The sequence below is a fragment of the Triplophysa dalaica genome, chromosome 5, assembly GCF_015846415.1.
Source record: "Triplophysa dalaica isolate WHDGS20190420 chromosome 5, ASM1584641v1, whole genome shotgun sequence".
Lineage (NCBI taxonomy): Eukaryota > Metazoa > Chordata > Actinopteri > Cypriniformes > Nemacheilidae > Triplophysa > Triplophysa dalaica.
In genome coordinates this window covers 16,359,944-16,413,790 of record NC_079546.1, presented here as the reverse complement: position 1 = coordinate 16,413,790, position 53,847 = coordinate 16,359,944, and the positions used below count along the sequence as shown (strand labels likewise).

The 53,847-nt window shown below is 42.1% G+C and overlaps 1 protein-coding gene and 13 non-coding genes across 15 annotated transcripts; 8 read left to right on the top strand and 6 right to left on the bottom strand.

Annotated features, from left to right (window-relative positions):
• Window positions 1–5,769: 5,769 nt before the first annotated feature.
• trnaf-gaa (transfer RNA phenylalanine (anticodon GAA)) lies at window positions 5,770–5,842 on the bottom strand. The gene has a single exon. It is a non-coding gene; the product is annotated as a tRNA-Phe (tRNA).
• Window positions 5,843–6,067: 225 nt separating this feature from the next.
• Window positions 6,068–6,139, bottom strand: trnaq-cug (transfer RNA glutamine (anticodon CUG)). Its single transcript has one exon. It is a non-coding gene; the product is annotated as a tRNA-Gln (tRNA).
• A 107-nt stretch (window positions 6,140–6,246) lies between these two features.
• On the bottom strand, window positions 6,247–6,319 carry trnaf-gaa (transfer RNA phenylalanine (anticodon GAA)). The gene has a single exon. It is a non-coding gene; the product is annotated as a tRNA-Phe (tRNA).
• Window positions 6,320–6,725: 406 nt separating this feature from the next.
• Window positions 6,726–6,798, bottom strand: trnaf-gaa (transfer RNA phenylalanine (anticodon GAA)). The gene has a single exon. It is a non-coding gene; the product is annotated as a tRNA-Phe (tRNA).
• A 227-nt stretch (window positions 6,799–7,025) lies between these two features.
• Window positions 7,026–7,097, bottom strand: trnaq-cug (transfer RNA glutamine (anticodon CUG)). Its single transcript has one exon. It is a non-coding gene; the product is annotated as a tRNA-Gln (tRNA).
• Window positions 7,098–33,293: 26,196 nt separating this feature from the next.
• Window positions 33,294–33,375, top strand: trnal-uag (transfer RNA leucine (anticodon UAG)). Its single transcript has one exon. It is a non-coding gene; the product is annotated as a tRNA-Leu (tRNA).
• A 300-nt stretch (window positions 33,376–33,675) lies between these two features.
• Window positions 33,676–33,757, top strand: trnal-uag (transfer RNA leucine (anticodon UAG)). Its single transcript has one exon. It is a non-coding gene; the product is annotated as a tRNA-Leu (tRNA).
• A 226-nt stretch (window positions 33,758–33,983) lies between these two features.
• Window positions 33,984–34,069, top strand: trnal-uag (transfer RNA leucine (anticodon UAG)). The gene has a single exon. It is a non-coding gene; the product is annotated as a tRNA-Leu (tRNA).
• A 168-nt stretch (window positions 34,070–34,237) lies between these two features.
• Window positions 34,238–34,310, top strand: trnak-uuu (transfer RNA lysine (anticodon UUU)). Its single transcript has one exon. It is a non-coding gene; the product is annotated as a tRNA-Lys (tRNA).
• Window positions 34,311–34,716: 406 nt separating this feature from the next.
• trnas-uga (transfer RNA serine (anticodon UGA)) lies at window positions 34,717–34,798 on the top strand. The gene has a single exon. It is a non-coding gene; the product is annotated as a tRNA-Ser (tRNA).
• Window positions 34,799–35,679: 881 nt separating this feature from the next.
• On the top strand, window positions 35,680–35,761 carry trnal-aag (transfer RNA leucine (anticodon AAG)). Its single transcript has one exon. It is a non-coding gene; the product is annotated as a tRNA-Leu (tRNA).
• A 168-nt stretch (window positions 35,762–35,929) lies between these two features.
• Window positions 35,930–36,002, top strand: trnak-uuu (transfer RNA lysine (anticodon UUU)). Its single transcript has one exon. It is a non-coding gene; the product is annotated as a tRNA-Lys (tRNA).
• A 405-nt stretch (window positions 36,003–36,407) lies between these two features.
• Window positions 36,408–36,489, top strand: trnas-uga (transfer RNA serine (anticodon UGA)). The gene has a single exon. It is a non-coding gene; the product is annotated as a tRNA-Ser (tRNA).
• An 8,118-nt stretch (window positions 36,490–44,607) lies between these two features.
• On the bottom strand, window positions 44,608–51,576 carry LOC130421264 (BEN domain-containing protein 5-like). Of its 2 annotated transcripts, XR_008906778.1 has the most exons (6): window positions 51,372–51,576; window positions 51,126–51,250; window positions 46,833–46,957; window positions 45,559–45,769; window positions 44,777–44,968; window positions 44,608–44,627 (listed from the first exon to the last, which is right to left on the bottom strand). XR_008906778.1 is itself a non-coding variant. In XM_056749061.1 (5 exons), exons 1-5 carry the CDS (start codon window positions 51,560–51,562, stop codon window positions 44,832–44,834), a joined length of 789 nt encoding a protein of 262 aa, XP_056605039.1. In that variant the 5' UTR covers window positions 51,563–51,576; the 3' UTR covers window positions 44,691–44,831. The 2 variants fall into 2 exon arrangements, 1 of the variants encoding a protein (XP_056605039.1); XM_056749061.1 differs by lacking the exon at window positions 44,608–44,627 and having other exon boundaries at window positions 44,691–44,968.
• Between the last annotated feature and the right edge of the window lie 2,271 nt (window positions 51,577–53,847).

Sequence of the window (53,847 nt, the reverse complement as noted above, 5' to 3'; positions counted from 1 at the left end):
TCTGGGGAGTAAATGGTATAATTGTTTTTATTTGCTTCATTAGGAATTTATGCTGCTAAATTAAGTTTAAATTTCAGCTCAGTGAAGCACTTTAAATACCAACACTTTTTCAGTAAGTTAGGTTTCTTGTGGAATTGTGCTTCAAATAAAGAAATTTATGTTGACCAGATGTTAATCATTAACAAGTCCATATTGGTTATATGAACATGTAAAACTGCAGTGTTAAATGCGATGAGGTTGAAAATTTGGCTGGACATAACTTTTATACTGGTGCACCAAAGAAAAAAAGTTAGGGGCACCAGTGCAACCAGTCCAAAAAGTTAGTCTAGATTCCTAGAATTTTTTTCAAATCTTCTTCAATCAATACAGCAATGTATAAAGTAATTAAGGTAATAACCCCTAGTTTACATTTAAATATGCAACTTCTCAATAGACACATCTTTTTAAGTGTTGGGACAATTTCTTCCTGCAGCACGAGGTGGAGTTTGAGGGGTGTTGTGTAAACGTTAACAAGGAGATGAATATCTCTTTAAAATGCAGGTTTCAGATAACTGGAATGTCTGGAAACATTCATTTCTCAAATCGCTAGCAAAACACAATTTAACAACATGTCTCCGATCATTAATTAAATCTGACATCAAGTATAGCATACATAAAGAGCCTATTTACACTTGGTCACTTCATGCGTTTTCACTAATCGGATAGCTACCCAGTCATGAAAAGACCAGGTGTAAATGCCCTACGAAACATATTCGAGACAGATTTAATTCTGATCGCTCAAACGACTTCACAAGGTGGTGTGGGCCGCATTTCAGTCAAAACTGATCATGTTTTAATCCATCTGGATGTTAAAATCATATGCTGAGGCAAATTAAACAATAAGGCCTGATTCACATTTCGTATTTAAAATCTTGTGGAAAACGCAAGCGGCACCACTTTTTGTCTTCAAATGACATGCGGTGAGTGCGTGGCAACATTTAAAATGCCAAATATGTGTGCGGAAAAAATGCAAAATGTGAATCGGGCCTAAAATAGCCGGGGATTGAGACACTCATTGCAGCAACACGCTGGGGCTGATTACATGTGTGGTCGTGAGAGCGCTGAGATCTTGTCATCCTGTAGAATATGACTTGTGGCTATTCTGCAAAGTCATGATGCCACAAAAAGTACTAGCGCTTTGGAAGAGAAAACATTATGACACAATATTTTCATGCCTTTTTATACACGCACGCATTTGCATCAGTAAATAAAGTAAAAAAGTCCCTGTCATTTAATTTCGGCGGAAATAAAGAGTTAACATTTGCATTTTACACACAAATAAAAGATAGGATTCATATCCGTTCGGCTGAGACGAATTTAAGTGTAAATGCATCGGTTGTAATAAATCAGAAAGCCATCCGATCAGAGAAAACGCTTAAACTGACCAGGTGTAAAAATAGATTCTTAGTTTCCTAAACTGTAAAAATCATACTTCAACTTCTGCTCATGCGAACTGCGAGAGTACCATCTCACATTGGGCCATGCAATTCATACAAAAACTGAATTATTTCGGCACTAAACAGTTTTATAATGTGTTCCAAATAAGATGTTTAACCTCTCAGAAGTCGAGCTACAAAACAAATAAACCGTTTATGATATTTTGGCAGATTTTGCAAAAAAGATTGACTCAGAAAGAATAACCATGCTAAAGTCGCACGTTTCTTGCCTCTTACCGCACTGACCTCATTTTGCTTGGTCGAGTATTATGATCAGTTTGAATGAGCTGCTATACCTTTTTACCATTATAAATTTAAGTTAGTTTACGAAAGAGATCCTTCATGTCGTCTACATGTTCTCACTAGATGCCCTCCTTATAGATCTGGTCTTATTAATATTGGCTTCAATGCAGGCAAAAACTACTGCTTTTAAAGTTTGAGGTTCTGATGACGTGAAAATACTGGTTAGGAGTCTCCCTTAACTTAATTTTTTTGGTTTGTAGGCTTCTTTTGCCTCTGCAATGCTCTTCTTCAGGTTGGACCTGGCTGTGCTGTACAATTCAACATGGCCAGATCTAAAGGCTGAATCACAGTCTCTAATTTGGACCTTGATGTCATCTATGGTTTGATATTTAGAAAACACTTGATTTAACTAAGAGTGCTTTTTCACCTGACTCATTTAGTACGGTTGAATCGCACTAGAGTTTGTTTTTCTTCTTGGTGCGGTTTGTTTGGGCAAGTGTGAATGCAGCAATGGCACTCAAATGTGCACCAAAAGCGGACCAAATAAGCTTACCAAGACCTCCTTGAAAAATTTATCAGCCGGTTAACAAGCTGACAGTGGAGAAAACCCATCTGACAAGAATATCTGGTTTTATTGTTTATAATGTTGATAATAAATAAAATAAAAGGCTTGATACCTCCATAAGACGTCGCAGGAGATCTCGGAGGCCTCTGGGCGGCTGAATTGCGGCGAGGTAGAATGTGGCCAATAGCCTCTGTCTGCTTCTTCACCGTCGAGAACTGCTGAGCGAAGTCCTTGACGGTGTCACCAAGCAGCCCCCCCTGTGAGATGGGTGCGTCGAGAAAGCAGACTTTCTCGGTGTCACTCATCTGCGCAAGGTTTAGCCAGATGTGTCTCTCTTGGACCAGTAGCGTGGACATCGTCCGACCCAGGGTCTGTGCCGTCACCTTGGTCGCCCGTGGGGCAAGGTCGTTGGCGGCACGGTCATCCTGCATAATACCCGGGTCGGCCTCACCCTCGTGGAGCTCCCTTAATGCCTTGGCCTGGTGGACCTTCAGGATGGCCATGGCGTGAAGAGAGGAGGCAGCCTGGCCTGCAGCAGCGTAAGCCTTCGACTCCAGTGATGCCGAAGTCTTACACGCTTTAGACGGTAGGCATTGCCGATTCTTCAGGTGGCAGCTGTCTGCGGGCAAAGGTGCACCGCAACCGCACGTTCCACCAGGGGGATATCGATGTAACCTTTGGCTGACCCACCATCGAGTGAAGTAAGGGAGCTAGAACTGGTTTGACTAGAGCGAGCTGTGAGTGGCGCTCCAAGTCTTGCACAGCTCTTCATGCACCTCCGGGAAAAATGGCACCGGGGTGGGCGCGGATTGACACCGCGCTCCGACCCCAGGAACCATGATCCAGCTGCGAGCGTTGGGGAGGAGGCAGTGGTGTGCACTGCAACCCAATGCTCGCGGCTGCCTGGGTTAGCATGGTTGACATCTCAACATCTGCTTCCTCCTGAGCTCGGAGTCTTCACTCGCAGTCTTCAGCGCCGGATTCCAACAAGTCTTCCTCCGATGCTTCTCCACGTCGTAGATCCGGCAATTTGTCTTGAAGTTTTTAGTTTAAGTTCTTTAGTCATGAGCGATGGCTCTGAAGAACAAAAGGTAAATTAATGCTGCACGGCATCTTCGTTTTATACTGGATATCCGGGGGCGGGGGACCGGCATGCAAATTTCAGTAGCCAAATTTCATTGGCCTCTTCTATAGTAGTCAGAGTTGATAGGTTCTCAAGGGCGAACCCCATCTGTCGGCTCGACACAACGCTGAGAGACCGACAGAAAGGGAACTCTGTGTCTCACCAGTTTTTAATCATTTTTATTGTGAGCGATACGGGCATCCGGTGTGTAAACTTAAAATATTTAAACTAGCTTGCGATCTGAGTGATCAAAGATTTAGGAACACAAAATTATTTTTTATATTTTATTTGTTTTAAAATCATTACAGATGACATGAAGAAGCATTAATTAAGACGTGACAACTCTAAGGTTTTCTATAGTGGTAACTTATCCTTGTGGTGACGCAGTTTTTATTGTTTAATGTTACAATGTATCATTTTTTTATTGGTCCAGACCAAATGAACCAAACTAATGGTGAGAAAGCGCCTTAAGTGTGTCTTGTTAGGCAGCCATCGTTTCACTTTTACATAGTGGGTGCTAAATATACACTGTTGTGTTCCCCTCAAGAGGAGATGTTTCAGTTATGTTTGTAAACCGCTTCCATGATAAGAGAATAGGACGCCGATTCTCGATTTTATACGTCAACAATGACTGCAAGTCTTCCCTCAGTCAACTGCCATCTGGAGACAGTTAATGTAGCTTGAACATTATGGTTTCAGTGGTGTGCCTCCCTACATCACCTGACCTTTTTTGATACCTATACATAGAAACACTCCCATATATCAACAGCATGTCTCTATCACTTCTCTTTAAACGGGGTTACACTTGCAACTGATACATCTCAGTGTATTTTAAAGACTTCTAATATTTTAAATGTTTTGGATTGCTACTGCACACATAGAGGTAAAAGTTGTAAAATGTGGTACAATTTGAATCAAGTTGTTTTGAATGTTTAGTTTAATTTTACATTTGAATCATAAGTATTTTTAGAACCAGGTACCAGGTTTTTTTTAAATGCAAGTACTTTTACCAAAATCAAATTACTGAAACTGCACTCCTTATCAAATATTTAGGGTCACTAAATTTTTTTCCATTATCCCCAAAATGTATTAATCTGTACGCTTTATTTTTTTTCTGTAAATTTTTGTTTGATTAAGTTTATAAGGCATATCAACAATACAGTAGGGTCTACCTCTCTACAGTAGGTAGTCAACCAGAATGCTCTCTACCACCACCTCCACAGATCCACTGGCAGCAGTGGGATTTGAACCAATGTCCTCCTAAGAGACTAAATCAAGGGCCTTAGACCCCTTGGCCCTGCTAGTTCGAAAAAGTGCATTCTGCCGTCTGTTTACACCATTATTTTTTTACAGTAGGCACGACGACTTTTTGCAGACAGTCAAGAGCTTACAGGGTTCTGTCTTCTTAGGGCTCAGTGCACCTCTCCGATGCAGGGGCGTTAAGTCCTATCTCTGGAGGCGATGCCACCTGTAGATCGTAGTTCATGAAGTACACCTGAACTGGGTAACGTGGCTCTGGGAGTTGGCAGGTAAGTGAAAGTCAGAAGTGTTTTAAAAACAGCCTTGACAGCTCATCTTTGGACTATCATCTGGCCGTGATTTCCTGAAAGGTCCATGCAAAGAAAACATTTGTAAAATCACATAAAAGTTATAAAGTATGTACATGTTGGTTTAAAATGAATTTGTACTACATTATATACCTAGTTGCATCTACAACTCAACGAGCACACCTATACCGGTCAATTTGGCTCAGATGGTCTGCAGGTACATGAAAGTGAGATGCGATTTAAAAGCTGCCCTCATATCTCAGCCCGAGGGCAAACTGGCCATTTGAAATCTCAGCGGTGGGATTTGAACCCACGCCTCCGAAGAGACTGTAGTGTGAAATGTCCTGCATCACGTTGCTCTGGGTTAAAGCAATGCACACCGTATGGGAGACTCTTGTCAGGTGTGTCCAGGTGCCATTGTGAGGAGAGACACCAGGCCTGAAGGCTCTTTGTGACTGAACAGATGAGCGGGGATCAACACGAAGAACCAGTGTGGACATGTGAGGTGGTTTGTCTCCTTGCCCTTTTCTTGTTGTTTCTTGAAAACGGTTATCCTCCATTATTGTTGGGTCAAAGAGTGGGGCGGTAACAATCCCTGGCATGCCCCCCTCGAAAAAGTGAAGACTTCCAATGAGAGGTATCACCGAGATTTAAACTCGGATCGCTGGATTCAGAGTCCATACTGCTAACCATTACACCATGAAACCCAACGTGAAGCTGTATTCGACATGCGATATCCCGAAGAAAAGAGCGCAAGGTCTTGTGAATGCAAGAGCTCCACTATAACTAGAGTTATACATTTGACAGAGGCACGCTTTCCGAAACCCGGGATCGAACCAGGGACCTTTTGATCTTCAGTCTAACGCTCTCCCAACTGAGCTATTTCGGCCATGTTTGCAGATTTCTTGACTTGCGAATGGTAGTCCGCGGACGACCCCTCCATCTTCTATGTGGTTCCTCGTTCCACAAGTACAACACTTTTCCTGCACGTAAACATAGATGAAATTCACTTGTGTTTGCCTGACAGCTTAAACGTTTTAGGACAAAGGTCAAAGAGTGGGGCGGTAACAATCCCTGGCATGCCCCCCTCGAAAAAGTGTAGACTTCCAATGAGAGGTCTCACCGAGGTTTAAACTCGGATCGCTGGATTCAGAGTCCAGACTGCTAACCATTACACCATGAAACCCAACGTGGAGCTGTATTCGACATGCCAGATCCCGAAGAAAAGAGCACGGTCTTGTGAATGCAAGAGCTCCACTATAACTAGAGTTATGCATTGGACAGAGGTATGCTTGCCGAAACCCGGGATCGAATCGGGGACCTTTAGATCTTCAGTCTAACGCTCTCCCAACTGAGCTATTTCGGCCATGTTTGCAGATTTCTTGACTTGCGAATGGTAGTCCGCGGACGACCCCTCCATCTTCTATGTGGTTCCTCGTTCCACAAGTACAACACTTTTCCTGCACGTAAACATAGATGAAATTCAATTTTGTTTGCCTGACAGCTTAAACGTTTTAGGACAAAGGTCAAAGAGTGGGGCGGTAACAATCCCTGGCATGCCCCCCTCGAAAAAGTGTAGACTTCCAATGAGAGGTATCACCGAGATTTAAACTCGGATCGCTGGATTCAGAGTCCATACTGCTAACCATTACACCATGAAACCCAACGTGAAGCTGTATTCGACATGCCATATCCCGAAGAAAAGAGCGCAAGGTCTTGTGAATGCAAGAGCTCCACTATAACTAGAGTTATACATTTGACAGAGGCAAGCTTGCCGAGACCCGGGATCGAACCAGGGACCTTTAGATCTTCAGTCTAACGCTCTCCCAACTGAGCTATTTCGGCCATGTTTGCAGAGTTCATGACTTGCGAATGGTAGTCCGCGGACGACCCCTCCATCTTCTATGTGGTTCCTCGTTCCACAAGTACAACACTTTTCCTGCACGTAAACATAGATGAAATTTACTTGTGTTTGCCTGACAGCTTAAACGTTTAAGGACAAAGGTCAAAGAGTGGGGCGGTAACAAACCCTGGCATGCCCCCCCTTTGAAAAAGTGTAGACTTCCAATGAGAGGTCTCACCGAGATTTGAACTCGGATCGCTGGATTCAGAGTCCAGAGTGCTGACCATTACACCATGAAACCCAACGTGGAGCTGTATTCGACATGCCAGATCCCGAAGAAAAGAGAGCATGGTCTTGTGAATGCAAGAGCTCCACTATAACTAGAGCAAAGCTTTGGATAGAGTCACGCTTGCCGAAAACCGGCATCGAACCAGGGACCTTTAGATCTTCAGTCTAACGCTCTCCCAAACTGAACTAAATTTGGATTTGATACAAGCCACAAATATAATTTGAGAGAAACTAATACAATTGCTTGTAACAAGTTGACATAATTCCTTTAAGTTTTCCAAGGAAAAACTATTTTTTTTAAGTTGATCCAATGTCTCACTTTTTTCAGTGTACAGTAAACAGTGAGGGAAATCATTTTGAACATCATTATAACTGGATTACGGGGATGCTTTTGTGTGCTTTTTAGTTTATTAGCAGTTATGTGCACATAACAGCTATTATCACACTGTACTGCAAGGTTTTGTCTTAGTTTTCCTTAAATGTGTTTCAGGAATAACTGGTTAGGAGAGTATATTCCTTTTGCTAAAGCATGCTTTATTCTTCCTTATTTCAATGAATCTAATGTTTTCTTCTCTTTTTAGATTGTATCTGAAGGTAGAATGATATGGTCTGGTGCTTAACCCGGTGAACCTGGTCTATTAGAGTCAGTCTCTCTTAGTCACTCCAGAGAGGATGAGGGTGCCAGTGTGTTAAACCTAGTGGTGGTTTAGAGGGCCACGCATGTCAAATGCTAACAATCTGCGCACTCTTTCAGCATCCAAAACTACCTCTATTACATTTCACATTGGTTTATGGAAGTGCCAATCTGCTGTAAACAAGGGAGATTTCATCACAGCTATTGCCAAACATTCTGGTCTTTCGCTTTTAGCTTTTACTGAAACCTGGATCAAACCAGAGGACAATGCCACACCAGCTGCCCTCTCCAATAATTACACTTTCTCCCACAGCACACACATATCAGGGAGGGGTGGAGGAACCAGTATACTTATTCCTTTACCTCTGTGATCTGAATGGCCTCTCAGCAACTGTAGCTCTACGGCTTTCGGAATAAATGCAGCCATTTAATGGAACACAACACACACAGGCCTTTAAGAAAAAACGTGCGACCAGCAGCGCAATTCCCGGGGGGTGGGGCAGAGGGTATATGTCCCCCTCACTTTTTGACACTTCCCTCTTCGATTTAATGCTTAATTATAAACCATATAATATACTTATTTCTTGTATCTACGTTTAGCATGAATTTTATTAATGAGAGAGAGTTGCGCCACTGCTTCAGATGGAGGTGGCAAAAAAAGAGTTTTAGCGCTCAGCGATTTCTTTTCTTCTATCGTATAACATCATGGTCATAAGCAGCAATATCCGTTCTTAGAACTCCCCGCAGCCTGTTAATATTGCATTTCCCATCCAACACAAACGTTTGGCAGAAACCAAATAGATAGCTTCCCTGTTATATCAAGAAAAAGCCTAGTCTTCTCACTTTTGACAAATGCTGTGTAATGCTCTGTGATGTGGCATGCCTGGTTTGCCCAGTTAGGCAGCGCGTCAGTCTCATAATCTGAAGGTTGTGAATTCCAGCCTCACACAGGTCAGCGTGGTTGGATTCTTTTGAGCTGATTTCAGATCCCGCAGAGGCCAAATTTCTTGCCGTAACTGTTCATGTACCTTCGGAAGGACTGCCTCAATTGAAGCTAAACATCTAGTCAGGCAACCACGGCTCTTGCTGAGGACTGATCAAGAGCATGTACCTAGGGGTCTAGTGGCTAGGATTCGGTGCTTGTTGCACGTTCTCCGAGGGTTAATAAGAGGCTTCCTTCGAGCCGGATTCAAGCTAGCGACCTAAGGTTGACCAGTGAGACATCTACAGTCATCCGAAATACCAACTTAGCTATGGAAAGACAGGTATTCATCCAACGACTGTGCAAAAAAAGGTCAGCGGACGCCCCATAGCACGAAAATGAGCAGAGGTGCAACAAGCCAGCCAGGAGTTGAACCTAGAATCTTCTGATCTGTAGTCAGACACATTATCTATTGAGCCAAGGCCGGCACATGTTACTCGAGGTAAAGATGCAAGAGGATGAAAGAAGACGCACAGCGACCCGAGTTCGTGCCTTGCTCTGACCAGTGATGGAATTTGTGGAGTTTGTCCTTTTGATGCTGCTGGTGCACACGTGTGTTATCATCATTACCCTCCGCACTTTATTCAAACTCCACACACACAGAAATCGGAAGCGGGAATCGAACCCCCAACCTTGGAGGTGTGAGGCGAACGTGCTAACCACTAAGCCACCGTGCCCCCTGACACATCAGCCTAAATAATGATAATAAATAGCAAACGAAAACAAACATTTGCAGTGCAACTTTGACATATCAGCCTAAAAAAAATATAAATAGCAAAACAAAACAAACATTTAACGCAGTAGTGCAATTTAAACATATCAGCCTAAAAATAATAATAATAAAAAGTAAACCAAAACAAACATTTACCACAGTAGTGGAATTTTTAAGTATAATATATAATATAATCAACCTTATAATAAAAAAACTCACACATAAAACACATAAATAACAAGGTAAACTTACCATTATATGGGTGTATGTTTCCCCACATTTAAAACCAAGATACACACAATTATTATACATTAGTGACAGCTGTTATTTTTGGAAACTGATAAATTGCTCTATAAATCAAACATTCACAAGATATATAATACACAACAACATGTGCTGAAAGAGCAATTTTAAGGATCTGGAGGGTTGTCGTTTCCTGTGATTTTCTTCCTATAACCTCGTTCCTCCAGCACTGCCCTCCATTCATCATATGATTGAGTCTCAGACCCTTTGCAGTACCAGTTGCCAAAGTACTGAAGATGTGATGGTGGCTTACTCTCTTGGTTACATTTTCTGCAAATAATGACATCTGTCTTCCTTACATATTTTCTTGTTACAATTCCAGTGTCTTCTTCCCTCTTCTGTTTTCTCTTTCTGTATTGCTGAGTGGAGTAAGGAACAGTTTGACTGGATATCTGAGTCTAAACTGATGGTGGATGAAGATGGAGATAAAGGGAGGTTAAAGAGCATCCCCTGTGAGGTACCAGGCACTGCAGAGGACGGAGCGCTTGTATCTATCGATGTAGGACGCTGCACAGATGGTAAAATGAAGACAGGTAGTACTGGTGCAATGACAGGAAGTCCTTGATGTGATGGTAGAACCTGGGAGATGGCCTGAGATTACGACCCCCCCTTGAGTTTTGCCTCCCCAGCAATGTTTGGTGGCAGGATGAAAAGACACGGCTCAGCCAAATTGCCTGAATAGAGTGTTGGTCCTTTCTGCAGAGCCGCAGGAAGTTTCTCAGGTCCTGCCATGGATGCGTCTGGGGCTTGGATACCCTGCTTCAAAATCTCCTGTTCCTGTGACTGCTGAACCTGGGAAAAAATAAAACAACTAATATGAACAAACATTTAAGCAATAACAAAAAAGAGCATTGACACATAGCAATTGATCACAACCTCGTCTCGTGTATTACTGCTTTTGTAAAATGTCTACTAGATTGAGATTAACATTGTTTTATGGATTAAATATTCTTGTTGATTTGTTTCTAGACCAGTCCATTGTTACATTGTTACAACTCAACCGTGTCAATTACTTGAACCCTCTGTGTAGTCCTCAGCTGCTTTAAGTTTTGGTTTAGCAGTAACAATGCTAATTTACTCACCATTGTGTGACTGTTGCAGCGTTCCCTTCTGGGAGCTGGATGGTGGTCTCGCTCATCACCTTTGCATTGGTGAGGATGCACTCTCTGATGTGCTTGTAAGCATCTGCTACCATTGTGAAGCGGGACACCCTTACCCCGTCACAGCGCACTGCGTTTGAGTACAGAGCACAGAGCCTTGTGAAGATGGCCTCCACCACTCGGTTGCAGTCAGGCCACTGTGCAGGACTATGAGCCCCAATGAAACACCTATAAATTATAGCAAGATACATATTAATAATTTAAGATTATTTTCAATGTGCGATCCTTACTCTGTTGATTTAAGTGTAGTTTTATTTTCACTTTTCTATTCTGTCTGTTTTGCTTTTGTTTTTGTTATGTTTTGAACTTAACAGGCTGCAGGAAGATAAGCTTGTCATGAAGACGACAGGTTTTACTAATTTGACTTGAAACCTTACTAAATAAACAAAGCTGGAGGTGATATTTCAGCCAGTTTTAGTTTGAATCTTCCCTGTTTTAGGGTGGTTTGGTGACGTAGCGAGTAAATGGTCTTCCTCCTATAATACTCCCCTAATGCCTGCCATATGGTGATGATCTTGATGCACTCTTCTCCAGTCAAGGCCAGACGGTGTTCTATAAGGCTAACCAAAAATTATGCCAGGTCCTGCCTGGCTCCATTCCCCTCAATATTATCAGGTCCAACAGAATCCTAAAATGAAAGATAATTTAGGAACTTTTGATAGCAGCAATGAATACAAATATTCACATGAAAGCACAGCCAACATAACCCAAATTTTGTTTATACACATGTAAATGTACATTAGAAAAGAAACTGGGCCCTTACATCATGTGAAAGGTTCTCTTCAGATGTTGGAAGATCAGTTTCTGTGGATAATTGTTCCTCTGGGACTACATGCAAAGCATAAATATGCGTCAAAATGACAAATATACATTTAAAGTTAGTGTGATAACAAATACAGAAACCTATATGAATGCTTTGGTAAACCTCACAGCTATGTGCACCAAGATAGAGTGCAGGCTTTGACTGTGTGTGCAGTAATCTAGAAACAGGAGAGGTCATGTGTGATGGAGGGACCACAGCCAGTGATGATGTGACAGGAGGTGTCATTGGTGATGGAGGCACCACAGACAGTGATGATGTGGAGCTGGTGACAGAAAATGTCACTGGTGAAGGAGGGACCACAGATAGTGATGATGTGGAGCTGGTGACAGAAGATGCCACTGGTGATGGAGGGAGCACAGACAGTGATGACATGGGGATGGTTGCTGGAGGGGTTGGAGAAAACTATTATAGAAAACTATTTTAAATAAAGCTTTTCTTTTAAAATAATGAGTTTAAGATAATAAGATAATAAGATAATAGTTTTGAATGTATTTTGAAAACATTTTGTTGTTAATAAAAATTATATTTGCATAAAAATATACTAAAGAATGTTATTGCATGCTGATATATTGTGACCCAAGTAAAAAGAATAAGAGGTGTATTTATGGGACGACCAGGGCATTGCCTTGCGAGAGCTCACATAGGACAAACACCTAGAAAATAGAAGGTGATATATTAGGTACGATCACGGCTGAAAGGCTGTGTGAGAGCCAACATAGGAAATATCACCCATGGTCACAATACGATGCATGAACCACATTTTTTCTAAGCATATTGGCTTATAACGGATACGATAGCTACTTTTCTGTTAAATATGAGAAGTAGTCTTGAGTCTATTTTTGGAAATTTTTGATTTGTTAGTCTCAACCAAATACATTATTATTTGAGTTTTAAGAGTATTCTCTCTAGGAAATATTGAGTCTTATAATATTTAGCATCAAGTTTTATGAACTACCCTTCCCCAACAACAGCTGTCCTTTCAGTTTATAGGGTTTTAGCTTATTAAAAGAATTGATGTTGAGGTCTTGATAAGTGCTCTTCACTATTGATTATTACAGAATGATATGAAACCCTAATTTCCCATATTGATTATTGATCAAAGATTAATTATTAAGTTTCATGCCTTGAAAATCTCTTCATTTTGGTGATTTTTGCTTTATTTTGATTTTGTTTCAGTTCACTGCATTACAATTTGCATTGCTGAAGAGGGCCCAGGCCTTGATTATGAGAGAAGAGAAGCCATTCAGGCTAAGATACAAACCATAAGAAAAGTACTGTCTGAAACTAAGGGAATTGGAAATCACTTTTGGAAAGAAGAGACATACATTGATGCAGGAGGGGTAGAACGAATTCTGTTAGAACTAAGAAAAGACTGGTCCTCAACTGACAGAGATTCAAACTTTAGACTCTGCCCAATCGGAGTGGCCTTACATAGAGTGTGAGGAGATTGTAAAGAACTGTTGTAAAGTAGTTAAATATTGTAAAGTAGTAAAGTAAAGTAAAGTAAAGTAGTAAAATATTGAAATACTACCTGAACGAAGTCTGTGCTTACCAGCATAAAATATCTAAATGTCCCTCAGGTCTGACAGCAAGAACATTATTGATTCAAAGGATCCCCATTGGTAGGCTAACAGGAGCTTACTTCGAGATAGGAGAGCTGCAAGGGTTTACCTTAGGGCGAGGACAAACTGGGCGGCTTATTGGTTTCCCTGAGCTTGGAGTCTATGCAAAATACTTGATATGTAAATTGGACAAGTAAGATATTTTATGTATGTGGAATGAAATTGGAGAAGTGGTTCCTCAACAGTTTGTGGCAGTAACTGTGAAAAAAATGGTGATGGAAATAGCCCCAGAGAACTCCAGATCTTGGTTTCCACCTTAATGTTTAAATGAACAAATGAAATACATTTAAAATCTCTATATTAAAAAAAAACAATACATTTAAGAACAATATTGATTTGTGCATTGTTTAACTATGTCGTCCACTCCTGTAGATCTGTTGGGGTCCAGATACCCGGTATGCAAAGACTCAATAGAACGAGTATCTAAAAAATGGGCCACAAGAACCAAAAACTTAAGAACAATATGCCCAGAAAGTGGTACCTTTGATGTAACAGTGTGTGAGGAAATGGAGTGATTATTAAAGAACTATAAACCAAAAGACAGAAGCAAAAAACGAGAAGAAAAGAGAAAATTAGAACAGAAGGTGCTCAACCTGTTCAAAAATGAAGGAGTTAATTTCCTGAAAAATATGTAAAATATAAGAGAAGTGCTAAAAAGGATGATGAAAGAAATGAAGAAAACTTTGAGAAAACGATTCAGCCACCTCCCTTTGAACCCCCAGCTGAAAGTTAGAAAAGATATAAACATCAACACAAATGCCAGTAGTAGCAATATCAGGAGATGTCACCATAGACGGAATGGTAGAAATAGATACAGATACAACTGAGATTAACAGAAAAAAAGCATAAAAAGTAAGGATAACAGGGCCAGCCAACTATCACCAGTCTTTACAAGAGATTAGATTAGATTAGATTCAACTTTATTGTAATTACACATATACAAGTACAGTGTAACGAAATGTAGTTAAGGTCTAACCAGAAGTGCAATTAGAAAGTGCAGGATATACAGTGTGAATAAATACAGAATACAATATTAGGAAAATACTATACAAATGTTCTATGACAATATGGCAGTCGGTATGTACTATGGACAATATATACAGAAGGATATATACTGTGAACATTAATGTACAAGTGGATATGAACAGATAACAATTTAGACTATACAATAGTGCAAGTGACTTAAGTGTGCATTAATTACAGACATTAGCTATTAAAGTTACAGTGCAGAAGATGAGTTAATGAAGTTATTAAGGTAATAGTGCAGTAGATGAGTTAATGCAGTTATTGAAGTTACAGTGCAGTAGATGAGTAGATGCAGTTAATAGAGTTACTGAGTTACTAATACAGTAATTGAAGTTATGGTGCAATAGATGAGTAGATGCAGTAAATAGAGTAACTGAGTTACTAATACAGTTATTGAAGTTATGGTGCAATAGATGAGTAGATGCCGTTAGTAGAGTTACAGTGCAGTAGATGAGTTCGTGCAGTTATTGAAGTTACAGTGCAGTAGATGAGGTAATGCAGTTCTGAAAGTTACAGTGCAGTAGATGAGTTAGTGCAGTTATTGAAGTTACAGTGCAGTAGATGAGGTAATGCAGATATGAGAGTCGTCCATTAGTGCAAATGAGCATTCAGTAATATTCCATGTGTGCAAGTGAGCAGTATAGATTGCAATGGTGTGTAAACAGTCCGGTAGAGCAGATACATGAAGTACTGGTGTGTACAGTTCAGTCATGCATGGCAGCCCTGTAGTGCAATCTAAACAATGTAACAGCAGCATTAAAGTTAAAGTTATGAGGGTAGTGGAATCAGTGGGGGACAGAGTTAGATAATGAAACAGCTCTGGTAAAAAAGCTGTTTCCTAGTCTTCTGATTCTTGTCCGGAGGCACCTGAAGCGCCTACCGGAAGGCAGGAGAGTAAACAGTCTGTGAGCGGGGTGAGAGGAGTCCTTGAGAATGCTGCGAGCTCGACGCAGACAGCGTTTCTTCTGGATGTCCTCAATGGAAGGGAGTGTAGTTCCTGTTATGGGCTGAGCTGTTTTCACCACCCGCTGCAGTGCCTTGCGCTCAGCAACAGAACAGTTCCCGTACCAGACTGTGACACAGTTGGTCAGGATGCTCTCTATCGTGCAGCGATAGAAGTTCACCAGGATAGTTGAAGACAGTTGGTTCTTCTTCAGTGTCCTCAGAAAGAAGAGACGCTGGTGAGCCTTCTTGACCAGGCATGAGGTGTTGGTGGTCCAGGACAGGGACTCCGAAATATGGATCCCCAGGAACTTAAAACTGGAAACACGTTCGACAGCCATCCCATTGATGTGTATGGGGTTGTGTGTGCCTCCTTTCGCTTTCTGAAGTCCACGATGATCTCCTTTGTCTTGGAGGTGTTAAGGAGCAGGTTGTTGTTTGAGCACCATGTGGCCAGGTGCCTGTACCCTCCTCCCTCATCGTTGTTGCTGATGAGACCAATCACTGTTGTATCGTCTGCAAACTTGATGAAGGAGTTAGATCCATTCACAGGCCTGCAGTCGAGTGTGAAAAGGGAGTAGAGAAAGGGGCTCAGTACGCAGCCCTGTGTAACACCAGTGTTGAGGGTGATTGTGGTGGAGGAGATGTTGCCTAACCTAACAAGCTGAGGCCTGTTCGTCAAGAAATCCATAATCCAGTTGCAGGTTGAGTTGTTAATGCCTAGGCTTCCAAGTTTGATGATTAGCTTGGAAGGGATGACGGTATTGAATGCAGAGCTGAAGTCTACAAACAGCATGCGTGCATAAGTGTCCTTATTGTCCAGATGTGTGAGCACGAAGTGCAGCGCCATAGACACCGCATCATCTGTGCTCCTATTGCTACGATAGGCAAATTGGTATGGGTCCAGTGTGGATGGTAGAGAGTCTTTTAGGTGTGACAGAACCAGCCGCTCGAAGCACTTCATAACAATGGGTGTGAGTGCTACAGGGCGGTAGTCATTCAGGCATGTCGGACTGGAATTTTTTGGAATGGGCACAATTGAGGTGGATTTAAAACATGCAGGAACCACTGCTTGGGCGAGGGACAGGTTGAAGATGTCCGTGAAGACCCCAGCGAGCTGCTCCGCACGAGATCCATTAGAGCAGCGGTTCTCAATCCTGGTCCTCGTGCCCCCCCCCGCTCTGCATATTTTGTTTGCTTCTCCTACCGCCTCGGAGGTTTGTTCAATACGCCTGCGAGAGCCCTGTGAATACATCACTAGATATTCTGCCATAATTCCAGTTCGAAATGGGCATAATGTTGCGCAAATCTCAAGATTACGGTTAAATAACCCTTTAATCTTCCATAGTAGGTTTTGTCTGGGTGAAGACGCTGCAGGCAGTAGTGTTGCGCAAATTCGTGTTCTTAAGTTAACGTCAGCCGATTTCCTGTGTGCAGGGATTAGAGAGCAATGAACACAGTTCAGGGAACACGTCAATCGGAAATTCATTGAGCTCTCTTCTAATGAGCTAGAGATTTAAATCAGGTGTGTTAAACAAGAGAGATACAAAAAACATGCAGAGCGGGGCGGCGCGGCGCGAGGACCAGGGTTGAGAACCGCTGAATTAGAGGATGAGGGAGACAGAGCTGCATTTTGTCCTTGTCCCTATAAATAACCGAAAAAAGCACTGGGTGAAATAACGCAGAGACATGAGGAGGCCTACGAAAGTACAGCAGAAGATCTAAGACAAATACATACAGATTCTGCACATGCTTTAAGTCAAGTTTCAGGCAACAGCTGAGAAGGAGAATATGAAGAAGACGTTGCCACTAAAGCCAGCAGTCAAGAAAAGACACGATATCCCACAATAAACAAAAGGGGCTCATTGAGAGCAGCTTCAAGACGCCTACCAAGAGGGGAGCGAAAGCTGGTCACAGGGAGTCTCTATCTCCAGGATGCAGACCTCGAACACTGGAAAATGCCCTGGACCCGAATGCTAGAAGGAAGACTGAGAAGATCTGTAAGAACCACATTCCTTCCTGAAGGGGCATTACCGAAGTCGCATGACACCAATGAAAGAAAGCAGTTCCCCATTTTAATAAAAGGGGCTCAAGCACAATATGTACCATGGGCGTCTCAAGATCTGGATGACCTAGTTGTGCGCCTACCAAACGTAGATGAAGGGGCAGGCAAATGGATCAGACTTGTGGAGGAAGAGACAACAGGAAAGCTATTGACATTGGGGGATATCAAAGCACTCCTTGCCAAATGTGTGGGAAGCTCCAAGCTGAATGATTTTTTAAGAGCAGCAGACATCCAGGTGGACGCCCTAGATCTTGATGGACACCCATTCGACAGATATAGAAGACGGATTTGGCAGGGGTTAAGAGATGAATTTCCCAACCGCATTGATCCCAGAGCACTCAAGGGAGAACAGATGGGAGAGGAAGAGAACCCTGCCACCTACAGTTGAAAGAAAAAGTATGTGAACCCTTTGGGCTTACTTGGATTTCTTCATAAATTGGTCATAAAATGTGTTCTGATTTTCATCTAAGTCACAACAATAGAGAAACACAGTCTGCTTAAACTAATACCGCACAAACATTATACGTTTTCATGTTTTTATTGAACACAACATGTAAACATTCATAGTGCAGGGTGGAAAAAGTATGTGAACCTTTGGGTTTAATAACTGGTTGACCCTCCTTTGGCAGCAATAACCTCAACCATACGTTTCCTATAGTTGCAGATCAGACCTGCACAACGGTCAGGAGAAATTTTGGACCATTCCTCTTTACAAAAGTGTTTCAGTTCAGCAATATTCTTGGGATGTCTGGTGTGAATCGCTCTCTTGAGGTCATGCCACAGCATCTCAATAGGGTTGAGGTCAGGACTCTGACTGGGCCACTCCAGAAGGCGTATTTTCTTCTGTTAAAGCCATTTTGTTGTTGATTTACGTCTATGCTTTGGGTCGTTGTCCTGTTGCATCGTCCAATCTCTGTTAAGCTTCAGTTGGCGGACAGATGATCTTAAATTTCCTGCAAAATGTCTTGATAAACTTTGGAATTCATTTTTCCATCGATGACAGTAATCCGTCCAGGAGCAGCAAAAGTTATGCAGCAAAGCAGCCCCAAACCATGATGCCCCCTCCACCATATTTCACAGTTGGGATGAGGTTTTGATGTTGGTGTGCTGTGCCTTTTGTTCTCCACACATAGCGTTGTGTGTTCTTTCCAAACAACTCAATTTTGGTTTCATCTGTCCACAGAATGTTTTGCCAGTAGTGCTGTGGAACATCCAGGTGCTCTTTTGCAAACTTCAAACGTGCTGCAATGTTTTTTTTGGACAGCAGTGGCTTCCTCCGTGGTGTCCTCCCATGAAGTCCATTCTTGTTTACTGTTTTCCTGATTGTAGATTTGTCAACAAAATGTTAGCATGTGCCAGAGATTTCTGTAAGTGTTTAGCTGACACTCTAGGATTCTTCTTCACCTCATTGAGCATTCTGCGCTGTGCTCTTGCAGTCATCTTTACAGGACAACCACGCCTAGGGAGTGTAGCAACAGTGCTGAACTTTCTCCATTTGTAGACAATCTGTCTTACCGTGGACACATGGACATCAAGGCTTTTAGATATACTTTTGTAGCCCTTTCCAGCTTTATGTAAGTCAACAATTCTTGATCGTAGGTCTTCTGAGAGCTCTTTTGTGCGAGGCATGGTTCACATCAGACAATGCTTCTTCAGAACAGCAAACTCAAAACTGGTGTGTGTTTTTTATTGGACAGGCCAGCTTTAATCAACACATCCAATCTGATCACATTGATTGGACCCCAGGTTGGCTGACTCCTGGCTCCAATTAGCTCTTGGATAAGTCATTAGCCTAGGGTTTCACATACTTTTTCCACCCTGCACTATGAATGTTTACATGTTGTGTTCAATAAAAACATGAAAACGTATAATGTTTGTGTGGTATTAGTTTAAGCAGACTGTGTTTCTCTATTGTTGTGACCTAGATGAAAATCAGAACACATTGTATGACCAATTTATGAAGAAATCCAAGTAAGCCCAAAGGGTTCACATACTTTTTCTTTCAACTGTATATACAAAAACAACTAAGAAAGTGGAAGCAAGAACTTGAAAGAGATCCTGATGAAGATTTGTTGATCACGACACTGTTCATAAATGCTGTTGTTGATGCGATGCCTCCACAAGTGAAGACCAAACTAGAAGATGTAGTGGGTCTGAACTCCAAGTCACATAAAGAGTTCTGTGAACATGTGACCCTTGCAGTCGGCCAATATAGAGGAAATAAACTAAAGCTGAAGAACCAAGAAAAATAACTTCAAAGAAAACTGGTACAGCTACAGCTCAAAGAACTGACAAGAAAGAAAAAGACACAAGCCGTGGTCAAAGACAAAGAAAAAAGATCATGCAGCAATGATGGCTCAAGTAAATGTCCCAGCTCCTATGATACAGCAACCCGTTGCAGGAGCCACTGTGCAACAAACTGTGACTTGATCATCCGCTTGGGAGCCTCTTGTCCCGGCTCCGTGAGCATGGGTTCATCCATTGGTGAGGGGGCCGCAGGTCTGTTACCTGGTCGGGAGGTGCCCTCCGTTGGTCGCCAGGCCGGGTTTCCCCTCCAGGGCATCAGCACCGCTCTCTCTCCTGTGTCGCGGGCTGCAGACGCCGCTGCCAATTCCACTGCCTGTATCAGTTCTCTCAGCGTGGTAGGACCCCTCATGCTGACCGTAGTGCGTCACTGGCGCGGTTGTGCCCGTAAGAGGCGGTCCATCACCACCCTTTCTACCACTGATTGCGCAATGGGGTGACTCACCACAAGTGGAAAAGCACAGACAACCCCTTAATCTTTATCTCAGCAGATAAACATATTATGAAGATTGCATGAGCAACAATTATGCAGGGAACTCCTACAGAGCTGGAAGTCAATAATCAAAGAAAAATTTATCTGGAAACCATCTTAGAAAAACAGATGATACAAACAGAGCTAATTGAAGAAATGGAGCAATTAGTTCCTGAAAAATTGTGGTCAAAACATGACACAGATGTTGGGCTGATAAAATCTGCTTCCCCTATATTCAATAAGACAAAACCAGGGACTAAATTGCCACACAAGTACCAATATCCATCAAACATGAAGCAATAAATGGCATCGGGGGTACTATAGAAGGACTAACCACAGCAGGAGTGCTGTTTTAGACATACAGTCCTTATAACACTCCTATATTGCCAGTTTCCAAAGCAGATAAAGCAAAATGGGGCTTGGTACATGATTTGAGGGCAATCAATGAAATAGTAGAAGATTGGCCAGCAGACGTTCCGAATCCTCATACCCTGCTTACAAATGTGCCGCCTGACGCTAAGTATTTTACCGTGATTGATCTTTGCTCTGCCTTTTTCACCATTCCATTGGCAGAAAGCAGCAGACATTTGTTTGCTTTTACTTATGAGGGGAAGCAAATATCCTATACTAGGGTCCCTCAATGGTTCTGCCATAGCCCTCATATATTCAATCAGCTGTTAAAAGCTGATCTGGAAGATCAGGTACTGGACAGCACACTTATCCAGTATGTGGATGACTTACTGATTTGTGCCCCTACGCTTGAGCAATGCCATAGAGATTCCATTAAAGTTCTGACTAAATTAGCAGAAGGAGGACATAAAGCCTTAAAGGCAAAGTTACAGTATTGCCTTCCCCAAGTAGAGTGCTTTGGATGAATGATTGCATATAAAACCAAAGCAATATCACAAAGCCCCACAAGGTCCCACTTCCACAGACTGTTGCTCATATGATGACATTCCTGGGCATGACTGGTTTCAGCTCAGATTGGATAGAGGACTATACAATCAAAACTGCCCCACTAAGAGCCTTAATGAAAGAGGCAGGGCAGCAAAATTTAAGAGCCACACTCACATGGAACAATGATGCAACAATAGCATTTGAGTCCATTAAAAGAGAACTGCAAAGTGCTCCAGCTCTGACAAGTCCTGACTATGCAAAACTCTTTCACCTGTACCTAGCCAACAGAACAGAGGGATATGCATCTGCAGTATTGATGCAGGAACCTTGTAAGGGAAGGGGAAAACAACCCATTGCTTTTTATAGTACAAAATTGGACAGTGTAGCACAGGGGTATCCCCCTTGTTATCAAGGACTTGCAGCAGTATATTATGCTTATGAGAAGGCTTCTACTTTGACTATGGGATATCCTGTGATTATATATGCACATCACAAGGTGGTAGAAATGTTGGAACAAGGCAGATTTGTTTTAACACAGGCCAGAAGCTTGGCATATTCGACTCTTTTAACATATCCAGATGTAACATTAAAACATTGTGCTACTGTAAATCCAGCAAATTATATACCTCTGGACAATGAAGGCACACCGCAAGATTGTGTTGCTAAATCACTGGCTTTTACCCGTCTCAGGACAGACTTAGAGTCTACGCCCATACTGAATGCAGTGGCTGACTATTTTGTAGATGGCTCTTGCTTCAGAGACCATTTGGGAAATCATGCTGGATTTGGTGTGGTTAAACGAGAAGGAAGTGAGTTTACTCTGTAATCTCTCAGCACTGTGAACAGCCATGTTCAGCACAGTTGGCTGAGTTGAAAGCTCTGACCACGGCTTGCCAGCTGGCAAAGGGGCAAATTGTAAATATTTATACAGACTCTGCATATGCGCATGGAGTTTGTCATCTTTATGGAGCAGTTTGAAAACAAAGAGGGTTCAGAAAAAGTGATGGTTCCCCAATACAGCATGCCAAGCAGATTGTAGAGTTAATCTCGGCAATGATGCAACCTAAACTGCTGGGTATCATTAAGTGCCAAGCGCACAAAAAGGGAAATGACTTTGTGGTACAAGGCAATAATGCTGCAGATGCGGAAGCTAGAAAAGCCTCAGGGTGCCAAGCTGCTGTAATGGCACCCATGTTGTAAATACAACCCGGGCCCTGAATTGCAGACCTTGCTCTCATACAAGAACAGGCAAGTGCAGTCGAACAGTCAGTATTGCAGCAAAGGGGGGCCACAAGGGATGTAAATGGAGTATGGAGATCTCATGAAGGACTAATAATTGCACCGCACGCCTTATTGACTGTGTTAATTTCTGAGACACATGGATTTGATCATTGCGGTCGGAATGAGATTCTGTGTAAAATCAAGCAACAAGGATATTGGTCGCCTTATTTGCAAGCGACAGTGGATGATTTCCTAACATGGTGTGATATTTGTGCTCAGAACAATGTGAGAAAAGGGACTTCAGCACCTATAGGACACATCCTTGTACCTGAGGGACCTTTTAAACACTTGGTAATGGATTATGTCGACATGATCAAGTCAGTCAGAGGCAAAAGATACATGCTGGTGATTATAGATAGATTCAGCAGATGGGTGGAGGCTGTGCCATCATCAGACCAGGTTTCTGGGACTGTGCATAAGTTTTTGACAAGAGAACGGATTCCCAGGTTTGGATATCCATCTGAGATCAGTTCGGACAACGGCTCCTCATTAATTCAAAGAACTGTAAAAACAGTCTTGCAACAGTTGTGAATAAAACAGCGGCTAAGCTGCGTCTACCATCCCCAATCTCAAGGCATGGTGGAGAAAGCAAACGGAACCCTAAAAGCAAAGATTTACAAAATCTGTGCAGACACCAAATTGAACTGGGTAGATGCCCTACCACTGGCACTAATGAACTATCGCATGCAAACTAACAGGACTACAAATTTGACTCCACATGAAATACTCACGGGTAGGCCAATGCCAGTGCCTTTATAAAGAGGCCCTTACGATGGACCGCCTTTGGAACAATTGCAATTTGAGTTGAAAACTTATATGATACAATTAACTGCTATACATAAGGCTATATCTTCACAGTAGCAGCATTGAGGGCCCAGAGAGGACGAAGTGTGGGGCCATACACAGTCACACAAGCAACACCAATAGCAGTGCAAGTGGTGGGGAGCACAACCTGGTACCATTTGAATCACTGCACAAGAGTACCACACCTGCGACGACAAGATCCTGAGCAAACTGACGAGGAAGCTGACGACCTATCAGAGACTTCAGACAAAGGTCAGAGCCGAGATGATAGTCAGAGAACCCCTGAGGGGATTCTAGAGCCCGTGCCAGAGACGCCTAGGGCAGCTGAGGGACAACAGGAGGAGCTCCCACAGCACGAGCCAGAGCAGAGGACACAGCAGGAGAGGCCAGACCAGGAGCCGGAGCCGGCACAATCAGAGCACGAATCACAGTCAGAGCAGGAGCCCGACGAGCCAAGACAGAGCTTAGAACAGAGACAGCCGGTGGAACATGTTATCAGGACTGTATACGATCCTGACATACATGGGGAACATAGTGCAGCTCGAGATAGCTGCCATAGACCAGAACCAGACACCACCCCAGCCCCAACAGGCCCCGGTGAACCACGGCCGGGCCCAAGTCGGAAGGGAGATGCAGGACCTTATGCTCACGGTACTGCTCTTGATGAGCCTGGTGCAGACCATACCACAGACCCAGAGCTTCACAGCCCAGAATTATCCATCGAACAACTACCGTCAGAAGTGTTCCCAACAATCGACTTGTCAACACTTGAGTGCACACCCTCAGATTTCAACATGTTATGAACTGCCCCAATATGAGAGACTTTGGGACATTGCTATTCAAAATGAGTGGTACAGGTGGGCACATTTCACAGTAGATCAATCATACATGGACAGTTGTGTGTTTTGCACCCCGTCACCATTCAGCAAACTTACTGTTGTGCCAAACCCATATGATTACAGAAGTCAGGAGGGGGTTAAAAGACATTGGGATAATAAGTTTGCTTCTGCTACACTCACAGATAATTTTACAGTGATAGGATGGGAAGATTGCCCAAAAATGACAATAGGATGGCCCTTGATTGAATCTTATGAAACTCAGGTTAATGCTATAGCTGATTACTTTTGGGTATGTGGAGGAAGTAAACTAAGACCAACACTACCAAAACACTGGAGAGGTTTATATGCAAGAGTGAAGCTAATACAAGATGTCACTATGATCACATGGGATCCGAATCAGAATGTTAAAAGGAAACCAAAACATAAAATAATGAAAAGGGCTTACCAAAGTGATTTAAATGTTTATTTGGATGCCATTGGTCAACCTAGAAATATCCCACACCAGTTTAAAGCAAGAGATGAAGTTAAATCCGGATTTAAATCTATTGTTGCATGGATTATCCCAAATAAAAACACAGAATGGATAAATTATCTGTATTACAACCAGCAGAGGTTTATTAACTACACAAACGATGCACTTAAAGCTCTTGGAGAACAACTAGCCCCAACAAGTAAAATGGCCTGGCAAAACAGACAAGCTGTGAATTGGTTGTTAGCTGAAAAAGGAGGAGTCTGTGCAATGTTTGGAGAAGATTGCTGCACTTACATTCCTAATAATACTGCCCCTGATGGGTCTGTTACTCATGCTATGGAGAAATTGAAAAACCTTAGAGATTAAATAACAGCTAATGCAGGAAGAGGGGCGTTGGGGACATGGTTTAAGTCAATGTTTGGTTTCTGGGGAGAATGGCTAACTTATTTGGGAATAACAATTGTTATTGTGTTAATAATCTCTGCAATATTATTCTGTTGTGTTCTCCCTACACTAAGATCTTTATTGGTTAAGGCCACAGCTAAACAAATGTTACTGCAAACAGAGTTAAATGTGCAGCATGACTCTGAGGCATGTATGTTAACCATGATCACAGCAATGGACAAATGTGAAGAATATTAGACACCATAGCTTGCCAAACAACCAAACCAGAATAGGGGGGTGCCACTTTTATTTTACTATTATAACTATGTTTTCATAAGAAAGGGAGAAAGTCTAGAATTGTATTCCCTTTTGGGGTGTGTAGTGAAGTTTTATACTTTTAGGCATAAATAGGCAGGAAGATAACTGATATTTTATTTGTTGTTTTTGGCAAAAAAACCCTTCCTTTTCTTTCAGTTTGCCCATACAAAGGTCCCAAATGATGTCAAAGAAAGGGATATGCATTATGTGTTTTCTTTCTTTCTTTCTTGCTACTATCACCACCATATACAGGCCAAGACCAGGGGGTGTTCCAGAGCAAGTTTACAGATTCGGAGCGAGGTGGCGTCTGTGCTAAAGTTCATAGAACGACAGGAGATTAGGATACCATGGAAACGATGTCTTCCGCTGCAGGAAGAAGAGTATTCACGAAACCGACACCAACACTGGAATGAGAGAATAGTGCTACAACATTCACAACCATGGTACGCCAGATGACAACTAGGACCAGCAGCACGGCAAATACTGGAACAGGATCCAGCGGTTCTGGCCGTAGGACATTCAGTCGCTGTCCCAGCCTATAACGACATCTAGTGTGTAATAACTGCTGTCTTTTTCTTCACACAACCGGGACAACGACCAGTTTTAAACCAAGCACAGAACATCTTGACAACTACACGTCATACTCTACCAATCACGGAGTGGGTGTACCATTGTGCACATTACCCAAGGAACTAGAACAGTGAGTAGGAGTACAAGGGCAAAGTGCCAGTGGAAGAACCACCTCTTTTAGTGAAGGTGGGGGCCACCCACTGGACAAACATAGGTATCTTGTTCATGTCATCTGTCTTTAAACAGTTTACTGAGAAGTTCAGGCCTTATCATACGAACGATTCCCCACACCGACAACTAGCTGCAGACCAAATAAGAGGGACATCGCTCTATATTCCATCCAGAGGTGAATGTACTGAGAGACAGTGTTATTATGACTTGCTGATCTCCGGTTATGTATCTGCATTTTCAGGACAAAGACAACCAGAGCTACAGATAGACACTTTGAGATTGCTAACACTTGATAGTGCTATAATGGCTGTTGGATTCACTTCAACACAAGATGGCACATGGACTGAGGGAAGACCAAGTTGGACTTTAACTGTGTACACTCAATGTTTTCTTTGTATGGCGTTTATTTTGACCCAAAAGTCGCGTGCAAGGAATCCGCGCGCGCACGTGCGATGCAAACGCGCATAATGATATACACGCGTGTAAAAGCTGTTCCGTGAGGGCATATTTATACACCGCGAGCGCGCAGAAAAGCATCCGCGAGCGTAAAGAATACTCGCGAGGGATATCTTCGACTCAGCGCGCATAAATGGAGCCACGCGAGTATGGGCTGAGATGAGAACTCTCGCGAATCTTTCGGCGCTCTCGCGAATCTTTCTGCGCTCTCGCGAATCTTTCTGCGCTCTCGGAACTGCTGCTCATTAGGGGTGGGCGGATTGATCCTGAAATATCGATACTTCCGATGCTTAGGTTGTATCGAAAAGGGTCGATCCTAACATGAAAACATCGATACTAATGTGTTTTTACTACAGATTTGATTTATTTACTAATGTACCTAATAATTGTATAATAAAGAAGAACTATTTATTTCCCATACACCTATCCGCTATCACGTGACTCAGCAGCGCCAAGTGCAAGCACGCAGATGCTGCTGCAGTCATCGTGTGAAGATTTTTCACCCCTGAATAAAAACACGGCGAACTGCGATGTATGACAGTGGGCATTTGGGGGTAAAAAGCCAAAGATTAAAAGTACTTTATTATTTACACATTTTATTAATAAAGTGAAATAAAAAATAAATTTATAAAGAGTTAAAAAGTGAAATGAAAGGGAAACATGTTAATTTGTTATATTATTGTGTCTAAACATAACACTGAACAAAAAGGGAAAAGCAGTTTTAAAAGCTTTGTTCTTCAGTAATATTTTTTTTTAAGCTAGACAAGTAATACTAGGATATGGAGAAAATGTTTTGTTTTATATCGGTTTTCTGTTCTGTTAATCCGTTATTGTTACTATTTTACAGTAATAATTTGGTGAAAAGTTCATGCTTGCAAATTTTATTACAGGAATAAATAACTAAATAAATATATTAATTTGGTTTAAATTATGCCCTGTGTTTTAACATCTACATGATTAATTAGCCTATAAACACATTAAGAGCACAAATCACAAAATATTTTAGTGGTCATGAAAATGTATTGAGATTAAGCAAATTAATGATGCATTCATCTGATAAATCATGACATTTCATCCACATGAAAGTAAATGTAAATTCAAGTGAATGCATCTAAAAGTATTGGTATTGATATTGCCAATACTGGCCCTGCATTTACTTGGTATCGATACAACATTTTACAGTATCGCCCACCATAAGAAGGTGGCAGGTGATAACAGACAGGCTGTTTCATTTTGCAAGTGACCAATCACAGATGCGGAGTCATCAGTCAGCTGTCCAGCCCCCAAAGTCTCAAAAGTCTGCCTGAAGATTGCGCGAGTGATGAGCAGCAGTTGCGAGAGCGCAGAAAGATTAGCGAGAGTTCTCATCTCAGTCCATACTCGCGTGACTTCATTTATGCGCGCTGAGTCGAAAATATCCCTCGCGTGTATTCTTTTCCGCTCGTGGATACTTTTCTGCGCGCTCGCGGTTTATAAATATGCCTTCGCGGAACAGCTTTTACACGCGTGTATATCATTATGTGTGTTTGCATCGCACGTGCGCGCGCGGATTCCTTGCGCGCGACTTTTGGGTCAAAATAAACGCCATAGCTTTGGCCCTCAATTAACCTACATACAGGGGCTTTAGATTAAAACCTCATAATTGTCATACACGATTTAAGGCGGGATCCAGATGAAGACCAGGTCAGTGGATGGTTTTTAATTATCACACTGAAGAATACGAGTTGAATTGAACTTTAGCAACTATCATAATGGAAGGTAGAAGACATCCATGGCATCCAAGGAGGCTTCGGGGACTGTGTGGAGAGTGAGACAGCTTTTATGCAGATCATTTTAACATGTGTAATCATAATACCAATCCTTATGAGAAACGACATGGATATGGATTCAAATGACACGGACTTCTTGACTTCTGGACTTCTTCTTACCTTGGGACGGGTGGACTTTGGAGTAAATTTATATTTACATTTAGTCATTTGGCAGACGCTTTTATCCAAAGCGACTTACAGTGCACTTATTACAGGGATAATCCCCCTGGAGCAACATGGAGTAAAATGTCTTGCTCAAGGACACACTGGTGGTGGATGCGGGGATCGAACCAGCAACCTTTGATTTACCAGTTCAGTGGTTTAACCCACTAGACCACCATCTCCACTGTATGAACAACATACATCATCTGGACATTTGTTCCGGGGTCTACTAGTTCCAGAGTATGAATCAAAGCACCGACAGAAAAGACAGAGTGTCAACAGAAGGAAGAGTGAACTCTCTGACTCATGGATGGATCACCCCAATCCCCCTCATCCTTATGCTACTAACATGTTCAGGAGATTGACAAATCATACCGTTAGAATGTATGCTGCCAGACACTGTTATGTTTGTGCTCACTTTCCTCACAGCACTACCGGAGGAGACTGGTGGCCACATCAGAATCCCAACAGCACATTTGAAGCAGCCAAATCTGCGGTAGCAGCTGCTGGACTAAAAAATGACCTTGATGTTAAATTTCGGGAATCCATAGATGCGATATTAGCTGATAGACTAAAGATATCCCAAATGAGAAGACTATTATGCATGATACTTGGATTCCACAGAATCTTTGCTCAGAGAGCAACTGTTAAACATGTACCTAGCAATCTTGTCTATTATGAAAGAAAGTAAGGACATCATTTTTTTGGGAACAATACCAGAGTGAAAATGTACAGACATTTATAAACCCTTAAATGATTCAGCGCGATGAAGTTGTATGGCCTGTCTTTGTTATGCAGACTACCTAAATCCTCCATCTACGACTGTCAGCATTACTCATGAAGTACCACAGCCAGTTTTTACCTACCAGTACATTCTTATTTCCGAAAGAAGACAAGTAAAATGCCCATCGTGCTCAACTGTGCATGTTCCTGATCACGAGGGAACGGGAGTCGTTGAGGGATACTACTGGCTGTGTGGCTATCAATTATATTTATCATTACCAAAGAACTGGACAGGACTGATGCTTTAATCCAGCTACATGGAGGAGCTATTATCTTGCCTCATCAATCAATGGACAGTCACGGCGTGTGAGAAGAGGATTATTCAACTTCCTACAGGACAGCCCAGTGCCAAAAAATCATCATATATGGACAATTGCAGAAAAACTTGCGGTTGCTTTTGCTCCAGCACTGGGAGTAGAATCACTGACGACTGGCGTGGAGATCACTAGATATGAGTTGTCTTCATTTATCAACACAACAAAACTCATGATGGAAGAAATCAAAGAAAATGTACAAGGATTATGTCATATTGCTCTTCAGAATCATTTGGTACTGGATCAATTAACTGCAGCACAAGGAGGTGTTTGCGCTATGGTTGGAGAGACTTGTTGCACATACATACCAGACAACAACGCGGATGGACATCTCATCGAACAAGGAATACACAATATCTCAATGCTATCTACCATGATAGCGAAGGATGAAGTAGATTCAGATAATTCAATATGGAACTGGATTGAAAACATATTTCCTAATTTGCATAACATATTGATGTTGATAATCTGCATTTTGGCTCCAATTCTGATATTACTGTGTTTTTGGCCTTGCATAATGCAGGCAGTTAAGAGGATTACTAGATCTGCTCCTCACCATCAGATGGTGGTGTACTCGGTCAGTGACGATCAACTATTTGCAATCTAATGTAGAAGTCATTTTTATAAAGTAATTGGTTACAAACAGGAGTTGTCCGTGTTACGAGACAACCTAGCCGGGTCAGATGGATTTTTATATTTTATAGATTATACGCATACAAATAAAATTATGAGTATTATCATTGATATTGATTCATTTTGTTCACGCTGATATATTCACTTTGAAGTAGATATTCCTCTTATGCTAGTCTTAATCAGATGTGGGACTCTTATGTAGCCCCAAAGGGGGGAATATATTGTGCATAATTTTGATCATATTATTTATACTATGGGGCTCTTATATTCACCCCGGTTATTAAGAAGTATTCATAGGAATGTTTGTAACATAGTTGTGTAAGTAGAATACTCTGAAATCACACTAACCCAGCGGAGTATATACAAATAATGATAGAATCAACATACTTATGCAATGATTGTTTTCATAAAAGTATTATAATGATTTTCATCAAGTATAGCACAACATATTTCAGCAATACAAAATCCAGTGATGTTTTATAGAGCAAGTTATTTAAAAAAAAACTGAGTAAAGGCTAAAATTCCACCATAAGATATAAACCTTGTTGCCTAGAAATAATAGTGGCAACTAGATTAACTAGAGGTTGGAAAACGCCCAGTTTTCAGATGTTTTCAGAATGACTTGGGACGTCTCACTTTGTTTGATTGTCTGAGCAATTTTTGAACTGCAAGATCAACTTTTTCCACATCATAGGTCACACGTATGAACTTGGTGGACACATTGCTCATTCATAAACTATAACTTTAAATGCATTTGTGTGCTTTAACAACCATGTTATTTCCTTAGTACACTTTATTAGACATATATATGTTAGCATCAACTCGCAGAAGGCGGAATTATGCCCTGAAAGTGGATGTCCACCAACTTAATAGACGTGGCCCATTCCTACAAACTGCATGTTGTAACTTCCTGTATGACTTAGAGAAAAACAGGCCAAAAGTCCCCCTGCAGTTTAAAAGAATAGGCCACACGTATTCACTTGGTGGACACATTGCTCTTTCATAAACTGTAACTTTAAATGCATCTTAATATATGTGGCCCCCTAATGTAAACCACAGGTGGACCAATCTGTGCATTAAGACTAGAAAATAGACCGGTCAGTTTTCTAGTCTGAATGCACAGATTGATGCATTGGTGCACATGCGATGTGTTCATTCAGACTAGAAAATGGACTGGTCCATTTTCTAGTCTGAATGCACTAAAAGTCCACCTATAGTTTAAATGAATGAGCCACACGTATTAATGCGGAGGATATAATATTTATTAATTTATGTTTATCATAAAAATATCCGTTTCAAAAAACACTGAGTCATTTAAATTACTCAGTAAATTTTCTAGCACTTTCTTTGTATATAAATACTTAAATCTAATATTTCGATTTAGCACACACATGTACCTGTCACACAGTCGTTGCATATTACATACCCAGTACTTGATTCATCCTTGTTAAAACCACTTCTCTAAAACGCTCCCACACGGTACTTTTCTTTTCTACCTTTTTTTTCTTTTTAATACTCCTTTTTTACATTTCTCTCGGATCTGTTTTGCCTCCATTTCTGCTTTAAGAAATAGACCGTCCTCTACCGCATTTCTTTTAAATTACTGCAATTTAGCGCCTGATGAAAAATGCATTTAAAACACATTCGTACTTTTAGAGAAATGTTGTTAATATTGTATATGCTATCATCCATCCCAACCCACCCGCAATTAATCTGATTGTATTTTTTATAACCCGACCCACCCGACCCGCGGATCATCCGCAGCGCCCGCGGATCATCCGCAGCGCCCGCGGATCATCCGCAGCGCCCGCGGATCATCCGCAGCGCCCGCGGATCATCCGCAGCGCCCGCGGATCATCCGCAGCGCCCGCGGATCATCCGCAGCGCCCGCGGATCATCCGCAGCGCCCGCGGATTTAACCGCCATCCGCACATCACTACTGCCCGACCAACTTCTTCAACTCTCCCCGACTTACTGGTTTTGCACAAAAGTCCAACAATTGTTGTTCTGGTGGTGGGGGACATGCTGCTCTCTGCTTCGCAACACCTGGCGGAACTTGCGCTGTAAATTGGACTGTGCAGTGCTTCGACTCCAATTTGTTTTTCAACTTTGACATAGTGTTTTTGTAGCTAGATAGCACTTTGTCGCCAGCACAGATAGTACAACAAAACTTTATATTGTCATCTAGCGGACACAAACTTGTGACTGTATTTCCAGCTAGAAACGCGCATATCTCTCCTCCCTCCATTGTTGTTTACTTTTGTGTCGCTGTGTGGTAGGGGCTATTTCACGTGAATTGTCCTCGTGCTGAAAACGTGACTTGTCGCATAATGCTACGTGACTTCACTCCCTGAGACGCAAGAAGAAAGCCAAAGAATATATATTTTACTAAGGAAAATGACAAAAATAGTAACGCACAGTGACTTGGATAAATAACTTTAATCTTATTAATGGTGTGGAAAAAGTAACACGTTAGATTACTCGTTACTGAAAAATGTGGTCAAATTAGACTAACGCGTTACTAAGTAACGCGTTACCGGCATCACTGGTTAGTATCAACTCAATAAATGCTCATTTTGACTTTTAATCTAGGATATTATGTGTTCAAGGCCTCATTTTCAAGTGTCATCCATTGAAATGAATGGGTTGCAGAGTTATACATATAAAATGATATGAAATACTTTTTGGGCACCAATGCTTTTGCCCTAACATGTCACTTGCAGGACTTTGACGCAAGTGCCTCTAAGGTTTGGGGTCTCAATGGCCCCCGAGGACTTTTCCAGAAAAGGTCCTTGTGTCCATAACTGTGCCGCTATTGAACCTTTTGAACCTAAATAAAGTCACCAACAAAGATTCCCGGCTTTTCGCACGGTCAGTGGATGGTAAACGGTTGCTTGTGACCCAGTTTCGGATCGGTTGACCCTGAAAACAAACAATTAGGAAGAGATGGGAATCATGGAAGAGGTCACCTTTGACATAGAGGGGTATGGGATCCGAGGGCCGCACTGGGGCAGAGTCAGGTATGAATTGATCAGTTTATTTCAAAACTTTCACTTACCTTTCAGCTCCCAGAGCCCGTTACCCCGTTCAAGAGTATTTGATGAACTGCAATCAACAGATGGCATCGCCTCCAGATATAGGACTGAACACCCCTGCATCAGAAAGGTGCACTGAACCCTAAGCCGACAGAACTCTGTAAGCTCTTGACTGTCTTCTAAATGTCGCAGCGGGCCTACAATGCTGGAAACCTGCGGCATGACATGCCTTTTTGAGGTAGCGTGGCCGAGCGGTCAAAGGCGCTGGATTTAGGCTCCAGTCTCTTCGGAGGCGTGGGTTCAAATCCCACCGCTGCCAGTGGGTCTTTGCTCCGCTTGGAGCGTAGTGAGTCTAGTTTTCCTCTTACCTCCAGAGCCACATTAGCTGGTTAGGGTGTGTTTGATAAGGTATGAACCAGAGCCCGTTACCCGGTTCAAGTGTATTTGATGAACTGCAATCAACAGATGGCATCGCCTCCAGATATAGGACTGAACACCCCTGCATCAGAAAGGTGCACTGAACCCTAAGCCGACAGAACTCTGTAAGCTCTTGACTGTCTTCTAAATGTCGCAGCGGGCCTACAATGCTGGAAACCTGCGGCACGACGTGCCTTTTTGAGGTAGCGTGGCCGAGCGGTCAAAGGCGCTGGATTTAGGCTCCAGTCTCTTCGGAGGCGTGGGTTCAAATCCCACCGCTGCGATGTGATTTTACAAACGTTTAAGAGCGACTCTGCAACAGAAGGCACGTGTTCTTGATATAACACAAAATTGACCGGTACAGGAGTGCTCGATGGGTTGTCGATGCAACTAGGTATATACCAATGTAGTAAACACTCAATGTAAAACAATGTGTGCATACTTTATAGCCTTTTATGTGATTTTACAAACGTTTAAGAGCGGCTCTGCAACAGATGGCACGTGTTCTTCAGCGTTCAGCGTGGCTGAGCGGTCAAAGGCGCTGGATTTAGGCTCCAGTCTCTTCGGAGGCGTGGGTTCAAATCCCACCGCTGCCAGTGGGTCTTTGCTCCTATTGGAGCGTAGTGAGTCTAGTTTTCCTCTTATCTCCCCAGCCACATTAGCTGGTTAGGGTGTGTATGATGAGGGATGAACCTGCACTCACCTGTTGTACTCAACACCCCCCCTACCCGAATGCCTACACTTAGAGCATGATGCTTTCAAGAGGCTGGATAGCTTAGTCGGTAGAGCATCAGACTTTTAATCTGAGGGTCCAGGGTTCAAGTCCCTGTTCGGGCGAGGAATTGCCACTTTGTTAGTCACCTTTACCTTGTGAGCTCTTCTGGTCCCGCCCTCTGTTGATAAAAATTAAATGAACAGTTTGCTCGTGCGTTGGAGTCGACACATTGGCTTTGAGCAGGGATTTCATCGAGCACATGCGTCAGGAATTTCGTGAGACCTCAGCAAAAGCTGCCAATCTTCTCCCTGCAGATCTAGTCACTCAGTCTTGGTGGAACAACTTTGCCGGAGGCATGTTCGCAAGCCGTGATCGTATAGTGGTTAGTACTTTGCGTTGTGGTCGCAGCAACCCCGGTTCGAATCCGGGTCACTGCAGGGGACCTAGTCTTATTGAAGTCCTGCCTTTTCCTTTTAGACATCGTCCTCTTTGCAACATGACCGAAACAAAGAGGGCTTAGAAGCTGTTGTAGTCGTGGCCGAGTGGTTAAGGCGATGGACTTGAAATCCATTGGGGTCTCCCCGTGCAGGTTCAAACCCTGCCGACTACGGCTGCTTTAGAGAAAGAGATAGAAGAAGATCAAGCCTTTATAGACTACCACGTCTTTCTTTAAGAGCGACTCTGCAACAGATGGCACGTGTTCTTCATATAACACAAATTGACCGGGACAGGGGTGCTCGATGGGTCGTCGATAAAACTAGGTATATACCAATGTAGTAAACACTCAATGTCAAACAATGTGTACATACTTTATAGCCTTTTATGTGATTTTACAAATGTTTAAGAGCGACTCTGCAACAGATGGCACGTGTTCTTGATTTAACACAAATTGACCGGTACAGGAGTGCTCGATGGGTTGTCGATGCAACTAGGTATGTAACAATGTAGTAAACACTCAATGTAAAACAATGTGTGCATACTTTATAGCCTTTTATGTGATTTTACAAATGTTTAAGAGCGACTCTGCAACAGATGGCACGTGTTCTTGATTTAACACAAATTGGCCGGTACAGGAGTGCTCGATGGGTTGTCGATGCAACTAGGTATGTAACAATGTAGTAAACATTTAATGTAAAACAATGTGTACATACTTTATAGCCTTTTATGTGATTTTACAGATGTTTTCTTTGCAGGGACCTTTAAGAAAAGCACGGCCAGATAAAAGACAAAAGATGAGCTGTCAGGGCAGTGTTTGAAACACGTCTGACTTTCACTTACCTTTCAGCTCCCAGAGCCCGTTACACGGTTCAAGTGTATTTGATGAACTGCAATCAACAGATGGCATCGCCTCCAGATATAGGACTGAACACCCCTGCATCAGAAAGGTGCACTGAACCCTATGCCGACAGAACCCTGTAAGCTCTTGACTGTCTGCTAAATGTCGCTAGGGCCTACAATGGTGGAAACCTGCGGCACATTGCGCCTTTTTGAGGTAGCGTGGCCGAGCCGTCTAAGGCGCTGGATTAAGGCTCCAGTCTCTTCGGAGGCGTGGGTTCAAATCCCACCGCTGCCAGTGGGTCTTTGCTCCGCTTGGAGCGTACTGAGTATAGTTTTCCTCTTACCTCCATAGCCACGTTAGCTGGTTAGGGTGTGTTTGATGAGGGATGAACCTGCACTCACCTGTTCTATTCAACACCCCGCCCACCCGAGCGCCTACACTTAGAACATATCGCTTTCAAGAGCCCGGATAGCTCAGTCGGCAGAGCATCAGACTTTTAATCTGAGGGTCAAGGGTTCAAGTCCCTGTTCGGGCGAGCAATTTCAACTTTGTTAGTCACCTTTACCTTGTGAGCTCTTCTGGGCCCGCCCTCTGTTGATAAAATTAAATAAACAGTTTGCTCGTGCGTTGGAGTCGACACATTGGCTTTGAGCAGGGATTTCATCGAGCACATGCGTCAGGAATTTCGTGAGACCTCAGCAAAAGCTGCCAATCTTCTCCCTGCAGATCTAGTCACTCAGTCTTGGTGGCACAACTTTGCCAGAGGCATGTTGGCAAGCCGTGATCGTATAGTGGTTAGTACTTTCCGTTGTGGTCGCAGCAACCCCGGTTCGAATCCGGGTCACGGCAGGGGACCTAGCCTTATTGAAGTCCTGCCTTTTCCTTTTAGACATCGTCCTCTTTGCAACACGACCGAAACAAAGAGGGCTTAGAAGCTGTTGTAGTCGTGGCCGAGTGGTTAAGGCGATGGACTTGAAATCCATTGGGGTCTCCCCGCGCAGGTTCAAACCCTGTCGACTACGGCTGCTTTAGAGAAAGAGATAGAAGAAGATCAAGCCTTTATAGACTACCACGTCTTTCTTTAAGAGCGACTCTGCAACAGATGGCACGTGTTCTTCATATAACACAAATTGACCGGGACCGGGACAGGGGTGCTCGATGGGTCGACGATCAAACTAGGTATGTAACAATGTAGTAAACACTCAATGTAAAACAATGTGTGCATACTTTATTGCCTTTTATGTGATTTTACAAATGTTTTCTTTGCAGGGACCTTTAATTAAAACATGGCCAGATAAAAGACCAAAGATGAGCTGTCAGGGCAGTGTTTGAAACACGTCTGACTTTCAGGCCGAGCCGTCTAAGTTGCTATGGAGATATGGAGATGGTGGTCTAGTGGGTTAAACCACTGTTCTGGTAAATCAAAGGTTGCTGGTTCGATCCCAGCAGCCACCACCTGTGTGTCCCTGAACAAGACACTTTACTCCATGTTGCTCAAGGGGGATTGTCCCTGTAATAAGTGCACTGTAAGTCGCTTTGGATTAAATCGTCTGCTAAATGTACATGTAACTTTAGGCTCCAGTCTCTGCGGAGGCGTGGGTTCAAATCCCACCGCTGCCACTGGGTCTTTGCTCCGCTCCTCATTGGGTAGCTGACTATGTCTGCGTTCTGTGATAGGCTAGTCACAGCGCCCCTCCCCTACACACATACCGATGTATTGTGTTGCTGACTGTGACTCTCCCTCAGTCACTCAGGTTCGCGCGTCCTTTTCGTTAACGTTTAGGTCTCTTGAGCTTCAGGTTTGTTTTTTATTTCGGTTAGTAGTACTTACTTATTATCCAGTAGAGTTTGATAAACGTGGGGTTTGTTCAGACGTGGTGCTTGGTAGAATGCGACTCGCGTTTCAAGGAAGCAGAGTTTTATTTTTATTTTGTAAACCGTCAGCTGGCTCTAACCAGTTTTTAATTAAAAGTTTATAAAAATAAAGCTACGTTGAGATGAAAACTTGTTCATTACATTTTACTTCATAATTGTATGGGATCCGAATTGTTTCATTATTCTGTATAAATAAACTACGATTTGCAATTAAATATAGACAATTTCACAAACATTTTTTTAAATCCACATATGCGCAAAAAGCGAACCATAAATACATGTTAGATGTTCCACAAAAATAAATGGAATTCACAAATAAATACAATGAGATTTGCAAATAAAAAATATTTACAAATGTATTTTAATTATATTTATTTGTAGATCGCCTTCTTCACGTTTGTGGATCGCTTTCTGCACATTTGTTAATCGCTTTCTGTGCATTTGTGAATCACTGCACGTATTTGTGGATCAGTGCACGCATTTGTGGATCAGTGCACGCATTTGTGGATTGCTCTCTTTCACATTTCTAACGTCAAATCGTGTGCACAATCAACAAATAGGTGGACTCCGCCCACTATCTATGCAAGCCAATCGGTTAACTTCCGCTTTTGATGTCCAATAGGCCACGTTATAACTTCAGCCAATCACGTTTTGCTATGCATTAAGATTCAGGGAGCTAACATGGCGACTAGTGGCGGTCTAAAATCTGTGTTATACTAAGAAATGATAATGGCCTCTTCTTTACATTATGTAATGATCGCTTGTGTTCATATACATTGTCCGTATTGTTACATATATGCTGTATATAAACGTTTATGACATGATAACAGCGTGCACGGACTGGAGTGGAAAATCCCGGTGACTAGGGAGTCGGTACTGATTTGGTCATCCAGCCAGCCGTTTTATTGTGTTTATGTACCAAAGGGCTAAATTCCGATTTTGGCATTCGATCAAATGTAATCTGTTACTGCATGGTTAAGCAGCTATTTCGATCCAAACACTCGGCGCGTGCCTCCTGTCAAGTTTTGCAGAGTTTGCAATGCGCACTGCAGCTGTCGGTGTACTACCAGTACAACAATTGCAGAATTAATGTGGGGGAAATCATCAGCATTTTGAATTTCTATGTCATTCATAGTTCAAAATAAAATGTAATTTATACAGTCATTTCGGTTTATCCCATTCCTGAATGATCTCTGCTGCTATCGCTACACTGTTCTGTTTACTGTCTAACTCTTTCCCATGACAAAAGATGTTGATTCTTTTACTATGATCTTGTGCAAACAATATATTCTTAAATTCAACCCCACAATTTAATGATGTAAGCCTATACAATTTGTGTTTTCCAACCTTACCATAGTAAATATTGGTATAGGCTACCACTGCAGATAATCAATTTACTCTAGTTAATAATAATGGATGTGGCAGTGCTCTCAGCGTGTTATACGATAAACGTCTCTATTTTACCTGGTGCTAAATAAATAATTATTGTTGGGTTATAATTATATATATATTGCTGCCTTTTAAATGAGATATAGGACAGCTTTAAAATACTGTTTATTTCCATTGTTTAATGGCAAATTAAAAAAACAACGGGGGCATTGAGAAAGCAAGGGTGGCAACACAACTTTTTCTTCGAAGAAAAAAGTATGAAGCAAAATATGAAACTGCCAAATAAAAATGAATTGAAGCCAATTGTACAAATTAATGAGTTCTCCATACAAATGCACAAAAGGCACTGGACATTACTGGGCATTTCAGTAAAGCCATTTTCATACAGAGATCCCCGAAAATATGCGGAAGGTGTCCCGGGATGACGGGATCGGTTGATTTTGGTTTGCAATGCCAGTGACCTGGAATTAAAAGGCAATTATTTTATTTTACTTGTTTTTGTTTAAAAAAACACAAGCATGCTCAGGTAGGCTCGAATCAGTCTGTTAACAAAAAAATGGCTCTTCCGCGCCGTGTACATCAAGAGACATACTTTTAAAGATTGCTAAACGTTCAAGTTAATTTAAGTGCTCTAGCATTGTAATTTTGTGTCGATCGATGAAGTCATTTAAAACTTGCTGCATATAGAGGCGACATAGCCTATTCTCTCTCAATTTCAGTGAACATGCTCGGGACACATACAAACTCCGAATACTACAGCGGATATTTCGGACTGCTGATCGAATCTCTGGTAGACCTCTACTGTTATCACTGCAAGAACTTTACTCATCCAGAGTTAGCGAATAAAATGGCTCGCAAGATCTCGCTAGACCCCACACACACAGGACTCTATCTCTTTGAACTGCTGCCGTCTGGTCATCACTACAGAGCACCAAAACAGCCAAACATAGGACAAGTTTCTTTCCACAGGCCATCTACCCCATAAACAGTTAAACAGTTAAATGTTCTCCCCACTGTGCAATACATATGTGCTATACTAAACTACTCACTCACACATTATTATTATACATATGTCACTGATTTAATATATAATATAGCTATCCCATTACCTTACACAATTTTTATAGCACCTAATACCTTGTATATATGGCACATGCATAAAGTATAGCATCCGGTTCTCTTTTGACATGTATTGTTTTTTAGATAGTAAACAGAGCAGTGTAGCGATAGCAGCAGAGATCATTCAGGAATGGGAAAAACCGAGATGACTGTAGAAATTACGTTTTATTTTGAATTATGAATGACATAGAAATTCACAATGCTGAGGATTCCCCTCACGTTAATTCTGCCATCGGTATACTGGTAGTACACCGACAGTTGCAAAAAAAAAAATCGGAATTTAGCCCTTTGGAACATAAACACAATAAAAAGGCTGGCTGGACGACCAAATCAGTCCCGACTCCCTAGTCACCGGGATTTTCCACTCCAGTCCGTGCACGCTGTTATCAAGTCATACACGTTTAAATACAGCATATATGTAACTGTCATGAATCTCGGTGTGAGACATGGCGTGAGAACCCAAGTGCAGGCAGACACAGACGGTATGATGTAACAACGAAGACTTTTATTATGACAAATAAACACAAAACAAAGACCCACGATGGGGGGAAAACAATACAGGGATAAATATACTTTAAACAGGGACACTGACTTACTAAAACTATTACTAACAAAACAAACACTGGAATAAACACTACACTAACACTCACTACTCACTACTCACTACTCACTACTCACTACTCACTACTCACTACTCACTACTCACTACTCACTACTCACTACTCACTACTCACTACTCACTACTCACTACTCACGGGGAAACAGGAACAAGGCACAAGGCACACGGTTAGCAAACAGGAACATCCACAAGTACAGCGACATGAATATGAACAGCGTTACAAACAGCAACATGTGCAACAAGTAATGCACGAGCAACGAGACAAAGAAACATGAGGACTCTTTATAGGGGAAACAACAGAGGATCGAAACGAGCAACAGGTGCTGGGGATTAGCACTCAGGGAAAGCTGACGAGGGACGAGATGTAGGGAACAATGACGAGACACGAGAAAGATCACTCAATCTCACACAAAACCATAGGTTATGCCATGACTCCACTCAAACAACAAGAATAAACATGACATGATAGTGGAATCATGACATGTAACAATACGGACAATGTATATGAACACAAGCGATCATTACATCGTATAAAGAAGAGGCCATTATCATTTCTTAGTATAACACAGATTTTAGACCGCCACTAGTCGCCATGTCAGCTCCCTGAATCTTAGTGCAGAGCAAAACGTGATTGGCTGAAGTTAGAACGTGGCCTATTGGACATCGATTGGCTTGCGTAGATAGTGGGCGGAGTCCACCTATTTGTGGATTGTGCGCACGATTTGACGTTAGAAATGTTTCAAAATACACAAATGCACAGAGAGCAATCCACAAATGCGCGCACTGATCCACAAATGCGTGCAGCGATTCACAAATGCACAGAAAGCGATTCACAAATGTGCAGAAAGCGATCCACAAATGTGAAGAAGGCGATCTACAAATAAATATAATTAAAATACATTTGTAAATATTTTTTATTTGCAAATCTCATTGTATTTATATGTGAATTCCATTTATTTTTGTGGAACGTCTAACATGTATTTATGGTTCGCTTTTTGTGCATATGTGGATTTAAAAAATGTTTGTGAAATTGTCTATATTTAATTGCGAATCGCAGTTTATTTATACAGAATAATGAAACAATTCTGATCCCATATGATCGCGACTTGTCGGAGCGCTTGAATATCGGCTACTTCAACTGCGAACGCAAACAAGGGGTAAGTGGCGATCTTATATACTCCAAGTGTTGGTCGATGATTGGTTATTGGTCTACACGTAGTAAGTGACGTGAGATTGAGTCTTCCCGGCAGAACTTGCGCTGAAGCTTACATATTATTTTAATCTTAGTTGAGCTACCGTCAAGCTACTGAAAAGTGTAGTATAGTTAGTTAGTAGCGTTGCTACTTTAGCTTCCCCCCCAACACCACGTCACACAAACTCGCCTTCTCATGTGGGAAAAAGAAAGGTTTAGTCACAAGATGGATTGCCTCATTAAAAAACTAACAGTACAAAAACAAACAACCCCCTCGGTACTTTTTCTCTATGTCTTTTAGAATTTGCTCTGTAAAAGACGAAAAAGAAAAAGGTTTAGCAGTGCAACAAGCTTATAAATGGGCGTTCAGCGACAATAAAACACTTGTTAGATGCTACAAATAAATCATTTAGAATAAAGTTTCAGTTTAAATTTGCTCTGTGCTTTTCTGCTTTAATTCCCATGAGTTTAAAGGTTGTTTTGTCCATCTTGCAGGTAGCCTCATTGCTTGCAAAGGCTAACCAATCTCTATATTTCATATATTGGAGCAAAATCAATAAAATCACATTAAAATTTACCCATCTTTTCTCATCTGTTTGCACGCACAAGAGGAGACGGTACACAAAACATACTCAGGTCGTACTGCCACGACCTGCAGATTGTCACGTGAGCGAGCGAATTCACAAAGAATACAATAAAACGTCACCAAATTAAAACAATATATTTATGGTTATATGAAGTATTAAAAAAATTAACAAAAGGTGTCTTGTAAATGTTAAATAAAAAACATTTATGCTTTTTAAGACTTTTTAAGGATCCTCGGGAACCCTGACAATATAAAACAGAATCCGGCTCCTGCCCAATAGTTTTTATTATATCCTCTTAAAAAGGTGATTTTTGACTGTATTAAACAAAAATACTATTGTAATATATATATATATATATATATATATATATATATATATATATATATATATATATACATATATATAAAGAAATATTGTCCTACTTTATCAGAATTTCCTACCGCATCGGAAAAATGTATTTAATCTAAACCACATCAACAAAATAAACAGGTAGGATGATTTTATATTGCAAAATAGCCAGTCAGATTGTCCTACCAGTTTAAAATAAACATACAGAATGAGTTAGCATACATACCTGATCAGATTATCCTACAGTATAAAATAAACAGATAAGATTAATTCACATTAAATTGTCCTAGCAGTAATAAATAAATATGTAGAATGATTTATCATCGAAAATACCCTATCATGTTGTCGTTGCAGTATAAAATGAACAGGTAGGACGATTTTACAGTGTAAAAAAATTACGTAATATTATGTGCGCATGTCTGGTAGGACAATCTGAAGGGTGGGATGAAATTTTAGCACACTGTTGTAATCACAGAATCATGCCAGAGCGTCTTGTATCAGAAGGGTTTATAATCTCATATGTGTTATTAATAACGACCTGGAAGAACCATGTGTTTTTAAGCGGTTAACAGGAAATTACAGACATTGGAATGTCACGAATAGCCAATCAGCATCTCTATGTAATAAGTAAAGAAAAAAGTAATGATGATTGTGGGGGTTTAACAAAGTACTGTTAATACTTTAAGGTTTGTAAAACTTACCGTCCAATTAGTTTTAGTTGGTCTAGTGATGGGAAGTTCAAGTCATTTTTGCGATTGGGATGATTGAGTCTTGTTCAGCAAAATGATCAAATCCTTTTTCGAGTCATTTCGATCATCTGTGCAGAGTTAAATTAATGTTACATGTTAATAGCCAAATTACCCCATAACGTTTGTTTATCATAGTTTAATTAGATTTATAATAAGAAATAACTTTTATTGTAGTTCGGGACAAGTTATGAGAAACTATAATTTAATTGTTTCCTGACAGCCATATAAACTCTGAAATCTGTACAAGAAACAAAAAGGATTATAGCTTAACTCTAGAGACTTCCTGCTCGAGTCATTCGTTATTTTGCCCATGTAGAATGCATTTACAGAAAACAGAAATGATCAGATCAGCAACCCAATCCACGGGTCTGAGTCGTTCTGTGCAGACTGCCGCAAACAGAAATGATTAGTTAATCTCCCGAGTATTCGGGTTTGAGTTGTTTGTTATTTTGTCACGTGAAATGACAGATGAGTGTTTAATGTATAACATACAAAAATAACATATTTCCTGAATTCCCTTACAAATAGTCATGCAAATTTTAACTCTTGCTTTTGATGCATTTCTGTAAAGTTATGTATTTATAATTAATTAACAATTTTGAGTCACTCAGGTATGCAATAAAGGTTTACAGGTTGTTGTTTTTTTATTAAAAAGTCTTGTGCAGTTAGCAAGGTATATAAAAAAGGCTACTGAAATCATTTAAATATGCAATTATAAAATAAGAGATCACTTGTGTAATATATGCATTAGACGTAAACACTGACTTTACTATTCAATTCAATTTTCAATTCAAGTTTATTTATATAGCGCTTTTCACAATGTGTATTGTTTCAAAGCAGCTTTACAGGGGCAAACAGGAAAAACACAGCACAGTGCATGGTATTTATACAACGAGTAAGTAAATAATATCGTATTTCTAAATAAATAAATAAACGAATGAATGCACTTTACTAGTGTTTCTTATGTTAATATTTTAACAGAACAGTTCTTATGCAAAATAGTTACCCTGCTGAAAAAAACAGCTAAAACCAGCCTTAAGCTGGTTGGCTGGTTTTAGCTGGTCTCCCAGCCTGGTCATAGCTGGTTAAGCAAGCTGGTTTTAGAGGGGTTTTGGACACATTTTTTTAGCTGGGCAGGCTGGTCTTAGCTGGTCAGGCTGGTCTTAGCTGGTCATAGCAGGTCAGGCTGGTCTTAGCAGGTCAGGCGACTGTTGGACAGACTGGCCACAGCTAACCACACTTATTTGCTGTTATTGGTTGGGCAAAATCCGTACAAGTGGGTCTAATTCAATAAAAATAACTACACACTGATCTGATTGACAGTCTGATATGTTTATTTTTTTCACAGAGGACAAATGGTATTTAAATGTATTACAAAAACTGAAGACTTAAAACTAAAGACTTAGAAAACCATTCCAACTAGAATCATACCTGGAAAATTATTGTCAAGTCATTAATTCCTATTTTATTTGTGCTTCAACAGCTTTCACACTTTTTCATTTCTTTGTTCTTTTTTTATAATGTCTTGAATTTTCTGGGATATGTAATAACCAACTCGATTCTCCCTCTTCTCTCTCTCATTTTTTTCGGGCTCCTTTGTTCTGAGCCAGTCACTGAAACAGACTTGAAAGTAAAAAGAGAAATAATTAATTTCATTGATTGGTGAACTTTAGACTACAGTAATCTAGAACTGTCATTTTTAACCGTGGTCCTCCTGCCCCCTACCCAGAATGTTTTTGATGTCTTTCTAGGCGCTTTATATAGGGATACATCTAAAACATTTTGTCAGGGGGGACCAAGGACTAGGGTTGTTGGTATTGGTAAATGCAATGGTAAATTAAAAAAATGCAGAAACCACAAAGACGTCAGAAATTACTAAGCAAATGTGTTTCAATCTCACATTATTCACAATAACAGTTTTTACAAAATAAAGAAAAAGCCTCCGTTGAGAGTAAAAACTTTTATTGAATTAAGGGGTTTTATCGACATTTGTCGTTTCCATCACTTGTTTCAGATGTGAAACTTCACAAAGCCCATGAAACAATGGTGAGGGAAACCCAGCTAGTGATTTGACCAATAAGTGATGATTTTAAATGGATGCATATAAATGAGGTTATCCAAACATTAATTATAATATAAAAAACATAATATGAAGTTATTGTGTAACAATTGACGATGGTTTCATATTTAAATGTGCATACTGCATAGAGTACCTCTCAAAACTTGCAGCTTGGATGGGGTCAGGGGAGGCTTCACAGGATTTTTATTCGTGGGACACTCGTTTCCAGACACACTTTTGTTTTTTAAAGTTGCTGTCCCCCATAGTGCCACAGCCATCTCTTTGACGAAGAGAGAATCTTTGGCAGAGGAACGAATTTTCTTCCACACCTCCTCTCTAAGCCAAACATTTTCTCCTACGTGGATCTTAAACAAAGAAAATGGTAAAAAAAGACAGACATTTAGGGGTAAATATTTCTTTAAGAGTAGTATAAAGTTACAAAAATGTAAAACGAACATGGACAATATTTTTCATCTGAAAGTGGAATTTTTTTGAGGCTCTAGTTATTTCACCTTTTAAACCATTAGCAAATGTCCAAGGAGATATACTGTATGACACAGTCTATAAAAAACAAGTCATTCATGATCATAATGTAAATAACATTCTGTCAAGATATCATCTTGGTATCTTTAATATTGAACAAGATATTTCTGAGTCCCAGACTAAAATGAATGTTTCACCTGTCTTAAGTGAATGTAACTTGTCCAGAAATATCATAAAATATATCAGTGCCATTGTTTTGTCTCCAGATGCTTACCAGTAATGTATACTTCTTAGGCCTTTTTATAAAAGCGACATAAATAACTTAATTCAACTCAGGCATACTGTAAAACTGGGCCAAGGGGGTCCCATCTTGGAAATAGGGTTAATAAAAGTGTCCGTGCCATGAGCACGCTAGGCTCTTTAATTCTTCATCTTTACATATAATGCCAATAAATACACCTGCTGTGGTTTGAAACTTCCCTGGTTGTCTGAGTCGTATACATACAGTCTATTTATATGAGTGTGATTAAAAAAAATCTATTAAAATTAAATGCTTTAAAACTACTTTTATAATGCATTAAAATCACGTCAGTACAGTTTTTAGACCTTTTAGCATGTATTGTTTTGTTCATCTGTCAAAAAACGACTCTACTGTATGTCTCTTCTTTCACCGCCTGTGTAAGGTGTTGACATGCTTTTAAATTAACGATGAACTGTGATTTACTTACTTTTTAGTTAGTTAAAATATTACTTTTCTTGAGTACCACAATGAAAAAAATGTTGCCGTTTTTATTTCCAGCTCTTCCTTTAAATAAGCAGTGTAGCAAAAATTAAATTTTAAGACAGTGAAAAATGTAAAATCAAATTATGATTTTTTTTCCGTAAGTGTATAAAAAATGTAACTGGGAAGAAGTGAAGTAAAAAAGAGATGCAGTGAAAATGTACCTTGCCATTTTTTCTTTCATAAATTTCCCCGCTAGTATTTGGCAGCTTATCAGATGTTTGCCGTTCAGGAGTACCCTTTTCGGGTAGGGATGAGGAGGTTTCGCTGACTTCAAAAAATGAGGAATCTGAAAACAATGATAACACAGACAAATTAATTTAAGCCTTCAAATGCAATGTCCTATTTTTGATCAATACAATACAATTACTATTTGATGAAAAGTCAGTTCTTAGAGCCTGACAACAGAGGTTGTCAGGAATCTCCGAGGAGACAAGGCAGGAGAACCCAAGTGCAGGCAGACAAGGTGGTACAGGGGTTTGAACACGAATTTATTTATAATTAACAAGACAAAAACAGGCAAAACAAAAACCCTCAGTGGGGAAAACAGGATAAACAATATTTAACAAGCACAAGAACACTGACTAACTAAACTAAAAGAAAACAAACACTCAGAACTTCAAAAACTAAACTAGACTTACTACACACGGGAAACAGGAAACAGGAACAACAGCTTAACATGGACAGGCAATAGAACAGGTATCAAACGCACAGCACAAATACAATGCAGGGCAAACGCAATGAACCGCACAAGACAATGAAACAAGAGGACTCTTATAGGGAGACAATGACAGGACAATTAATAGGGGACAGGTGAAACAGATGAAACACTAAGGGGAAGCTAATGACACGAAATGGCGGGAAACACAGACGAGACTCGGGGAGAGTATGGAAGCCCAAAAGGTCCAAAATCTCTCTCCCCACATGAAACAGGGAATTCTGTTTTGGTTCTGCCTCAAGACCAAGAATTAGCCAGACAAGATAGGCAGAACCGTGACAGAACCCCCGCCTTAAGGAGCGACATCCTGACGCTCCTCAAGGAGACTCACGGGACAAGACAGACTGAGACATAGACAAGACTAAACAAAACATGGAAAACAAAATCAGTGGCAGACAGGCAAGAATCAATAGGGGATTAGGGTGACTTAATAAAAATAACAAACAAGGGAGGGGGGGTGGGGGCAAACAAGAAGACATGGGAAGTCCAAAAGGGGGAGGGCTGGGTGGGAAAGTTCCAGCCCTTGGGGACGCGCCAGGGCGCGGAGCCCCAGGAGGCTTGACAGGGGTAGTCCTGGGGGGAACCGTCCTAGTCCCCTGCAGGACTGGAGGACTGGACCACGGCTGGAATGCCGGGCTGGACCAGGGTCTGAAGATCAGCCTGACAGGGTTGGACGGCGGCTGGGCAGCCGGACTTGACGGCGGCTGGGCAGCCGGACTTGACGGCGGCTGGGCAGCCGGACTTGACGGCGGCTGGGCAGCCGGACTTGACGGCGGCTGGGCAGCCGGACTTGACGGCGGCTGGGCAGCCGGACTTGACGGCGGCTGGGCAGCCGGACTTGACGGCGGCTGGGCAGCCGGACTTGACGGCGGCTGGGCAGCCGGACTTGACGGCGGCTGGGCAGCCGGACTTGACGGCGGCTGGGCAGCCGGACTTGACGGCGGCTGGGCAGCCGGACTTGACGGCGGCTGGGCAGCCGGACTTGACGGCGGCTGGGCAGCGCTCTCTGACGGCGGCTGGGCAGCGCTCTCTGACGGCGGCTGGGCAGCGCTCTCTGACGGCGGCTGGGCAGCGCTCTCTGACGGCGGCTGGGCAGCGCTCTCTGACGGCGGCTGGGCAGCGCTCTCTGACGGCGGCTGGGCAGCGCTCTCTGACGGCGGCTGGGCAGCGCTCTCTGACGGCGGCTGGGCAGCGCTCTCTGACGGCGGCTGGGCAGCGCTCTCTGACGGCGGCTGGGCAGCGCTCTCTGACGGCGGCTGGGCAGCGCTCTCTGACGGCGGCTGGGCAGCGCTCTCTGACGGCGGCTGGGCAGCGCTCTCTGACGGCGGCTGGGCAGCGCTCTCTGACGGCGGCTGGGCAGCGCTCTCTGACGGCGGCTGGGCAGCGCTCTCTGACGGCGGCTGGGCAGCGCTCTCTGACGGCGGCTGGGCAGCGCTCTCTGACGGCGGCTGGGCAGCGCTCTCTGACGGCGGCTGGGCAGCGCTCTCTGACGGCGGCTGGGCAGCGCTCTCTGACGGCGGCTGGGCGGCCGGACTTGACGGCGGGCTTGGTTCCGGCTCCTGGAACGGGCTAGGTTCCGGCTCCTGGAACGGGCTTAGTTCCGGCTCCTGGAACGGGCTTAGTTCCGGCTCCTGGAACGGGCTTAGTTCCGGCTCCTGGAACGGGCTTAGTTCCGGCTCCTGGAACGGGCTTAGTTCCGGCTCCTGGAACGGATCCGCGGCCGGAACGGCCGCTCGGACAGTCGCCTCCCCACGGCGCCCCCCCAAAAAATATTTGGGACTGGGTAGCACCGGACTGGGTAGCACCGGACTGGGTAGCACCGGACTGGGTAGCACCGGACTGGGTAGCACCGGACTGGGTAGCACCGGACTGGGTAGCACCGGACTGGGTAGCACCGGACTGGGTAGCACCGGACTGGGTAGCACCGGACTGGGTAGCACCGGACTGGGTAGCACCGGACTGGGTAGCACCGGACTGGGTAGCACCGGACTGGGTAGCACCGGACTGGGTAGCACCGGACTGGGTAGCACCGGACTGGGTAGCACCGGACTGGGTAGCACCGGACTGGGTAGCACCGGACTGGGTAGCACCGGACTGGGTAGCACCGGACTGGGTAGCACCGGACTGGGTAGCACCGGACTGGGTAGCACCGGACTGGGTAGCACCGGACTGGGTAGCACCGGACTGGGTAGCACCGGACTGGGTAGCACCGGACTGGGTAGCTCCGGACTGGGTAGCTCCGGACTGGGTAGCTCCGGACTGGGTAGCTCCGGACTGGGTAGCTCCGGACTGGGTAGCTCCGGACTGGGTAGCTCCGGACTGGGTAGCTCCGGACTGGGTAGCTCCGGACTGGGTAGTTTCTTTCTCCTCCGCCGGCCAGTGGGACTGGCCGACGGTAGAGTGGCCGCAGGAGGTGCTGCGGATGAGGGTGCCGAGCTCCCCAGGGTAAGGGCGGCCAGGGCGCGGTCCTCCGGGACGGTAGCCACGGGGGCGGACACCCAGTCTGGCACTAATGGCCAGGGATCATCCCGGTTGACCACATACCTGATCATGTCGCCCATCCACAGGGAGCTCAACATCCTCATCTCAGACCGCCGGAGAGGCTCGGTGAGGCAGCAGTTAAAAATAACCTTGAGCTCTGCCTCACCGAACTCAGTCTCCCTAGCTGCAGCCAGGAACTCCCGAGCGAACTGCCTGATCCCGCGATCCCCCTGCTTAAAACCCAACAGGAGTCGGGCCTGGTGGGACCGCAAGGAATCGTCCGCGGTTGCCTGCTGGGTTCTGTTGTGGCGGTTCATTCTGTCAGGAATCTCCGAGGAGACAAGGCAGGAGAACCCAAGTGCAGGCAGACAAGGTGGTACAGGGGTTTGAACACGAATTTATTTATAATTAACAAGACAAAAACAGGCAAAACAAAAACCCTCAGTGGGGAAAACAGGATAAACAATATTTAACAAGCACAAGAACACTGACTAACTAAACTAAAAGAAAACAAACACTCAGAACTTCAAAAACTAAACTAGACTTACTACACACGGGAAACAGGAAACAGGAACAACAGCTTAACATGGACAGGCAATAGAACAGGTATCAAACGCACAGCACAAATACAATGCAGGGCAAACGCAATGAACCGCACAAGACAATGAAACAAGAGGACTCTTATAGGGAGACAATGACAGGACAATTAATAGGGGACAGGTGAAACAGATGAAACACTAAGGGGAAGCTAATGACACGAAATGGCGGGAAACACAGACGAGACTCGGGGAGAGTATGGAAGCCCAAAAGGTCCAAAATCTCTCTCCCCACATGAAACAGGGAATTCTGTTTTGGTTCTGCCTCAAGACCAAGAATTAGCCAGACAAGATAGGCAGAACCGTGACAGAGGTAGGTGCAATATTTTTTTCAAGGGTTTGGGACATATTGGGCCCTTTGAAACGCTCAAACTCTTAAAAATGGGCACAAACTTCAGAGACTTTAGCCATAAGGCTAGGGCAAAGACAGGTTTTTAAAATGTCAAATGATATGGCCAAGTAGATGCAAAACAATTCGTTCATGGCAAAAAAGCAAGAAGTGTCTCATATATACAGCAAATACTGAGTGATTTGGATCAAACTTGAGTGCCGGTTTCTAAGAGCCACCATGTTGCGGTGTTGCTGTGGTGCTCAGGCCCATGCTGCAAGCAATTCTATTCTTTAATTGATTATCACTGATTATCAAACTCTGTATCTTTTACCATGTGTTTTTGAGAAGGCCCTTTGAAGAACTTCATTGATGTTCTGCTGCAGTGTAACATTAAGTTGTCTGTATGTAGTCAGCTCTGCGACAAGGTCCTTGTTGATCTTTTCTAATTCTGCATGTCTTTAATGATGTAGAGAACAAGAAAGAGAAGTTCATAATTTTCTGCTATTACTTCATTACATTTCATATTTACAAGACAGTTGTGTTTTGTGAACACGGAAGACTTTTTAGAAGCTTTTACCTTTTTTTACACTCCATCAGCTCTTCTTGTAGCTGATGTTTTTGTTTCTTTTGGAAGCGGTATTTTTTGTCTAAGTCCTCGTGTATTTTTTTAGGTACCACTGCTCCATCATCACTGTCTTCACTGTCAGAAAAATCCTCTTTCCTTTTATTTGAATTGTTTTCAAACAGTGGGTTCTCCTTCCTTCTCATCTTACTTTCTTCAAGAATTTTCAAAAGGCTTTTTTTTTTCCGCAGCCTCAACTGATTTTAGGGTTTTCTGTAAAGTAATACCATTATCATTCATGTGAATATGACAAAGAATCCATTAATCATAAAATGTATAATTAAAAACAATCTTGTATATTATGTTTGAAGATAACAGAAGGAACTCATGGTCTTTGTCAAATAGCTTTCATTGCATGGAAATAATGGTGACTGAAAGAAAGTCAGGATGCTGCAAATCATTTTGATAGAAACAGTTTAGAGGTTTACCCAAGAGTGAAAATTCTGTCATGATTTACTCACCCTAAGACCTACATTTCTTTGTTCTGATAAACACATGGACGATATTTCCAAATATCTCCATTTGTGTTTATCAGAACAAATAAATGTATACAGGTTTGGAACAATCTGAGGGCGAGTAAATGATGACAGAATTTTCATTTTTGAAATGATTCGCAAAGACTACTAAGTGAGTTGGATTCAGAAGGAATCACATTAAAAACGATCGAACAGTCAATCATCTGGGAATCTGATCTCAAAAGACCTGGAGTCGATGAGCCCAAGCCGTGAAAGCATCCAATTCAAATTGGTAAATCGGTATTAACAACTTTTTTTTGAACTATAATTCAACCCTGTCAAGTGAAGCAAAAGCACAGTTATATGAACTTCTCATTTTTTTATACAAAAATTGTAATTCTATTTTTTTTGTCTTGCAGTTAACTGCTGATCATAAACTCGTCAATCTACAGTGCCTACAAAATCTTTAAACCAACGGTTCTTTTAAGAGCCATCTCTTCTCTTGCCTAACCCCTACTCACTCTCTCTCTCTCTCTCTCTCTCGCTCTCTCTCTCGCTCTCTCTCGCTCTCTTTCAGACACACACACATTTTAGTCATACACAAGCATGGCACCTGGATCCACAACATGCCAGTGTAGTGTTTGCATTACTAATATTGGCAGTGCCTCCAAATCATGCAAACATAGTGGCACAAAAGTAGAGCAGAAGCAGAACTTGACAGCCCAAAAAATTAAATTTGATGAGCAATTGGCAAACAAAATAAAAAAAGATGGCAATATGTGCAAAATTATGAATTCGGTGGACTTGCTTGTAAGTAAATGTAGTGAAATATATTCTGAACAAGTATTTGAATTATTTGGATTTTAGATGGGAAATACAATCGTGGATTTTCAGAAGACACATTTTTTTTTTCTATATTTTCAGCTCCATAAATTGGAAATTCTGGGTGTCTCTCCAGTTCTCTGTATAACTATGCAGAGAGGCCAGCACAGCTCTACAAAAATGTTTGTAAAGAACTCCTTCATTCAGAACCATCCCTCCCTACCAGTCATGCAGAGACTTTATGAAGCCATTGTAGGAGGTATTTATTTGCATATTTTACTGTTTATTTTACATGGTCAACATATTTTGGTTATGATGTCATAATCTGAATGTTGAGGAAAACACACACATCAAGGATCAGCATATTAAACTCAACAATGGTGACAATCAGCAGGATGAAAACGTCACGCTTTAATGCATGCTGGGTAACATCATAGTTCTAAATGTATTCATGCCACCCAGCATGCATTGCAGCATGAAGCTTCTCAATTTATTCTTACCATTATCGAGGCTCATACACATGAGTTTTGATGTATTTGTGTCTTAATTATAAATTGTTGCAATGTTTATGCGCATATTTTATTTTGAAGATCTTTATACTATCTGATAGTCTCACAACAGCTGAATCTCACTTTCTAGTATCACACATTTTATGGCACAACACTGTTCTCATCAACATTTAGCCATGATTATACTATCATCAGATAATTTTTTGGCATTACTCAATATAATAAATGTGCTATATACAGTAAGTACACAGTTACAGCAGCCAGAGGAAGAGAAGTCATACACTGTATAGTCAAGAGCTCAACTAAAGCAAGCAATGATCAACATAATGGTGACTTCCAAAGAAAAATAAGCCACATCTAATCCTCTAAAGTAAGATCACAGTTTGAGCCCCATATGGAAAAGAAACAGAAAAAAACTTTTAAGAATTTCCTATTGCCTACAATAGTAAATGTTTATGTTTTATATGCATTATATGTGTTATGAGAGTTATATGTCTCATATTATGATTTACTCATGAAAGTGGCCACTTTCGCATTTTTCTCATACAACGTAATTATATGAATTAAGTATGAATCAAACAAACAATATATATGCTGTTTATAAGGACAGTACATGGCACAAGTATGTTTTTCGTTTATATTTTG

Coding starts and splice junctions, on each gene's coding strand:
- LOC130421264 (XM_056749061.1), bottom strand. CDS start 51,562: ATGAGAAGGAAGGAGAACCCACTGTTTGAAAACAATTCAAATAAAAGG. Junction 51,251..51,371: donor CTGATGGAGTGTAAAAAAAG/GTAAAAGCTTCT, acceptor ACATCATTAAAG/ACATGCAGAATTAGAAAAGA. Junction 46,958..51,125: donor GGCCTTCTCAAAAACACATG/GTAAAAGATACA, acceptor CATTGTTTTCAG/ATTCCTCATTTTTTGAAGTC.